Genomic DNA, 72,089 nt, shown 5'->3' on the forward strand with positions numbered 1-72,089 from the left:
TATGGCTATCGGCCAAAGATAATGGTCATCGGCCAATTTTGATAGCCGATCGGCAGAATTTGATGGCCGGTCGGCCACTGATTCCTGCAAATTCTCCTTTGGCTGCAACAAAGCACTAACAGAGGCATGGGAGTGTATTTGCAAGAAAATGTGTATACAACCACACTCCTTATCATGTCTAAGGCTCAAAGGAGTGTAGTGCTCGGCTCTCGGGCCACCAATCACGCATCTCAATGCATGATGGCCAAAGAGGCCAAGTTGCACAAGTTCAATAAATGCATGACAAACAAGACACTAGGAACATCACCTTATCATGGATAATCAAAGGCAATGGAGACAAAGGGGATTGGCCCATTTTCATCACTTCATGTATGAAATGGACCAATTCACTTTGTATTCAACATAACGTCCGGTTGAACACAACCCAATGCACACATGCAACATGCTTATCTTGGCACATTTTACTTGATTGATTTTGTTTACACATTTTAACATTACCAATCCATTCATTAATCAACTTGTCCAAATATGAGAGTCCTCTAATGAGAGAGAGGTCTATCAAAGAGAATGGTTTAAGGCATGAGAGAGACCAATGCCTTTGACTAGGAGTAACCCTCAAAAGAAGGTTGAAGCCATTTAAGCATAGGCCTCAATCCCTTGCATTAAACTCAAACTCAAGACTAACCAATCCTCAAAACAAATCAAAAGTGAAGAAATGAGAAGGATGGCAGATTTTCATTGCTAAAGTGGCATGAAATGCAAGATTCTACTATGCAAACATTGCATGCACAACATGCTAGAACACGTAAGCATTGAAACTAGCAAAGAGCTTTACACTAGGACCATGCAATACAATGCTCAATGGACTAAACCAACCCCAAACAGTCCTCATGCATGCCAAAATAGTGGCTAAAATGGACTGAAATGATAGCATGATAAGCACGAAAAAGCATGCTCAAATGATGGCTCGCATGGAAGGCACAAAGCTCAACTCTCAAACACATTGATGGAGTGGAAAATGTGAGAGTATGACAATGAAATAAGCTCTGAAATTACATTCCAAATGATGCCAAACCATGCACATATGACAAACAAGGCATGCTAGTGGTCTCAAAACTCAAGACTAGTGAAGGCACTTGCACTATAGCTATACAAAGCATGGCTCAAATGACCACGGCAGCCAAAAGCAGTCCTAAAATAGCCCAAAATATGAATAAAATCATGCTGGAGTATAGCCAAAATGAGCTAGAATAATAGGCTAAAGAGACAAGCATGCAAGGTTAGCTAGCAAGGATTACACTACAAGTGTATGAAGTATGCAAGAGGTGAGTCCACCAATCAAAATCAGAGTTATAACATGCCAAAATAACATCAAAACATGTTTGAACTAAGCTAATTCAAACCACAAGAGCATGCTACTTTGTAAGGCTAACAAGGCTAGCAAAGAGGATTTACACTACAAGTGCATAAAGCATGCAACCAATGATCAAACAAGCCAGAAACAGAGTTATGGTCGGTCTAATAAGTCACAAAAATGAGCCTAAACAAAGCCATAAAGAAGTAAAAACACATGCTCATTTGGTTGGCCATCAACACTAGCAAGCGAGACAAGAGGAGAAGGGACCACCCTCTCATATTTGGGACCTCGAAACAGGGTTTTTACCACTGAAAATTTTTTGGATTTCAGTGGTTAAAAGGCCACAAAATTTTTTTTTGAAGGGCCTTGGATGATGGCTCAAAAGCTATACAAGCTAAGGAACAAAAGGGAGAGACAACCCCCCTAACACAAAATAGGCCTAAACCATCATTTTTAGGACTGAAAAATAGAGTTTTCTTTAGTTCAAAACCAAGCCAAAAACAGTTTGCAAATGTGGTAAAACAAGCATGCAAAACAAAGCTTTAGAGGGACAAGTGCTTACCCTTGAAGCCAAACAGCAAAACAGCAAGATTTCTGAGTTAAAACCAAGCTTTAGCAGCCCAAAACAAGTTCCAAGGGACCTCAGCCCAATGGTGATCAAGTCTTCTTAAGGGTTGATAGGTTGAAGATGGATGTATGCAAGCCTTCAAGCATAAAATCCTTAGAGAGAGTAAAATCTAGAAAGAGTTTCTAGAGAGAGAGGCTCCCAAATATTTTGCCAAAATTGTTCTAATCCATTCTCCAATGTTCTGACCCCTTGAATATGAGATATAAGACTCATATATAGCAAAATATCAAGTTTAGTCAAAATATCTGATTTGGGACAGGTGGCACAAGCTGGAAACAGCTAGAGGAGAAATATCTGCAATTTTTGGGCTTTCTGGACAATTCTGGCCGATCGGCCAACATTTGTGGCCGATAAGGTTCACTTTTGGCCAACCTATGGCCGATGAGCTCCAATTGTGGCCAATGCACTCCCATAGAGGCCGATGGAAAAAATCAGTCCTGGTCCCTAGCTTGAAACAAGCCTAACTCCTTCATCTGGACTCCTTTTCAGGTCATTCTTGAGCTTAAACTGTAGCCCCCGAAGTCTTCTTTCCAATTATGGAAGCTTCACATCAAAATTTCATGTTTGCTAAGAGATATCCCTCTTTTAGTGAAGGCTGCTCAGTTTCGGTCCAATCGGAACGATGCCCAACTTCAACCAATAATATCTCCCCCATCCGAACTCAGCTTTAGGAGATTCCTAAATAAAAAATGAAGCCCTGGAAGTAAGCTTTCCAATGGTGGTGGCCTTATAGCTGAAATCCAAGTATGCAAGTGGATAGACCCGATTTAGTGAGGATTGCTCGTCTCTCTCTTAACGATTCGTGCCCGACTTTTCCCCCAACTTGGTTTCTTCCCTCTTCTCCTGTTTTCTTTAACTCCAAACCTCTAAACAAGGTGTTTTGAAATATTTTTCAAAGATTTCATCTCTATTTCATTCATTTCCACTTTGTCCTTGCTCGGTTTACCGAAAAGCGCAACATTTAACGAAATGCGAGAGTCGGAACATCGTAGGAACTTTATTTCAAAAACAGTTTGAAAGAGAGGGCCTTAAGGTCTAAAAACCATTCAAAATAGTTTTGGTCCAAAAAAAGGGGTGTGAGGTTTGGATTTGACGCTCTCCTTGCCAAATAAATCGACCCTTTGCATAGCATAGCCCGCATCACTAAGTAAGCAATCAGTAGTGCCCAAGTTTTAAGGGCGGTAAAAAATGGGGTGTCTACAGTAACCAAGCCTTAATTCATGGGTTTGAGTTTGTAACCATATGATTTCAAAAAGAATAGCTGACCAATAACAAGAATTGTGTTCTAATTGAAGAATTTGAAGTTAATATGCAAATGCATGTATAGAATTACCATGATTTTGCATAATCAAGCATGTATCAAGTTGAATATGGGAATATGAGTATTAAAGCATACATGCAAGCATAGTTTTGTTGATTTTCATGGTTATGAGCATCATTGGTGCTATTTGAAATGGAATTTGGGGTCAAAGACTAATATGCATGTTGAATTGGTAGAGATATGAATTTTGGATGAAGTTTGAATGCATGGGTTTGATCATACAAAAGAAATGAGGATTTATTTGAGAATTAGATTGTGATTTTGAACAATTCGGCTCCATACACTTATATTCTCATGTGGTATAATGTATTTGCACGTTATGAACCAAAATCATGAGTTTTGGACCTTTGGAGGTCGAGTTTGAGTTTCAAGAATAGTCCTGGAATTTCCCGAATCCGGCATGTCCGCTCGAGCGTGAAATGTGAGCTCCTAGAATTTTTTTGCAGACACTGATGTCCGCTTGAGCGAGTAAATTCACGCTTGAGCGGGGAGCTATGTAGAGTGACTTTCAGCTCGAGCGTCCGAATTCACACTCGAGCGGGGAGCCCTGTTTCAGAAATTTGTAAAGTTAATTTTTTGTTCCAATTTCCGTTCTCTTTCCTTTCCAAGCACTCTTAGGCATGTATTGAACATTATGAATGAATTAAAAGAATAAGAAAGAAGCCTAAGAGGGATATATGGATTAAGAGAAGATCGAATCCATTGTGACCCATATGTGTTATGTAATGTGTAGGGTCGAGCTCCAAGGCAAATCAACCGGCATATCACTATGAGTAATATCTTAGTAAAGATATTTGAAGTATGTTATTTGTCCAATTGTTTATTTCCATATAATTCTTATAAGTTTGTTAAATTGAATTGTAGACAAACATTTGTTACGCCGAATGATTGGGCCGAAGGCCATTTGACATGAATCATTGGGCCGAAGGCCGTTTGACACGAATGCACGGGCTGAAGGCTGTTTGAAATGAATGATTGGGCCGAAGGCCGTTTGACACGAATGATTGGGCCAAAGGCCGTCTGACATGAATGATTGGGCCAAAGGTCGTTTGACATAAATGATTGGGTCGAAGGCCGTCTGACACGAATGATTAGGCCGAAGGCCGTTTGACATGAATGAATAAGTGGGCCGAAGGCCATTTGATATGAATTAATGGGCCAAAGGCCGTTGGATATAATTGATTGGGTCAAGGCCGTTTGATATACATGAATGGATTGGGCTCGAGGCCGTTTGTTAAGGAACGAAGTGGGCCGGAGGCCGTTGGATATGTTCAGGCTTGGATTGCCTAATGTACCAAAACAATGCACTAAATAGAATTTTACATGGGACCAAGGCTGTCTGATATATGAGAATCTCCTTTGTGTACCTTCTTTATTTGATATTATTCACTAGGTTTTCGCTTACACTCATTCATGTGTATGTAGGTGAGCAAAGAGATGTCCAAACCTTGCCCAAGTGAAGTCTGTGAGAAAGGTCAAGTTTTGGAGAGTCAGCCCTAAATGTCTCACGCATGAGACTTACTTTCGCCTCTTTTGATCTCTTGTTGTCATCTCGTTGTGTTGGCGAAATGTTGGATTACCTTTGTATATAGGTTTTGGTTAGGCTGACTAAGACTTGCATGATCCTGTGTATGTACAGAACTTTGTGTTATTATCCCTTTGATGTGAGTTATTAACAGGTATATATATACATGGACTGTTATGATGTGCCATGTAAGCACATCTCTATGGACAAAAGTTTTAAATTTGCTTCCGTTTGGCCCCTTTACTCTGATGATATATGTCTTGTTTGGTTTTAGGCCGCAGGTAATCCCTTGATTACTGGCCAGTTATGCCCTGAACCCATAGGGGCGGGTTCGGGTCCTGACATAGTGGTATCAAAGCACGAGTTAATAACTCACACACTTGTCCAATGTGCAATAAGTGTCTAGAAAAGAACTAGGATGCATTCATGTGATGAGTATGAATTGGAAAACATCAAGAATGTACTTAAATGTTTCAAAGTGAACAATTATGTGCTATAAGTTGTGATTTGCTTGCATTTCGAATTATTTGAATATATGTACCCTTTAGTATATGCATACTAGTGAATCTTTTGTATAAAGAATAATGCAAGTCTAATCAGATGGTGAGAACAAGAGGTGATGAAATAGAGGAGTCTTCTACTGCCAGAATGGATAGAATGGAAAGGTTGATTCAGGAAATGGCAGAAACATTGAGGCAACAATAGCAGTGGCAACAGCCACACCCTCCACCTCCTCCTCTAGTACCACCTGTGCAAGATAATCAAAATGATGACCGAATAATAGCTCTCATCAAAGAGTTTAAGAAAATGAAACCACCACAGTTTCATGGAGGATTAGATCCGTTAAAAGCCAAAGCATGGGTTCTCGGCATTGAAAAATTGTTTGAGGTGTTTCCTTGTACAGAAACATAGAAACCTATATTTGGGTGCTCGAAGACGAAGTAAGAAGATGGTGGATGTTAATGCATGAGAATCACAAAGACATCAATTGGGCAAAATTCCAGGAAGTCTTCTACGATAAGTACTTCCCTCAATGTGTCTGTGACAGGAAAGTATCAAAGTAGACGGAACTTAAACAAGACAGCATGACAGTAGCTGAGTATGAGGCCAAATTCACTAAGTTGGCCAGGTTTGCACCTTATGTGATCGATACCGATTACAAGAAAATGAGACATTTTGAAGGTGGGCTTCGAAGTAATATTTTGGAAATGGTGAATGTCCTGAAGCTGGAAACCTATATTGGGGTGTTAGACCAGGCCATAATATCAGAAGCTAACATAGCTAGACAGACCAAATCAACAACTGACTGGAAGGGTAGTAAAAGACATGGCTTCTTTTTGAAGAAGAAATTTTCAAAGAAGCAGAATACGAGCTCTTCAAGTACTTCGAATTCTTCCCGAGACACATCCCCATTGTGCAATATTTGTAGTAAAAGGCATCGTGGAGTTTGTTACCGTGTGTTAGGAGCTTGTTTCAAATGTGGTAAGACAGGGCATATGGCTAGATAATGTAATCAGAACAGTGGAAAGTTGGCTGCTAGCTCCACTGCATCGATCCCAAAACCGGGAAATGCTATGAGATCTACCACCACCGGAGATACTATGAGGCAAGGGAGAGTTTTTGCGCTTGTTCCGGACGATACACGGAATGCTGCAGCCATTGCTTTAGGTACTATTTCTATATGTAATCAGGATGCTTTTGTGTTAATTGACTCCGAATCAACACACTCTTTTGTAACTTGTGCATTTGCATCTAGACTGAGTAGACCTCTAGAATTATATCCATATCTGCTATATGTATATGCTCCATGCGGGGAATCCGTATTGTGTGAATTTGTATATCATTTTTGTGACATGCGTGTTGGGACTGCTATTCTGTAGGTGGATTTGTTGCCTTTAAACTTTACACTTTGATATAATTCTGGGTATAGATTAGTTAACTAAATACTGTGCCACCATTGATTGTGTAACAAAGTGGGTTGTGTTTAAACCACCAGAACATGAAGAAATTATGTTTGTGGGTAACGGGGTAGTACTTCCACCTTATTTGATATCTGCAATGAAAGCGTGTAAACTGATCAGGAAAGGGTGTCAGGGTTATTTGTGTTATGTGTCATCTAAACAATCTGAGAATACTGAATTGAACAGTATCCCTATTGTTAGAGAATTCCCAGATGTGTTTCCAAATGAATTACCAGGGGAATTAGTGGATAGGGAGATAGAATTTACTATTGAAATGGTGCCAGGCACTCAGCCTATTTCCAAACCTCCCTACAGAATGGCTACTGCCGAAATGAAAGAACTGAAAGAACAGTTGCAAGACTTGCTTGACAAAGGGTTTATTTGACCTAGTACTTCACCATGGGGTGCACCAGTGTTGTTCGTGAAAAAGAAAGATGGAACTTTACGCTTGTGTATTGACTACTAAGAACTAAACAAGGTAACAATAAAGAATAAATATCCCTTACCCCGTATTGATGAACTATTTGACCAGTTGCAGGGATCACAAATGTTTTCCAAGATTGATCTGAGATCTGGGTACCACCAGTTGAAAGTGAAAGGTGAAGATGTTGAGAAAACTACGTTTCGGACATAGTATGGCCATTATGAATTTCTTGTTATGCCGTTTGGGGTGACTAATGCTCTCGCAGCATTTATAGACCTAATGAACCGAATTTTTAAGACCTACCTTGATGAATTTGTTGTAGTTTTTATTGATAACATTTTGATATACTCGAAGAATAGACTTGAACATGAACAACATCTGAGGACTGTGTTACAGACACTTAGAGAAAAGAAATTATTTGCTAAACTAAAGAAATGTGAATTTTGGTTGGATGAAGTTGTCTTTTCAGGGCATGTCATCAACAAAGAGGGGATTTCAGTGGACCCGCAGGAGATAGAGGCAATTGTAAATTGGCCCACACCGACTAATGTAACAGAAGTTCGCAGTTTCAAGGGTTTAGTTGGTTACTACAGGAGATTTGTGAAAGATTTTTCAAAAATAGCTGTGCCTCTTACACAACTGACACTCAAGCGACAACCATTTGAATGGAATGACGAAAAAGAATCCGCCTTTCATGAACTAAAAATGAGATTAACTACTGCACCAGTATTGACATTGCCAACAGGTACGGAAAACTTTGTAATTTTCAGTGATGCATTTTATAAAGTTTTCAGTTGTGTATTAATGCCGAACGGAAAGGTTATTGTTTATGCCTCCCGACAGTTGAGGCCCCATGAGAAGAACTACCCAACACAAGATTTATAATTGGCCGCAGTTGTGTTTGCTTTGAAAATCTGGCGGCATTACTTGTATGGGGCGAAATGTGAAGTCTACACGGATCACAAAAGTCTGAAATACTTCTTTACACAGAAAGAGTTAAATATACAATCGAGAAGATGGCTCTAATTGATAAAGGACTACGACCTTGAGATTCAGTATCACCCTGGGAAAGCCAATGTAGTTGCTTATGATATCCCTGTTCTGTAGTATGCTAATTGGTCCTCAATATGAATATGATTATGTGTTTGATATGATTTTGTGAGCCATTATGTGAAAATATGTGGTTTTGAATTTCTATCTATTCGCCGTAGGAATATCTGTTTGATTATCTACTTTGGACATTAAATTGGAGGCCTTATCGGCCACGAAACCCGAAATTGATTGTGCCATTGTGATTAGCGTAATTTTTAGAGCCTACGGTGAAATTTAATTGAAAATTGATTCGGATCAAATTAATTAGATTAAATTAATGGATTGAGTGCCCAACTATTTAATATTGATAACTTTGATTAGTGGGACTTACATAAGAGGGCACTATGCACTCAATTTCTCTCCTTATTTCATACTTGGCTGATTTTTAACTCTAAGCAAAAGAGAGAGGGTCGGCTAGGGAGAGAGGAAGAGGGAGAGTTGGGTGTTTGGCTCAAGTTGTGAAGATTAGAAGGCCAACTCTAGATTTGACCATAATTTGGGAAGATTAAAGCCTCTAGGTAAGTGAATTCATGGACTTTAAATTGCAATTTTGTAAATTCAAGTTTGATTAATGGTCAAGAACATGAATTAAATCGATTGTGATGGAATTGAGTTGGTTTTGTTGAGTTTGAAGTCATGGAATGCATGCATGTGTATAATTGCCATGAATTTGTATAGTTGAGTATGAAAATTATGATCCATGTAGAATTTTGGTTAGAACTCATGCTTGTGATCACCATTTGTACGATTTGAGATAAAATTGGAGTTATATTCCACATGCATGTACAATTTATGAGGAAATGAGTTTGAAATACATGGAATTGTTATCATGAAAGGAAGTTGGGGTAATTTGGGTCATGCATGTAAGTAATTCATGGAATTAAGCTTCATAATGATGTAATTTGGTGTTTGTACCATGTTAGCACATGTTTATGTGAAGATTGAGCCATAAAATGCAAGATGTATTGATTTGAAGGTTGAATTTGAGCTCAAGAACATTGCTGGAAAACCCAGAAATTTTGATGTTTGCTCGAGCGGGGGAACTGCCGGTCGAGCGGGAAATACGAGCTCCCAGTATTCTCTGCAGTCATGACGTCCGCTCGAGCGGAAAGTTCACGCTCGAGCGGGGAGCTATGTAGACTGAGTTCGCGCTTGAGCGTCCGAGTGTATGCTCGCGCGTAAATTTGATGTAACCAGCACTTTTGTAGACCTCATCGGTCTACTCGAGCGGGGAAGTCCACGCTCGAGCGGGGACCCTGTTTTTGAAAATTTTAAAAAGGCATTCTGTGTTTCGTTTTCTGTTCTCTTTCACTTCTAAGTACTCTTAGGCATACATTGAGCAATGTAATTGAATTAAAGGGATAAGAATAAAGCCTAAAGAGGAATATGTGAATTAAAGAATGGATTGAATCATTTGTGACCCGTATGTGTTATGTGATGTATAGGGTCAAGCTCCAGGGCAAACCAGCCAACCGATCATTGTGAGTAATATCTTGACAAAGATATCTGAAATATGTTGTTGTCTAATTGCTTACTTCTATGTAAGTTTATAAGTTTGTTGATTTGATTTGTGGGCAATGTTTGCTATGCCAAATGAATGGGCCGCAGGCCAGTTTGACATGAAAGTATGAATGGGCCAAAAGCCAGTTTGACGTGAATGAATGAATGGACCAGAGGCCAGTCTGACATAAATGAATAAATGGGCCAGAGGCCAGTATGATCTGAACGATAGAATGAATGGGCCAGAGGCCAGTATGATTTGAATGATAGAATGAATGGGCCAAAGGCCAATTTGACGTGAACAAATGATTGAATGGACCAGAGGCCAGTATGATTTGAATGGTAAAATGAATGGGCCAGAGGCCAGTATGATTTGAATGAAAGAATGAATGGGCCAGAGGCCAGTCTGACATGAATGAAAGACAAATGGGCCAAAGGCCAGTTTGACATGAATGGATTGGGCCCGAGGCCATCCGAAGTGTTTGGAACTGAAGTTACTTGATCCATATCTATTTATGTACTAGATAGAAATATGAATTGGGCCTAAGGCCGTCCGATGTATATTGTTCCAATACAGCTTCTTTAATCGATATTGTTCACTGGGCTTTCGCTCACACTCATTAATGTGTTTATAGGTGAGCCAAGAGAGGTCCAGACTTAGCCTCAGTGATGCCTGTGTGGAACAACCAAGGTTTTGACGAGTCAGCCCTTGCGTGTCACGCACGAGACTCGTCTTCGCCCTTTTGTTATGTATTTATATTTTGTCATGTTGGCGAAGACTTTGAATCTGTTGTACATAGTTTCATGGGTTGACTTAGACTTAAATGATCCTGTTTGTACAAAACTTTATGTTACTGTGTTTTCTATTGTCAGTTATTAATATGTCTATGTATGGTTTGTTATAATATGCCATGTAAGCACAGCTCTATGGACAAAGATTTAAATTTTGCTTCCCTTTGGCCCCCTTTACTCTGATGAGTCATGTCCGGTTTGGTTTGAGGCCGTAGGTAATCTCATGATTACTGGCCGGTTATGTCCTTAACCCTTGGGGTCGGGTTCAGGTCATGACAGAGTAGTATCAGAGCACGAGCTAATAACTCACACACTTGTCCAAAAGTGCAATAAGCGTCTAGAAAAGATCTAGGATGCATTCATAGGATAAGTATGAATTTGATAGCATCGAGAATGCACCTAAATGTTTTAATGTGGACAACTATGGGTTATGAGTTTGTGATTTGCTTGCATTGCAAATTATTTGAATATGTATGCTCTTTAATATATGCATACCTGTGAATCTTTTCTACAAAGAATAATGTAAGTTTAATCAGATGGTGAGAACAAGAGGTGATGAGACAGAAGAGTCCTCTACTACCAGAATAGATAGAATGGAGAGATTGGTTCAAGAAATGGTAGAAAGAATGAGGCAACAATAGGAATGGCAACAACAGTGGCAGCAACCATATCCTCCACCTCCACCTCCGGCACCTCCTGTGCCAAATAATCAGAATGATGATCGGATAATAGCTCTCACCAAAGAGTTCAAGAAAATGAAACCACCACAGTTCCATGGTGGATTAGATCCGTTGAAAGCCGAAGTGTGGGTCCTCGGCATCGAGAAACTATTTGAAGTGTTCCCGTGTTCGGAGACACAGAAAGTACTTCTAGTCACTTTTATGCTAGAGGACGAAGCAAGAAGGTGGTGGATGTTGATGCATGAGAATCACAAAGATATTGACTGGGTGAAATTTTTGGAGATTTTCTATGACAAGTACTTCCTACAGTGTGTTTGGGATAGAAACGTGTCAGAGTTCATGGAGCTTAGGCAAGACAGTATGACTGTAGCCAAGTATAACGCCAAATTCACTGAATTGGCCAGGTTTGCACCACATGTGATTGATACTGATTATAAGAAGGCGAGGCATTTTGAAGGTGGGCTTCAAAGCGACATATTAGAAAGGGTGAATGTCTTGAAGCTAGAAACCTACATTGGGGTGCTAGACCGAGCCATAATATCAGAAGCCAATATAGGTAGACAAACTAAACCAACAACTGACTGGAAAGGCAACAAAAGGCAAGGCTTCTTCTCAAAGAAGTAATTTTCAAAAAAGCAAAACACGGGCTCCTCAAATACTTTGAATTCTTCCCAAGACACCTCTCCCATGTGCAATATTTGTAGCAAAAGGCACCATGGGGTTTGTTACCTTGTGTCAGGAGCCTGTTTCAAATGTGGTAAACAATGGCACATGGCCCGAGATGTAATCAGAACAGTGGGAAGATAGCTGCTAGTTCCACTGCATCGATGCCGAAGCCGGGAAATACCATGAGATCTACTACCACCGGAGATACCGTGAGGCAAGGGAGAGTTTTTGTGCTTGTTCTGGGTGATATGCGGAATGCCAACGCAGTTGTCTCAGGTACTATTTTTATATGTAATCAGGACGCCTTTGTGTTAATTGACTCCGGATCAACACACTCTTTTGTGACATGTGCATTTGCATCTAGACTAAATAGACCTCTAGAATTATTGCTTTATCTGCTATGTGTATCTGCTCCATCCGGGGAATCTGTATTGTGTAAATCTGTATATCGTTTTTGTGACATGCATGTTGGGAATGCCATCCTGTATGTGGATTTGTTACCCTTGAACTTTAGGCACTTTGATGTAATTTTGGGCATGGATTGGTTAACTAAATATTGTGCCACCATTGATTGTGTGACAAAACGAGTTGTTTTTAGACCAACAGAACAAGAAGAAATTGTGTTTGTGGGTAACAGGGTAGTGCCTCCATCTTATTTGATATCTGCAATGAAAGCATGCAAACTGATCAGGAAAGGGTGCCAGGGTTATTTGTGTTATGTGTTGTCTGAACAATCTGTAAATGTTGAATTAAATAATATCCCTATTATTAGAGAATTTCCAGATGTGTTTCCAAATGAATTACCAGGAAAATTGGTAGACAGGGAGATAAAGTTTACAATTGAGACTATGTCAGGCACCCAACCTATTTCTAAGGCTCCCTACAGAATGGCTGCTACTGAAATGAAAGAATTGAAAGAACAGTTGCAAAACCTACTTAACAAAGGGTTTATCCGACCTAGCACTTCGCCATGGGGTGCACCTGTATTGTTTGTGAAAAAGAAGGATGGAACCCTACGTTTGTGTATGGATTATCGAGAACTGAACAAGGTAACAATAAAGAATAAATATCACTTACCCTGTATTGATGACCTATTTGATCAGTTGCAGGGATCACAAGTTTTTTTCAAAATCGATTTGAGGTCCGGGTATAATCAGCTGAAAGTAAAGGCAAAAGATATTGAGAAAACCGCCTTCAGAACGAGGTATGGTCATTTTGAATTTCTTGTCATGCCATTGGGAGTGACTAATGCTCCGGCAGCATTTATGGACTTAATGAATCGAATTTTTAAAACCTACCTTGACAAATTTGTTGTGCTTTTTATAGATGACATTCTAATATACTCCAAAATAGACTTGAACATGAACATCACTTGAGAACTGTCCTGCAAATACTTCGGGAAAGCAAACTATTTGCTAAACTAAAGAAATGTGAGTTTTGGTTTAATGAAGTTGTTTTCTTAGGGCATGCGATCAATAAGGAAGGAATTTCAGTGGAACCACAGAAAATAGAGGCAATTGTGAATTGGCCTACACCGACAAATGTGACAGAAGTCCGCAGTTTCATGGGCCTAGCTGGTTATTACAGAAGATTTGTGAAAAACTTTTCAAAGATAGCTGTACCTCTTACCCAACTGACACGCAAAGGGCAACCATTTGAATGGAATAACGAAAGAGAATCCGCCTTTCATGAACTGAAAACGAGGCTGACCACTGCACCAGTGTTGACATTGCCCACAGGTATGGAAAATTTTATGATTTTCAGTGATGCATCTTGTAAGGGTTTGGGTTGTGTATTAATGCAGAACGGAAATGTTATTGCTTATGCCTCCCGACAGCTGAAACCACACAAGAAAACTACCCAACACACGATTTGGAATTGGCTGCAGTTGTGTTTGCTTTGAAGATCTGGCGGCATTATTTGTATGGGGCAAAGTGTGAAGTCTACACGGATCACAAAAGTTTGAAATACTTCTTTACGCAGAAGGAATTGAATATGTTACAGAGGAGATGGCTTGAACTAATAAAAGACTACGATCTTGAGATCCAGTATCACCCCGGGAAAGCTAATACAGTTGTTGATGCCTTGAGTAGAAAATCAACGGGGAGTATGGCTTGTTTGCTTACTGAACAGAAAGAAATCCTGCAAGATTTTGAGAAGTCTGAAATTGAAGTGGTATTGTGTAAACATGGCGGATTGATAGCAGTTATTTCAGCCAAACCGGCAATCATTGAGGAAATTAAACAGAAACAGAAAGAGGATGAATTCCTCAACAGGGTGATTGATGAATTTGAGACAAGTCCAAAAGCAGAGTTCGGCATTGCAAATGAAGTGTCAAGGTTTTGAAACCGAATGTGCGTCCCAGATATTCCAGAATTAAAGAAAAGGGTTTTAGATGAAGCCCATAAATCAGTATTTGCTATGCATCCGGGCAACAATAAAATGTATCGGGATTTGAAACAAAGTTCTTGGTGGCCTAAAATAAAGAAAGAGATTACAGAATATGTGTCCAAATGTCTTCAATGTTAGCAGGTTAAAGCTGAACATCAGAAACCGGGCGGTCTACTTCAACCTCTCCCTATTCCTGAATGGAAGTGGGAGCATGTGACTATGGATTTTGTTGTTGGCCTACCTTGGACCCCTCGAGGTATGGATTCTATTTGGGTTGTAGTTGATAGACTGACTAAATCCGCACATTTTCTACCAGTTAGAACTACATTTAATGGTTATAGATTAGCTACAATATATGTTGATGAGATTGTCCATTTACACGAAGTTCCGGTATCTACTATGTCAGATAGGGATCTGAAATTTGTTTCAAGATTGTAGAAGAGTTTGCAGGAAGCTATGGGACAGAACTAAGGTTCAGTACTGCATTCCACCCACAGACAGATGGTCAGTTAGAACGAACAATACAAACTTTGGAAGATATGCTTCGGATGTGTGCTTTAGATTTTCAAGGGAGTTGGGAAGACTATTTGCCACTTGTGGAATTTGCATACAATAACAGCTTCCACTCCAGCATCGGTATGGCACGATATGAGGCTTTGTATGGTAGAAGGTGTAGATCACCGATTTGTTGAACAGAAGTCGGGGATAGAGCTTTACTTGGGTCTAAAATTGTGCAAGACACTTCTGAAAAAGATCAAAACTATTCGGCAAAGGCTCAAAACGACTCAGGACTGACAAAAGAATTATGCAGATGTTCATAGAAGACCTCTTGAGTATGAGGTCGGTGACCATGTGTTTATTCATGTGTCCCCAATGAAAGGCCAAATCAGGTTTGGAAAGAAGGGCAAGTTGCTACCCCATTACATTGGGCCGTTTCAGATTCTAGAAAGGCTTGGCTCAGTTGCTTATAGAGTTGCTTTGCCACCGGGATTTGTTTTATCCATAATGTGTTTCATGTGTCAATGTTGAGGGGTTACCTCCGAGACCCGTTTCATGTGATTGATTATCACCAGGTAGCTATTGATGAAAATATGGAATACGCCGAATGGCCGGAACGAATCGTTGACCGGCAAGTGAAACAATTGAGAAGCAAGTCCATCCCAATGGTGAAAGTGGAATGGAAAGAACACTATGGGATGGATGCCACGTGGGAAAGAGATGATGAAATGCGACTACGCTACCCACATTTGTTTCCCGATGAAGGTAAATTAAGTTTAGAGGACCAAACTTCCTAAAGGGGGGAAGACTGTGATATCCCTGTTTCGTAGTATGCTAATTGGTCATTAATATGAATATGATTATGTGTTTGATATGATTTTGTGCGCCATTATGTGAAAATATGTGGTTTTGAATTTCTATCTGTTCGCCGTAAGAATATCTATTTGATTATCTGCTTTGGAAATTAAATTGGAGGCCTTATCGGCCACGAAACCTGAAATTGATTGCGCCATTATGATTAGCGTAATTTTTAGAGCCTACGGCGAAATTTAATTGAAAATTGATTCGGATCAAATTAATTAGATTAAATTAATGGATTGAGTGCCCAACTATTTAATATTGATAACTTTGATTAGTGGGACATACATAAGAGGGCACTATGCACTCAACTTCTCTCCTTATTTCATACTTGGCTGATTTTTAACTCCAAGCAAAAGAGAGAGGGTCGACTAGAGAGAGAGGAAGAGGGAGAGTTGGGTGTTTGGCTCAAGTTGTGAAGATTAGAAGGCCAACTCAAGATTTGACCATAATTTGGGAAGATTAAAGCCTCTAGGTAAGTGAATTCATGGACTTTAAATTGCAATTTTGTAAATTCAAGTTTGATTAATGGTTAAGAACATGAATTAAATCGATCGTGATGGAATTGAGTTGGTTTTGTTGAGTTTGAAGTCATGGAATGCATGCATGTGTATAATTACCATGAATTTGTATAGTTGAATATGAAAAATATGATCCATGCAGAATTTTGGTTAGAACTCATGATGGTGATCACCATTTGCACCATTTGAGTTGAAATTGGAGTTATATTCTACATGCATGTACAATTTATGAGGAAATGAGTTTGAAATACATGGAATTGTTATCATGAAAGCAAGTTGGGGCAATTTGGGTCATGCATGTAAGTAATTCATGGAATTGAGCTTCATAATGTTGTAATTTGGTGTTTGTACCATGTTAGCACATGTTTATGTGAAGATTGATCCATAAAATGCAAGATGTATTGATTTGAAGGTTGAATTTGAGCTCAAGAACATTGCTGGAAAACCTAAAAATTTTGATGTCCGCTCGAGCGGGGGAACCGCCGGTCGAGCGGGAAATACGAGCTCCCAGTATTCTCTGCAGTCATGACGTCCGCTCGAGCGGGAAGTTCACACTCGAGCGGGGAGCTATGTAGACCGAGTTCGCGCTCAAGCGTCCGAGTGCACGCTCGAGCGTAAATTTGATGTAACTAGCACCTTTGCAGACCTCATGGGTCTGCTCGAGCGGGGAAGTCCACGCTCGAGCCGGGACCCTGTTTCTGAAAATTTTAAAAAGGTATTCTGTGTTTCGTTTTCTGTTGTCTTTCACTTCTAAGAACTCTTAGGCATATATTGAGCATTGTAATTGAATTAAAGGGATAAGAATAAAGCCTAAAGAGGAATATGTGAATTAAAGAACGGATTGAATCATTTGTGACCTGTATGTGTTATGTGATGTGTATGGTCAAGCTCCAAGACAAACTAACCAACCGATTACTGTGAGTAGTATCTTGACAAAGATATCTGAAATTTGTTGTTGTCCAATTGCTTACTTCTATATAAGTTTATAAGTTTGTTGATTTGATTGGTGGACAATGTTTGCTATGCCAAATGAATGGGCCGTGGGCCAGTTTGACATGAATGAATGAATGAATGGGCCGAAGGCTAGTTTGACATAAATAAATAAATGGGCCAGAGGCCAGTATGATTTGAATGATAGAATGAATGGGCCAGAGGCTAGTACGATCTGAATGATAGAATGAATGGGCCAGAGGCCAGTATGATTTGAATGAAAGTATGAATGGGCCAAAGGCCAGTTTGACATGAAAGAATAAATGGGCCAAAGGCCAGTTTGACATGAACAAATGAATGAATGGACCAGAGGCCAGTCTGACATGAATGGAAGACAAATGGGCCAAAGGCCAGTTTGACATGAATAAATTGGGCCCGAGGCCGTCCGAAGTGTTTGGAACTGAAGTTACTTGATCCATATCTATTTAAATACTAGATAGAAATATGAATTGGGCCTAAGGCCATCCGATGTATATTGTTCCAATGCATCTTCTTTAATCGATATTATTCACTGGGCTTTCACTCACGCTCATTTATGTGTTTGTAGGTGAGCCAAGAGAGGTCTAGACCTAGCCTTAGTGAAGTCTGTGTGGAACAACCAAGGTTTTGAAGAGTCAGCCCTTGCGTCTCACGCACGAGACTCGTCTCACGCACAAGACTCGTCTTCGCTCTTTTGTTATGTATTTATATTTGTCATGTTGGCGAAGACTTTGAATCTGTTGTACATAGTTTCATGGGTTGACTTAGACTTAAATGATCCTGTTTGTACAGAACTTTATGTTACTGTGTTTTCTGTTGTGAGTTATTAATATGTCTATGTATGGTTTGTTATGATGTGCCATGTAAGCATAGCTCTATAGACAAAGATTTAAATTTTGCTTCCCTTTGGCCCCCTTTACTCTGATGAGTCATGTCCGGTTTGGTTTGAGGCCGTAGGTAATCTCATGATTACTGACCGGTTATGTCCTTAACCCTTGGGGGCGGGTTCGGGTCATGACATTGCTGATGTCTTGAGCAGAAAATTGATGGGGAATTTGGCTTGCTTGCTTACTGAACAGAAAGAAATCTTGCAAGATTTCAAGAAGTTCGAGATTGATGTGGTGTTGTGCGAACAGGGCGGATTAATAGCCGCTATTACAACCGAACCAACAATCTTTGAGGAGATTAAACAGAAACAGAAGAAGGATAAATTCCTTAAAAAGATAGTTGAGGAATTTGAAACGAATCCGAGACCGGGATATAGTGTGATAAATGGGGTACTGAAATTCCAAGATAGATTGTGTATTCCAAACATTACCGAGTTAAAAAGAAGAGTTCTTGATGAAGCTCATAAGTTAGTATTTGTGTGATAAACTTAGAGCAAATGTCAAGGGTAGTTAAAATATGAACAATGCTAAAATGCTAAAATTCATCAAAATGTTCATGTAGAAAAAAGGAATTGATAATGCTCATAACTATATCACATGGAGAATAGCAAATAGCATGCATGTGTAGCTCGACTTTTTCGCACCCTTTTTCGGAAGTCGAATAAGCCCTACAGTAGCGAACTCCCGCGATTCTGAACCTGATTCCGCAAGTGCAATGCAAAATAGATAAACACCAAAGAGTCCCAATCCGGCAAATCTTTTGGAAAATCGATTTTGAATCAAATTGCCAAAAATGGACTGCTTTGCCAGATACAGAGTCGCCACCTAAATATTTTATTTTTGGAAAATTTAGGAAACGCATGACTCGTGCCAAAGGCCATGTGTCTGTCATCACCATGATTGTCTCGGCTCGGGAACTTAGGTACGAGAGGAGAAGGTCGTGAATTAAGCACCGCCGCTCGCTCGATCAAAGATCGGCCTCTACTAATCATGATATGAATTTTATTTACATTATATGCTCTTGTTCTGGTTTATTAGGCTAACATTACTATGTGATGCGCACATACACAAGTATAGACTAACTTGTAAAAATTGGAACACTTGATTCATGTTTGTTTTGAAAATTGTTTCAAATATGTATCACTTGAAAAAGTGATTGCATATGAACATTACTCAATTTATTCCAATCAAGCAACTAGCCTTCATCCGCAAGCATTCAAACAGTTTATCATTTAAGCAATTAGCCTCGTAGCAATCATGCTAGACATGGAAACAACCACACTCATGCAATATGCTTGTGCGAGTAAAGGCTCACCTAGTACTCCAAGCCAAAAGAGATGATAAAGTTAGGAAAATGCATGATCCTAACTAGGCGATATGACTAATGCAACACATGCGATATGCAATTACTAGGCTCAGCTACTAATGTGGCATATGAATCAATTAAATAGCATGCGGTCTAAGCACGTATTCAAAAAAGTATTTAAACTAATAATGCAAGTTAGAATGATGAACCGAGCCTTGTGCATGCAAGACAAATGGATGCAAACATGGAGAATGCTAAACAAAACATGATGGCCTAAACTAACCATCATAAGCAAGTAAATAAAAGGCAGAAAGACGTGGGGTTGGAAAACATACACGTTATTACAACATTGCGCCCTCACGACGGAGAGTCTGAATGAACTTAGTAGCTAACTAATTAAATAACTATTACAAAACAAAATGAATAGATAGCTAAACTACTTAACTAATTATTACAAGCTGAATTAATTAACTAACCTAGCCAATTAAAATAATTACGACACAATACAAATTAGTTATTCTAACTAATTAATTACAAAGCCACTATTTTAGGCATAGCACTAATACAGGTAACACGGATCCCAAGGATCGATGGAGTGCTTATGCATGAATGCGGTTTCCACCCGAGAAAGGCACTGTTTCTGCTGCTGCATGTCTTTGTTGCACAGTAGAACACTTGCATTGATTTCCACCTCCAGACCAACTCTGTTCTGCTTCAGGAGAACACTGTTTTATTTTGCACTGGTGGTTGGCAGAAGGCCAGCCGTCCACTGATGATGGCATGCCGGCCACCAATAGGAGCCTATCGGCCATTGATGACAGAACTTCCCTGCTGTAATAGAGAGCAAATAGAGCAAAGACAGTGTATTCTCAAGAGTTTGTTTGCACAACTTGTCCCTCCTTATCATGAACAGATCAAAGGAATAGTAAGCTTGGTTCACAAATCTTCAATCTATGCAATTTCATTGGATGATGGCCTATGAACCAAAGTGTGCAAGTTCAATAAATGCAACAAAATAAGACTCTCAAAACCACCTCCCTATCATGAATGATCAAGGGAATTAGTTGACAATGAACCTTGAACCGTTTTCATCACTAATGAGTATGAAACGACTCAAGACTTAAGGGTTCAATTAACGTTCGATTGAACCCAAACAAGTTATTCTCTTGCACCTTTTTTACCCTCAATTTTATTACTCCATTTTAGATTACCATCCATTCTTTAATCAATTGAGTCCAAAAGTTGAATTTAAGTCCTCTAATGGAAAAAAGGCTCAAACCAAGAGTTGTTTTAGACAAGAAAGAGACATCATACCGTTGGTAATGAATCCCTCAAAAATATTAAACCATTAAGTATGACATCTCAATCTCATGCTGAAATACACAAGTAATTTGAAGCCATTTTCAAAGTAAAACAAAAACCAAGAAAAGAGGAAGGTTGCAGAGGTGATTAAGAGTGATCGCAAGTATGAAAAGCCATAAATGAATACAATCAACTCAAATAAGGTGGTCTCTAATGCCTAAAACACCAAATCTGTGAGGACAATTACACTACAAGCATGCAAAACAAAGCTCAAATGCAACAAACACTTAAAAATAGTCCTAAATAGTCTAAAAAAAGTCTTAAAACATGCTAGAATTAAGACAAAAATAGCTATATTAATATGCTAAAACATGGAGAATGCTAGACTAGTAAGCAAAACACACGGAGGAGAGGCTAACCTCTCTAATTTTGGACTTCAAAACATGATTTTAGGCACTAAAATAACTCAGAAAATCAATGTTTAAAAGCTCAAAAAAAGATAGTCCAAAGGTGGGAAACACAAAGGTAAAGGCCTTGAAAGCAAGGTGTAAAGAAGGGTGAGCCACCCCTCAACCTTCATTAGACTTAAAACCCAAGCCTCAGCCCAAAAATACAGAGTTTTTACAGCCCAAAAACAGTTAGAAAATAGTAAGGAAAAGAGTAGATACAATAAGTAAAGAGGCAAAGCTTTATACCTCTTGAAGAGGAAATTAATTCCAAGCAATAAACCACGGCAAAAACACCCTCAAGAGCTCAAACAAGGCTCAAAGATACCTCAGCTCAAAGATACCTCAACTCAAAGATAGAGAGGCTTGGTTAAGAGTCTATAGGAAAAAGTGAAGGATATGTAAGCAAGGGTTAAGAAATTTGCAAAAGAAAGAGAGAGAATTGTAGAGAGAGAGGAAAAATTTTGCTCCAAAATTTTCTAACCTCTAAATATGAGAGGGGGTCATCTATATATAGAAAACATGAATTTCCCTCATAAACATCCAACCATATACATGGAAGCAGATGCAAGCATCTGTGCAAACAGCTGGCACAATTGTCACAAAATATCTGCAAAAGACATTGGTGGCCAGCAACCAAGAGTGATGGCCGGCAACCCAAAGAGGTGGCCTGCAGGCCACCAAAGGTTGCAGGCTTGAAGATCTTTGAGTTTGGTCCAAAAATAAGGCAACAGGTGTGTGAAGTTTGAAAGGCTCAAAACTGTGGCATTCCGCTGAGGACTTCAAGCACTTGACAAGCATATAGACTCATTATTGGGTGTGCAAGTAATGACATCCAAGTCGTAATGGCCGTCAAAAATGGGGTGTCTAAAGCATGTCATTGAAAATAAACAAAAGCTTGAACTACATTAAACTCAAGGAGTAACTTCCATCAAGAGCTATGGCATACATCAGCCTTGTTTGGTTTGTGTTTTGAGATGTTATTTCAAAAATATTTTTTGGAGAGAGTTTAGAAACTTTGAAAAAAAAAAAGTGCCGATTGATGTGTCGTAGAGAGAAAAGTGATTTTGGAATGTTTTTAAAAAAAAAAAATTCAACCAAACATATTTTTGGAAATTTTTTTCTCCAAAATCATGTTTTGAGATTCAAACCAAACATGCCCATTCAATTCAAGTTCATTTTGAGTATTCTATTAATCTATTGAGTTTTTGGAGTACTTATAAAAATCTGACAGTTCATGCATCAGTCAAGCATCATTATCCATTCATGGCAAACACACAGTTTTTTTTTTTTTTTTTTTTCCTGATTTGCCAAAGTTAGAGATTTGTCAACGAGCTTACATACAAGAGATGGGCTTTCATCAAGCAATAAATGTGCTAAAGTAATAGGATGAATTAAGGAAATCTAGAAAAAAAATATATATATATCATCATCTAAAACCCATCCATACGAGAATCATCATCTAATATTGTATCAAAAAATTCATGAGGAAGAAATCACTCAAGTTCAACATCATAGCATCACAGGTTGAATTTCACAAATAACTAACACAAAAATTCAACATAATCACTCAAAGAACAAAAAGGACACATAATTCCTAACATTTTAACATCTCATGTTTGTTCAGTTCAGTCTATTATATTTTATATATAAAATAATGTAAATGGGTGACTGTAATGGGTTTAGAAAATTAAGGAAATGCTCAAACTTAAACTGAATGCAAGGAGAATAAGCATGATATCAAGTCCTTAATTGAACCCACTCAATTCCTAGCAGAGGAACTATCACTATTGGAATCTGCGAGTGCAGTATCAAATTCAATTAATAAATGTATTTCACAATCAACCAATAACCTTTTAATGGATGTTGAATTACAGTTGAATATTGAGATGAAAACAAAACAAATATCATTTACCTATTGAAGAAGAACTAGAGTCACTGCTAGAACTGCTCTAACTACTTGATCTAGTCACAAAAATAATAGCATATAATGATCGACCGAAATTCTTAAACTAACACAAATTGTTAATTGTTTTAATCAGAAAGGTTTTAACAATCATATTCATAAGCGATCAACTGAAAAACATAACACTAAAGTAGTTAAAGCCAATTACACGAAAATTAATCTTCAATTTGATATATAAATGCTAAGTTTTATCTGTGTTTAGTCCAATCAATAATGCTAGTTAGATTTATTTGATAGAAATGGCACCCACGAGAGCATAATTTCATAGGCAAAATTGTAAATTCAAACATCACCCAGGAACCATAGATTATCTACAAAATAGTTTCAAATCAAGCACCAAGACAAGTCCAAATTTTGCAATTTTCTGATGAAACAAAACATACCTAAAACCATAAATTTAACAAAAAGCAAAAAAAAGTAAAAAGAAAAGGAACTTGCAATGCAAGTGTGCATGTGCGTGAATTATTAAAACACCACATACTCTGCAAGTTAAAAAATAAAAACATGGCTACAAGAAGCATAAATATAATTTATTTTAGAAGTGTGAAGGAGATAAAGAAATCGATCACTCATGAAAAGAAAAAGGCAGTTAGCGCATGCCAAAAATCGATTGTGAGAGAGAGAGAGAGAGAGAGAGAGAGAGAGAGAAAGAGTTAAGGCTTCCCCATAAATCGATTGAGAAAGAGAGAGAGGTTATAATTGCAGATGAAGGGGTTTCTGGTTGAGCGAATCATAGGGGGGTTAAAGTTAAGATGAGGGTTTGGTTGAGGGAAAATCGCTAAAGTAAAGAGGGCGAAGAGAGAGAGCCATACCTGATATCTAGTTAGAGAGAATGTCTTCACTTCAACAGTGGAACCTAATAGAGGCTTGTAGTTCTGTTGTTGCTAGAAATCAAGGATTATACAAAGATTCAACAATGGAACCCAGCAGAGGCTTCTTCTTGTTAATGGAAATCAATCTAGGGCTACACAAAGGAAGAGAAGAGGGAGAGAAGAAATAGAGAGAGTGAGGGAAGTGGGATAGAAATAGGAGGGTTAGCCGGTTGCCCAGGTTTTCAGTCTTTTACCATTAAACAATTCAATCGTCTTGATCAATTCTTTGTAATCTAAATGCTAATAATTAAGTTGCATATGTTGTGCAACCTTAAAGGGGTTGCACACTTAAACAACACCCTTCATACAAATATAGATCAAACTAAAGCTATTAAGCATAACAAACATTTTGTTCCTGGAAATAATGGCATTTTTATTGAGTTCTTGACATATTTATTTCATTTTCTAAACTTGTTCAGTAAATCAATTTTCTATTCAAGAATGAGCTACTAACTAGCCACCATGGGTAGACTGCATATAAAAAAAAAAAAGGTTATTTGCAAAAAATTATGCATAATTATGAGAATCAACAAACTTGCATATAGAAACTTGGCTCAACAAGACCTGAATCCCATATATTAAACTCATATATGCCTGCCACATTGTAAGAGAAATTGTCAATTTAATCCTTCAGCATATCCAATCAACTAAGAGTTACAACCCACAATGATAGTAATACCTGCCACACTACAAGAGAAATTGTCAATTTAATTTTTCAACATGTCCAATCAACTAAGAGTTACAATCCACAATGATAATTACTTTAGTGAGAATCAAAACCCAAGCAAGGGCCCCAGATATTTGATAATATTTCCAAGTTCTTTATTCAAAATGAACAATATAGAAAAATCTAGCTGAAATCCAAAAATTATAGAAACCAAAAGCCCACTAATTCAACAATGACAATGAATTAGTAAACCGTGGAATTAAGATACAGTGACAATAGATTAAAAGATCTCAATTCAAGTAATGTTGAACAACACAATAATCTCACTTTTTCTTCGCCTAGAGTATATCATTCACTTTCCACACATTCCATTTGTTAAATTTAACAATGGCCATGAACTGAACTAAATTCTAATCAAATCACCATAACATGCAAAATCTATAAACATTAAAATCATATATTTTTCAAAAAATACATTAAACCCATTATCACCAAATAGAGAAAAATATAACCGATTAACATGACGGAAGAATTGGCAATGTCCTTGCAAACACAAACAATTACCCATCCCCTTTCCTACATTTATTTTTTTTCATTCATTTTGTCATTTTTTTCTCTTATTTACTTCTTGTGTTCATCAATATCAATTCCCTCCTTTCTTCCCTTTGTGCTTGTACAAATAGCGTTGTGTTAACAAACCAACTATGCAATGCAAGTATGCATGTATGTGTTTTGATTTATTAAAGCACACCACATATTCTACAATTAACTTGGAAAATGAAACTATGACTACAAGGAGTAGAAATAGAATTGATTTTAGAAGTGTGAAAGAGACGGAGAAATTGATCAATCATGAAAAAAAACAAAAAGTCGGTGCATGCTAAAAATCGATAAGAGAGAGATTTTTAGGGCGTCTCATAAATCGATTTGAGGGAGAGGGGGGGATATTGTTGTAGATTGAGGGATTTTGAGTTTCAAAAGTGGTAGAGAGGTTGGAGTTGAGATGAGGCTTTGGTAGAGGAAATCATTGAAGTGAAGAGGGCAAATACACACACACACACACACACAAAGAGAAAGAGAGGTCCATATATACCTGATAGCTATCTGGTTGGAGAGAACACCTTCACTCAACGATGGAAGCCAACAGGGGCTTGTAGTCCCGTTGTGGCTGGAACTCAACAGAGGCTACTAGTTATTGTTGGAAATTAAGGGTTACACAGAGATGGTGAGAGTAGTAGAGGATGAGGAGAATGAGTGAGAGAAGAAAAAGAGAGAAAGAGAAGCATAATCATTGTGGAGGAGTGAGAGGAAAATATGAAAGAGAGTTAACCGGTTGCTCAAGTTTCCCATTTTCTGCCATTAAACAATTCAATGGTCTTGATTAATCGTTTGTAATCCAAGGGCAGATAATTGGGTTGCATACGATGTGCAACCTTTAATGGGTTGCACACCCAAACAGCTCCCTAGTGTATAATATAGGTTTAAATGTACAAGTGTATATATATATATATTAGTATTAGTTTGGGGTCAAGTAGAGATTTAATAAAAATATGAGGGCTTTGGTTTTAATTCATATATTGGAACATTTATTTAAGTGTAGTATTTAATTTAATTAGGATCTGGAACTTCAACTCAGTTAAAGTTTTTTCATTTCGAATTAAATGGCGAGTTGTAATGAGAACCAAAAACCTAGGGTTTTGATCAGCAAATATAATTAGGGAATTAATTTAATTATTATTAAGGCTTTGGAAATGATCTCTGAGTTTTTGGGTCCAATCAAGGTTTGCGAGTTTTCAATTGGCGCTCGTTTTCAACTTTATAGTTAAAATTGAAAATAAATAAGGGATCGAGGGTCTTTATTGAAATAGTTCAAAAGTAAGGATCAAAATAAAATTATAAAGGTCAAGGGCCTCATAGTTGAATAATTAATATTAGTGTGTAAAAACGATTACTAAAACCATTTTGTTTTTAGTTTTCAGTTTATATTTATAAAAAATTTAAAAACTGTCATAAAAACTTATTGATAATTTTTTTAGTTTATAAATGGTTGTCTCAGTTTGTAAATTTGAGAAAAAACATAAAATCAAAATGAGTTTACGTTAGTTTTTAAATAGAAATTTAAAATTTTGACTAACAATTTTTTTTTTCCAATTAATTTTTTTCGGTAAATTACAAAGATGCCCTCTAAGGTTTACTTAAATTACAAATTATCCCTGTGATTTTAGAAATTACATTATACCTCCTAAGGTTTCTAATTTTCATAACAAATAGGTACTTTTATTAATAAATTATCGAGTTAATTAACAATTTTTAATAATGTTAAAATTTTATTTCAATTAATAATTCAGATAATTTTATTATTATATATGTGAACAATTAGAAATTTCACTTTTCAATTAATTTTATTAAATAAAAAATTATGATAGGAAGGTATTTGAAATTTTCCAAACCATATGGGGCAATTCGTATTTTAAGCAATCCTCAAGGGGTGTATTTGTAATTTACCCTTTTTTCAATTATTTTTTTTCCAATTAATTTTTTTTAATTAATTTTTTTTCAATTATAATGTGTGTGATATAATTCAGTTGTCATAAATAATAAAAAATAAATATAAATATTATAAGACTAAACAAATATATTTTTTAGTTTATGTTTTTAAAATTTTTCAATCAATTTGTTCAAAACAAACGCGTTTATAGTTTATGTTTTTCTAAAAATAAACAAAACCTAGTACTAAAATTTTTGTAAACATAAACCAAAAATATAAATGTTACCGAATGCTACCTAAGCTATCGGGGCCGATTTGGTTAAATTTGTGAAAAAAACAAAGAACTAAAAGTTTTATTATAATAACTCAAAATTTAGGGACTTAATAAGGTTTACAAAAGTTAGGGGTCTCACAGGAAGATTCCTTTTGGAGGGATTAGTGGCTGAAGTGTTGGTCGTCGAGCGTGTAAATTTATATTTTTGTTAGTATAATTTTCTGGTCTTACATTAGAGAGTGCTACGTTTGGGGGGGGGGGGAATACACTAAAGAATTTTCGTATGTTATATTGATTGGAGTGTTACATTTGAAAAAATATATATATACACTAGGGAATTTTTATTTTTTTTTTGAAATGTTACGTTGTACACTGTGAAGTTTTTTTAAAATGTTACGTTGTTACGTTTGAGAAAAATATACTAAAGAGTTTTTTAGTGTGTTACACTGGAGTGTTATATTTTCTAAGTATTGCATTAAAGTGTTACGTTTGGAAAAAGTAAACTAAAGAGTTTTTTTTTTTTTTTTGAAGTGTTACATTTAATAATTTCAACATTATAAGAAAAACTCACATTTGTCCATCAACACATAACACACGCAAGTTTATAATTGGCCCTTTATGTAATTCACACTAAAATAAGACCTTTGAGACCATAAGAAAAAAATGAAGGACCAAACAAATCATAAGATCAGTATTTAGAATTTATTGGTACTTCACCTATTTCAAAATTGTTTTGGATTTATTTTTTTTTAAATATTTAAAAAAATTCTTAATTTTATTTTTTTGGGATAAATATTTATTTATTTTTTTAATGTGCGTTGTATTTACTATATTTATACATTGTATTTTTTAAAATATTAAAAATTGGATTTTTTTTATTTTAAATATATAGTTTTTATTTCAAATATTTTATTTTATTTTTAAAATAATTTTTTTAATATTTTAAATTTTTTTGAATTTTTTAAATATTTAATTTTTTTTTCAATTTAAAAAAATTTTAGATCACCCATATATATCTAACTCATAATAAACTATTTAGTTAATACTTAAAAAAATAACAAAATATTTTTTTGAAAAATAAAAATATTTTTAAATATTTTTCTTTGAAAATAAAAAAAATTATATTTTTTCAAAAAAATAAAATATAATTTTAGAAAACAAAATAAAAAAAAAATATTTTTTTTTAAATGTAAAAATTATTTAACAAGATTGATATCGTTGAAACTACATGGATTAATCACGTTATAATCCCAATACACAATCAAATAGCAAATTGAGGAGTGAATAAATTTTTTACAATATAAATATTTTATTTAATATTATATTATCTAGTTTGTTTTCAACCATTTTAGTTACATTAAAACAACATATTATTTTCTTATGGTTAGCTTATACACTTCAAAATTAATCAAAACTAAAACTCATGTGCAGGTCACTGCCAAAGCCATCTTCATGTTCATCTTCATCTTCGTGCGAAGGTTTCCACTGCTCAACAAGAGGACCCAACACGTTGACAGCGTGGCCCATATCGGGTCTTTGCAATGGCTCAGAAGCAGTACAGTAACCTGCCAGCTCAGCGACCTTGCTAATGCTCTCAAAAGTCTCTTCATCAGGGTCAAGAGTTTGGTCGATAGCCTTGTGAATGTTTTCCTTGATTAGGACTCTTCGGAACCATGGGACTAAATGAGCCCTCTCGCCTGGCACTGTCTTATGTAGTGCCTTTCTTCCTGTGATGATCTCCATCAAAACGACGCCGAATGCATAGACATCCACTTTTGTAGTCACTCTTCCCGTAGCTGTTGTTAAACGAAATAGAGTAAGTAGATTTCACGGGTAACTCATGCCTCGTTTGGAAACAAGTTAGTAATTTTTCAACTTTTTACGAAAAGATATAGAGAAAAATAAAGACAGTGATGTAATATTGACTTTTTGACTAAAATATGTAGTTGACAACCAAGACCTCAATAGATGTTGAAAGAGCAATTTAATCTCAGTTAAAATTCGCAAAGCCAAATAATTTAGAATCATACTTAACAAAGCTCCAAAATACAGCACAGAACATGAAAGAAGAAAAAAAATGTATAACTAAAAGGATGACTAAAATCCAATTTGTATCATATTACAAACAGAATTAATTGGTTCACAACTAGAACTGAAAAATATAATATGAACAACTTTCATGTCCCATTGACAAAGATAAGGCCACAGATTTCTGGACAATACTCAGCAAAGAATATCTACAAGTAACAAGAAAAAGAAAGAAAGAAAGAAAGAAGGCATAAGTGAACAAAATGAACGGTTCATAATGATATTATCCAAATGATCAATCATCTGAGTAAAAAAGAAAGAAATTGCCTCAAGGGAACATAAGATTTTAGCTATAGATTGCTAATTCTACTTGTGCTTTACATAACTTCCGACCTATGATATCTTAATTCCACAATTGAAAGTTGAGTGCAATGCTAAAACAAAATCAGCAATGGACACTCCAGTACTAAGGCATTAATTCATCAAAAGACAACTATGCCTAGAGCAGTTGATGCATCTACCCGGAAAGGAACAATTAGTTTTTGATTGAACATAAAAATAAAAAACCTGTACAATATCCAATTTAAATGTTTATAAACACGATGAAATAAGAAATAGAAAAGAATGTATTTACCAGCATACTCAGGTGCAAGATACCCAAACGTTCCAGCTAACCGCGTCTCAAAAGAATCCTCTCCGTCGGATGCATTCTTTACCAAACCGAAATCTGCAACCTTGGCTCTCATGTCATCCCCAAGAAGTATGTTCGATGGTTTTAAATCTCTATGAATGAAGCTCTGTTGTGCTAAGCTATGTAAATACTCAACCCCTCTAGCCATATCCAATGCTATTGTCACCCTCTGCTTCCAAGTAAGAGGAGGATACCCAAGCCTGCGCCACTCAAACAAATGCTGGGCCAAAGTCCCCTGAGGCATGTACTCATATACCAAAAGTCTCTCATTGCAATTGATACAGTACCCTAGAAGAGCAACCAAATGTCTATGCCTAACTTTTGTCAACACTGCAATTTCAGCTTGAAACTCATTCATTCCTTTGGTGCCCATTGCCCCAGATTCCTTCCTCTTCACAGCAATTATAGTCCCATCATGCAATACCCCTTTGTAAACAATTCCAAATCCTCCTCTGCCTAACACATTTTCTTCACTAAAGTTGTCGGTCACTTGACGAAGTACTTGGATCGAAATTGCAACATTCCCACCTTCAAAGGTGGGCATGTCACCATGATCACCACTGCTCTGACTCTGTAATTCACTAGGGACACCACCGTGCCCATTCACAACACTCACTACCGCAGACATTACCATTTCTGGCCCTATTTCAGAACCATAGACTCTCCGTAATCCCTGATGGCGTTTCATGACACAGCGTGTGTAAGATGCAAACAACACAACCCCAACAAACACCACAACAGCAATAACCACACCAGCAATCATGCCTGCCGATATAGAAGAAGACCCATTTGATGTCCCCGAAGGACTTCCCGAAGGACTTCCTCCGGGTGTGATCGAATTCGATCCAGACCCAGAAGGTCCACCATTTCCACCATTTCCTCCACTTCCAGTGGTAATGTTCTTCCCAAGAAACAGATTACCAGGGGAACTAAACTTCACAGTTGATTGAAAAACCGGTATTGGTCCACTAAGATTGTTGTTTGACACATCAAGAACCTGAAGCTGAGGCAGAGTTGTCAAGACATCAGGAATTGAACCCATGAGATTGTTATCATTCAAATACAAACTCTTCAATGAGGTTAGATTCGCAAAGGCAGGTGAGATCAAACCCGAGAAGTGTTGCTTCCCAAAATTGACAATTATAACATTGCTCTGCGAATCACAGGTAATGAAAGTCCATCCAGAACAACCACTATTGCCTTGCCAAGACTGAGCAAGAGTCAAGGGATACCCAAGAGCCCCAGCAACAGCAAGAAGAGCAGTGACCTGTGGATCACAAGGCCCTGGAGTGCTCTTGCAGAACCTATTGGTTACCCCGAGGGAGACAGTAACTCCGGGACCAAAAACCGGCATAGGACCTTGCATTTTGTTGTCCTGCAAAGAAATGTTAGCGAGTTTAGTAAGACCCATCAACGATGGAGGCAAAACTCCAGTGAATTGGTTGTCCCTGAGCTGAATATCGAAGACATTGGTGCATTTTGACAAATCTGGAATCGTACCCGTGAAGGAATTCCCGTGAAGCCACACTTGGTAAAGCTCGGTCATCGAAGACAACACATCAATAGTCCCAGAAAACCCATGTAACTGATTGTTAAGCCACAAATTAGTAATCTTGGAACCCGCAAATGTCGAAGGCAATGAACCAGTAAGATTGTTATAAGAGAGTCGAAGGTTATGCAAATTAGGAAAAGAATCGAAAATATCCGGAATCGAACCGACAATATTTGCGTTGCTAGCGGAGAAACTTTCCAAACTACTCAACTGAACGAGATCTGAGGGAATAGTCCACGGAGCAAGATTTATGTTGTCACTGAGACTCATAGTCTGTAAATTGGTGAGGCCGGAAAAGAAATCGGAGGGAATGGAAGTGAATTTGTTGGCGTCGAGAAAGACTTGTTGGAGGGAAGAGAGATTTGCGAAGGTGGGTAAGGGGCCGGAGAGGGAGTTGCGCTGGAGGGAGATGGATTGGAGGTTGGAGAGCTGGTTGAGAGTGGAGGGGAGAGAGCCGGAGAGGGATTTCGAGGGGAGGTTGATGGCGGTGATGCGGTTGGAGGTGTCGCAGTTGATGCCGGACCAGAAGCAGGGGTTGGTGCCGGTCCAGTCGGAGGGGGGAGGGGAGAGGGTGGTGGCGAACTTGGTCATCACGGAGGCGTCGTCGGCGGAGGAGAGGGTGAGGAGAGAGAGGGAGATGAAGAGGGTAGAGAGACGAAGGAGGAGGGTGTTTTGGGATGCCATTGTTGGGTTTGTTGGTAGTGCTGTTGTCTAGAAGATATGAATGTGTGTAATAAAAAAGGAGGTTGGACACTTTGGCAGACTAATCAAAAAGAGTCACACTTGGAACTTCTCTCTCTAGAATGAGTGACCCAACGACTTACAACTCAGTTTCAGTCATGAAATCCCAAGAGGAGTAAGATCATTTGATCCGAAGCACTAAGAAGATCAAAAACAAAGAAGATACAGGTGAAGACGGCATTGATATTGCTGAAATCCCTAGCTTGTTCTCCCACCACTTGACTGACATGGCTCGCAAGCCTCTGCAACTTCTTCCCCCCTACCAACTGAGGGCCAGAAGATAAAGTCGTTCAAGGAAGCTCTAGCAGCTCCCAAAAACAACGATTTCTACTTTGATGAGACCATGGATCAGCTTTCGGCGGACGAGGAACATGATGAGAGCGACGCCCACATCCATCAAGACCATCCTCACCAGAACCACCAGGGCATCCCACAAGTTCAACTCCCTAAGAAGTTGCTGGAGCAGATTCGAAATGGACTAATGCCTTAGTAGTCCGACTGCTAGGTAAAAGCATTGGTACAAATTGCCCTGCCCAAGAGTTAAAAACTTATGGGGCATACAACAAGAATTTAATGCCATAGATCTAGGCAACAATTACGGGTGATGCTATGGTACATTTTGGTGTACCATACATTTAGTTATGAACTTATATGATTTTATATCATAACCTATACCATATTAGTCATAACTATCACCATATTAACTCATAACTTAGTTATATTTAATTATTTATTTGTACCATATTACTTCATAACCAGGTCATAACTAAGTTATTAAATAATTTTTCTCTTAAGTTAGGCAACCGGTGTAACAGGTTACCAAACCCAACAGATCAAAGTCAGAAGCCCAACAGTCCCGAAGCCAGTTCTCTGGCTCTTGCTCTTGCTCTTCTCTTCTCCTCCCTCCTCTCTTCCACCATAGCTGGAGCTTCAGCCATTGCTGAAGACCACCAGCCCCGTTGGCGTCGGGACCACCACTCTCTCAGTCGTGTACCAGGTTACCAAACCCAACAGAGCAAAGTCAGAAGTCCAACAGTCCCGAAGCCAGTTGGCCTCCCTCTCTGGGTCGTGCTCTTGCTCTTGCTCTTCTCTTCTCCTCCCTCCTCTCTTCCACCATAGCTGGAGCTTCAGCCATTGCCGAAGACCACCAGCCCCGTTGGCGTCGGGACCACCACTCTCTCAGTCGTGTACCAGGTTACCAAACCCAACAGAGCAAAGTCAGAAGTCCAACAGTCCCGAAGCCAGTTGGCCTCCCTCTCTGGGTCGTGCTCTTGCTCTTGCTCTTCTCTTCTCCTCCCTCCTCTCTTCCACCATAGCTGGAGCTTCAGCCATTGCCGAAGACCACCAGCCCCGTTGGCGTCGGGACCACCACTCTCTCAGTGTAACATCTGTCTTCCTTGCTCTGTTTTTGTGTTATTGAGTTATATGGTTTGAGTTATGCAGATTTTATTATGGTGTGCAGATTTTATTTTTGAGTTATTATGGTGTGTGCAGATTTGAGTTATGATGGATACATTTTTAGAAGTGTTTAAGAAGTGTTAGTCCCCATTACATGTCTGATATGAACATGGCTTCCCTCCATGTCCATGCTACTTAGTTTGATTGAATTAAATTTACAACCCTCATACCCCTATGGTCCTGGTAATGACCTTAAACTGCCCATCATAGTTTGTCTAGTAAAGATCTTCAAAGGTACAGAAAGATTATGCTATTGCACTAACTTTTTCATAACATGTTTTAATGCAAAGAGAAAATCTTTTCAGTAATTTGACAGGTTCTAGCGAAAATCGAACCAAAACCAATTGTGTGATTGGATTGATGTGAGGATGGAGAAGAAATTGAAAATAAAATGAGAATCTAACAATGTGATCTATTATATTGGTTTTGGTGAGGACTCCCAAAGGCTAAAAGTACATGCACATAGTGATTAGTGGCAGTATGTGGGCATGCATATGTGGTTAGATTTCCATTTTGCTCTATTGGCACGTGCCATCACCAACTAATGATACAATTACATATGGATAGTAAACCCCACTTTTAAGATATTACATCTTTCATACTAATTTAGTAACCGCAACATATACACGGTGCTCTAGACGGTAACATGTCATCGGATGGTGATACTAAGTGTTTATCACCGTTGCATTGAATATGTTTCCTCTCTCTCACAATATCCACACAATAGCCATTAAAGTAACACTAAAAATGATGCATCATTATCACAGTTCAGCAATGTACTGTTTCAAAATGTACCCATCTGGTTACACTCTAATTCGAATTGTGACTTGTCTCTATGTTTGACAGAAATTGTGAAGAGTATAGAAATCTAGGTAAAAGTAGTTATCTCTAAACAATCAAAAATCACCAACGATTATGTTTCACAAATAGTTCGCTGCAAATAATTAACCATGTTTGAGTCTTAAAATGAAAGTAATCACTACACACGTTGGCGTCGGGACCACCACTCTCTCAGTGTAACATCTGTCTTCCTTGCTCTGTTTTTGTGTTTTTGAGTTATATGGTTTGAGTTATGCAGATTTTATTATGGTGTGCAGATTTTAGTGTGTGCAGATTTTATTTTTGAGTTATTATGGTGTGTGCAGATTTGAGTTATGATGGTTTGTGCAGATTTTATTGGATCTTGAATGCTTATTGAGTTATACGGTTTGCAAATTTTATGGTGTTTTATGGGTTGGGGTTTTCAATTTTCCTTTCTTTTGTATTTTCCTCTGCTTTCTCGTTAGCCACACACACACACAGAAGATGTGCGTGAGTGTGTTGAAATCAAAGGTATGATGGAAGAGTCTGACAATAAATAAATTAATTAATTAAAAAATATTATTGTCAATTTTAAAATTTCGACAATATTGAAGTTTTTTTGGCAGTCATGGCAAATCTTTTGTGCATGCTTTAGTTATCTCTTTGGGGTCTTTGTGCATTTTGGACTATTTTTGGATTTTGAATTTGTGAAGCAATTTGTTGAGAGAAAATAATAAGGAAGAGATTTTTGTGAAAAAATTCATTCTCTATTTCATTCACAAATCCCTTTTTTTTTCTTTTTTTTTTTGTGAAGATTTTTTTTTTTTCTTTTCATTTACAAATCTTTGCACAAATCCTTTTATTTCTTGCAAATTCATGGTATGTTTATGTATGCCTCATATATACTTACATTTACATCACTGTTGCTTTCTTGTTGGTGCAACCCAATTGAATTTGTTGTAGAATCTGCAATGGTTTGTAATTAATGTCCATGAAAAACAAATCATAACATTTTAATATATAATAATAACATACATTTTCGTTCTAATTTTAAAAACGTTACTAATGCATGATGGATAGACACTCGCATGTTTGTGGCTCCCATTTTGTGTGAGATCCATAAACATGTGAGTATTTGTATATCATTATGTGATTTATTTTATATCAGTAGTATTTTTTAGTCCTTAATCTTTTGAATAATTTCGTAAAAATCTCAAAACACAAGAATCTTGAAAATTGTTGTGTAGTGAAAAAATAAAAAAGTGAAATGCCAATTAAATATAAGTTTTAAATTTCTTTTCTCTTTTCTATTCTCTTCTCAAATCTTTTCAAAATTTAAAATTCAAACACAACTTAAAAAAAATTAAATTCGCAACAAATGATAGAGAAGGCAGAGAAACAAGGACCTATTTGGGTTGTGGTTGGGAGAGAGCAATTAATGCTTCCTTTCTAATCAGTGGGACAGTCACAGACATCATTCTCAACCAAACATGCACCTCCATGGAAACAGAAAATGTCACCACATGGTGCCCCTGCAAGCTCACAGTGCTCTCCACTATGCCCTGTTTGGCACTGGCATTTATAACTCTCACCCTGAACTATCTCCTCGCAAGTCCCTCCATTTCCACACCAAAATGAGTTAGTCCCATCACACATTGTCATTTCCTCATCACAAAACCTCCCCCTGTTAATCAAAACAATAGAACACAAGAAGTTCCATGATGTTTCAATTCCATGAATCTAATCAACTAAAAAACAATGAGCATCAAGTATAGAGACAAAATTCTTTCTTTAAAAAAAAAACTAATAAAATACAGTACTGACAACACTACATTTATTTTGGATAGAGTCACATTCTATCAAAATAAATGCAATATTAATACTGATAGTATGACATTTATTTTGAAAGGAGTCACACTCTATTAGAATGAATGTGATATAGGCCGCATTTTTTCAATATACTTTTGTATGACAAATTTATGTTTATAACATTATTAATTATATATCATACCAAAAAAGTGCTTGTTGAAGAATTTCAAGATTTTCTTATATTGGTGTTTGGTACATTAATGATTCAAGTTGGTATGAAAACTTCCATTGAAAATCATATGGTTATAAATTGAGAAATAGTTTCAAAAATTGCACAAAATATAGTGTTGGCAGCACTGCATTCATTCTAGATGAAATTATACTAGAATAAACGTAATGTTGGCAATACTACATGTTGTACATTTTTCTATGAAAAAATTGTGTTCGTAGCATTACTTGTTTCTTTTTCTTCTTCTTCCATTTATTTATTTATTTTTTTTAATCTTGCTAAAGAATTTCAATATTTTCTTATAATGGTGTCTAGCACAAGAATGATTTAAGTGTTGTATGAAAACTTCCATTGAAAACCATATATATATATATATATATATATATATGAGTTTGAATGAATCAGGCAAGTTAGATTTACCCTTGGAAAGGTCGATCACCATCTAAAATGGTGGAAGGGTCTGGAAGATTGCAAATACAGTAGCCAGTGCTGTTGCATGATCCAGTTTTGCATCTGTCGTCATCACACGGTAGAGCAGCAGCAGCTTTCACAATATTGGTTGATCCAAGAAACAGAGATAGTATAATTAGATACACAACTCCCATGCCAATTGACATTTCAAGAATATGAGAGAGAGAGAGAGAGAGAGAGAGAGAGAGAGAGAGAGAGAGAGAGAGAGATTGTGATTGCTTCATCTCATTTTTTGAGATTTGTGTGTAATGAATGTGATAGTCTTTGGATTTAAACAAGGTGTCAAGAGATAGAGGAAATGGGATTTTTATTTTTTTATTTTTTGGAACCTTACCAAGTAGTAAATCTTATATACCGGTAATTACCTACAAATTACACGTATCAATTAAGACGGATAGAACGCCAAAAGAAGTCAAACTTTAAATGTTTCAATTTTCCAGTTCGTCCTAAGATAAGCCTTTTATTATTTAGTAATACTACATGTTTATTATATTTATAAATATCAAAATGTTGTCTATATTCATTCTATGCAAGGACTCACAATACGGCAATTCAATCTCAACCCTTCCTTTATAATCCGAGCAACTCTCTTACCACAATTTCTGAGATAGGAAAATCACCTATGTTTCAATGCAGAAACTGAGGCTGAGCTTCTAAGTACATGCACTTTGTTTCTTTTCTTTTCTTTTCTTTTACTTGAATTCAAACATAAAATAAGCTAAACTTCTTCTTGAATTTTTTAACTTCTGCACAGACCAATCTATAGATATATGGAAAAGTATTATTAACTTCTTCTTGAATTTTTTTTTTCCTCTCTCAGCTTTTGCCTTCATCAGAGCTCCCGTGGATCACTCTGACCACTCTTACCGTTGTTCACTCCGGCTGCGACATCACTTCGGCTGCTCGACATCCTGCTCAGTTAGTTTAGAAAATATTCAACACACTACTATACTTCTATAATTAGTTCTCTATACTGGTATAAGACAGTATATAATTCTTGAAGCTAAGCTTCTATATAATTCTTGAAGCATATTGATATTAACTACCCCTGTTTGGCTCCCATTTTTTTCTTCGGTTTTTAATTTTAGTAAATTTTATATGCAAACATATATATAGGTTGCTAATATAACAGGTATGGATCCAAATTCATTAAATCTACATTTCAAGCTCCTACTGTATCATCCCAAATAGATAGATAAAAGATGTATATCTGGAGGGATTGTAAGCACTTTGTACAAACTTCATTTCCTTCCACCATCAATCTACTTAGTGACAAGTAACAAAGGGTGTAATAGAGATTACATTTTCCCCTCCCCTTATCAGACTACATTTTCATGTCGTAAATACACTAGGAAATTGGCATTTCAAAAAAATCAAAATCAGTTCTCAATTCAATTTCCAATAAAACTGCAGAAAATTGGGTATCTTATATGATTTCACAATTCTTATTTTTCTTTTCAATCATCTTCTTAACAACAAACAAATCATTTTTTGTATTGTAAAACAAAATGGTAAATGAAGGACCAACCTCAAAATGAACCAACCAATTGTTAATTCCTGCTCCAAACCCCTTATCAAGATGGTAAGCCGGGGGAGACCCATCCAAACAAACTGCACAATATCAGAATCCCAACAAATTGCTTTCCTAAACATTTATAATTTTCAAGTGCTTTATGTGGTTCAAGCCATCCCCAAACCCATGCAGAGAATAAAAAAAAAAATTAGCAAGATAAAATATGGGAAAGTGAACCACAACATAGCTAAAACCAAAGCAAGTAAAACCAGTTAATAAAGATATTCAACCTTCTGACTGTATACCTAAAGTGAGACTTGAAGGAGCAAAGGAGCTATACATAACCATGACATCGTTTTTTATTTTTTTTCTACAATAGTCCCAAAAATAAAATAAAAAACAATGTCGTTTTTATTATCAATTCGTATGGTGCCAAAATATTTGGCTCCTTTTTGCGACAAAAAAATTTCCTTACCAAATTACAAATTTTGTCCAAAAAAATTAACTTCTTTAATCTATTTTTTATGCTAATGTGACCTAAGCTACTGGGGTATCATTTTTTGTTTATGATTAGAATTTTTTTTAGTGTCTTTCCTTTTTACATTGGAAACATAGTCTTTGTTAACTACATTATTATAAAACAAATCCATTCATGTGTGCATGTCGTGCATTTGATGAATGTACTATAACCTTTAAGATTTTTGTTTGTTTGTTTTTTTTCCTAATCAAAGATATTATGAGTTTATTTTTCTTGTCTTTCTTTACAAGGAATTCTGATTGAAGCCTAATGGATAAGCCGACTGATCCTCCAAAGCGCCCGATCACTCCATTCATTTTCTTTTGGTATTTCGTTAATATCTATTTGTATGTAGTTATATATTTTCCATTATACGAATTCTTATATTCATTTTCATATGTTTATAGCCAAGAACAATCAATGGAGTTAAAAAAAACCCAAATGAAAGTAGACGTGAAGGTAAGTGCAACGTATTCTTGTTGTTTGTAGTATTCCTTTTGTACTTGTAAGCTTGTATGTAATTGTTCATATGATTTTATGCATGTAATGTAGGATATTGGGGACAAATGGAATCAACTTCCTGAAGAAGAAAAAAATAAGTATATACAAATGGGAAAGCTGCAATCTGAACAATATGCCCAATTAAAAACTGTGGTCCAACAAAAGCCTCCAAAAGTAAAAATTCAAACCCGAATTGAGCTTACATCAATTTGTAAGATTATTAGAAGGTTGGACAAAGCACAACAACAAGCAGTGAGTGATATGGGGTTTCATGGCATCCTAAGCCTTAGGTGCACGCACATAGATCATGACTTGTGTCATTGGTTAGTTCAGAACTTTGATCCTTCAACTCATTCATTGAATGTCCACGGTCTTCGAATGCTTCTCACCGTAGAAGACGTTCATGAGTTGATGGGATTACCTTCCAATGGTCTACCTGTGAAGTTAACAGAGTCCGTAGATGAAATTACAAACCTATGTGATGAAATTGCGATGAAGAATAAATTTGTTCCGCTCACATCTTTGAAATCTTATCTGCTTGAAACAAAAGATGCTGGAACTGAATTTAAAAGGAAATTTGTCTTATACATCATTGGAGCCCTCTTGTGCCCCACCACAAAGGCAGGCGTACACCAATACGAAAAGGATCCATGATAACTACATCAAAAACAATACGAAAAGAATAACATTATCTTATAAAATGAATGAAAATTCCTAAAATCACATAAGAGAATTTTATAAAAGAGCAAATAACAGACAAAAACAATAGTAGAATAATGTACATAGATTTAATGACATAGTTATTGAAAACATTCAATAACTTGCCATTAATGACATAGTTATTGAAAATCAAAATAAATAGAGAATGATTCTGTAATCTATTCTTCAATATCACGGAACGTCTTTTTTTCTTAAGACTTCAATAAAAGATTATTTTGGAAAACAAGGAATAATTCATTATGAATTAAGACCCATTTTCCAGTAAGAACCTTTGTTGCCTGCATTGTTCGCGTGTCTTTCCTAATGCTAAATCCCACAACTTTGACTTATGCTCCTTGTATAAGTTAAGATCTATTCTTCAATATCACGGAACGTCTTTTTGTCTTAAGATTTCAATAAAAGATTGTTTTGGAAAACAAGGAATAATTCATTGTGAATTAAGACCTAAGAAACTTCGGAATTCTGGACTAAATCAATGGAAAAACTGGTTAAAAGGTCATTATCAATACCATTTATCTCAAATTAGATGGTCTAGATTAATAGCAGGAAAATGGAAAAATAGAATCAATCAATGTCGTACAATTCAAAATCAATATTTAAACAAAGATAATTCATAAAAAAAAGACCTATTAATTCATTACAAAAAACAAAACGACTACGAAGTATATTCATTACCAAATCAAAATGAGAATTTTCAAAAATACTATAGATATAATCTTTCATCTTATAGATCTATTAATTATGAAAATAAGAGGGACCCATATATTTATGGATCACCATTCCAAGTAAATAAGAATCAAGAGAGTTCTTATAATTACAACACACATAAACATAGGGGCAAATTTTTTGATCACCATTCCAAGTAAATAACAAATTTTAAAATTCGCCAAAGTTATCAAAGCAAGTTATAACAATCAACTGTTCAGCTTGTGATGTATTTGCCCTAGAGTTCTTTCTTTTCAAACATGTACATTTCTCTGCTCCCTCAAAATTATGTTTATTTTTGTCGTGGGTGGGAAGCAAAAGTATCAATTCAGAATTTCCAGACATTTACATGTCATTCAACAAATTTGAGTTCAACCAAAAATGAATTCAATCTCTCTCTTGTGACATCATCTCCCTCTAAAAAAAAGACAGTACACTCGCAAGTATCCTACTATCAATTAAAATAAACAAACAAAATAAAAGCACACCTGCCAGTGCCCTACTATCAATTAAAATAAACAAATAAATAAAAAAGACAACACAAATAAATAAAATAGCACACCCGCCAGTGCCCTGCTATCAATTAAAATAAACAAATAAATAAAAAAACACGGCACAAATAAATAAAATAGCACACCCGCCAGTGCCCTGCTATCAATTAAAAGAAACAAATAAATAAAAAAAGACAGCATAAATAAATAAAGTAGCACACCCGCCAGTGCCCTGCTATCAATTAAAATAAACAAATAAATAAAAAATACAGCACAAATAAATAAAATAGCACACCCGCCAGTGCCCTGCTATCAATTAAAATAAACAAATAAATAAAAAAGACAGCACAAATAAATAAAATAGCACACCCGCCAGTGCCCTGCTATCAATTAAAATAAACAAATAAATAAAAAAGACAGCACAAATAAATAAAATAGCACACCCGCCAGTGCCCTGCTATCAATTAAAATAAACAAATAAATAAAAAAAGACAGCATAAATAAATAAAATAGCACACCCGCCAGTGCCCTGCTATTAATTAAAAGCAAATAAATTAAAAAACACACCTGCTAATGCAACCGCTAGAGACGAAGGGATGGAGGAGGTATAGCTTTACTTCTACGTTAAGATGGAGAAATTGAGGACCTATAACAAACAAAAACAGAACATTGAAATAGAGTTAGTAAAAAAGATAATACGTAACGAAATTAAAATTTTACAAATTTTTGACGGATTGGCGGATTGGCGGATGGATGCGATCGGTTTGGCGGTTTAAAATTTTACAAATTTTTGACATAATTTAACATGTACACTTTCAAAAAAAATTACTAAATTAATGTGCACTTAATTCCTCAACCACCACCTATGTGCAATGCATACATGAACACTGCAGCTAGGTTGTTTATGTGTGCATGAGCAGGGCTCAACTATTGTAAGTTACATGTTAAATTGAGAGTAACCTGCTCATGCTCATTTGTAATAACCTAAGAAAAGAGACAAATTCAAAAGAACCTAAGAAAATCATATAAAATAGGTGAGCAAAGGAGCACCTGGAAACAACACCTTACAAAAAAATAAAAATAAATAAAAAGGTAGAAACAACTGTATGCAGTTCTAAGAAATAAAAAATCAGCTGAAACTGTGAAGCTTCTAGCTGCACATTCCCTACCAATTAATCTGACACACAACACTAGCAGCACAAAAGTAAACATTACTTCAACTCTAAAGCCACAAACCTTAACTAGATGCATTCACATTTCTCTGATTTGTGCATTTGAGGAATGTTAAAAGCCAACCCGGCTGCACAGCATCACCGGAGGAAACAAACAGAGCTATCTGCATCACAGAGCAAAAACCAAAACCAATTAAAGCCTGAGCTAATGTCATAACGTGTAATGCAAAGTTGATTGCTCCAGCCCATTATACCAATCTGATGCACACACTTTCGAGACTAATAGCAAAAGAATTGCATGTTAAACTGCACAAGGTTGTCGAACAGTGGTGGAGATGTTTTCATCACTCTCACTTTGCTTTAAACACCTCAAGCTCACATTATTGACTTCAAGGGAAATTAACAAATACTCATTTTTAAACTATGCAAAGCACATTAATATGCACATGAGTATGTTTAAAAAAGCTATCAATATTGGACCAAGAGCGAACAATAAGTAAAAAGGTAATACAATACTGAGATGCTGTGCTGCCATGAACACACAATACACAGATTGGTTTGCTGCTGAAGCAGAATCAACAACTTGACATATGATAGCCTCAATACACGTAAGATTTCAAATCACTGACTGAAATCATTACTGGAAAAAAAAAATATCCCAAATGATTTACCAATAATAAACAATGAATTTGGTCAAGCTTAGTTATACTTTTGTGACTTAACCAAAACAAATACTACATTATAAATTTAATCAGAAAGTGGAAAAAAATAGAGGACAAAGTTGAAAAACAAGCAAGTTAAAAAAAAACCAATCACAAGACACCAATGAGGAGGTCCCTTATTAGAGGTAATAGGAATTATTTTTAATTGTTTGGATAAGAGGAGAAAATTTAAAAAGATTTCAATGGAAAATTGATGAAAGGATTGGAGTAGTTAATATCAAATCAAACTTTTTACTCAAATTTGGAACCAAATTAGATGAAAAAATTGGTGAAGGGCTGAAAATGATCTTAAGCAAACACTAATCTAAGAGCTAAATGGGTCTCAAGATAAGTAAAACAGAGTCCAAGTACAAACATTTGCATAACCAGATCACTTCAATATTACGCTACTATATATATAACATCACAAAAATAATTAAAACCTTTAATCAAAAAAAAAAATCTTTCAATAGATGAAATGAGAAGATTACCTTGGTTTACAAAACATGAAATGAAATAAAAAGGAGGCAACACAGGGGGGGAAAAGGAGGAAAATAAGAGGGCGGGCAGGTCGGGTGAACAGATAGAATTGGCGGATTATCCGTGACCCGACCCGAACCCGAGAAAATGAAAAAAAATAGACCCGCATCCGTCCACCACAGGTCACGCATCCACCCAAAGCTCGTCGGGTCGGGTCCGTGTGGCGGGTCAGGCCATCCGCTGCACACCCCTAATGGTTTCAACATTATAGAAAGCAAAGCACATTCACCCCTAATGGTGTCAGCTCTGTTTGATGAATCTAAAACTACCAAACTACTTCAAGTCGGCTTGAGAAAAACTCATTTGATATCGACTCGAAAATTTAACGAACCAAAGTTGAAGAAATTTTGCCCTAGAGTTCTTTCTTTTCAAACATGTACATTTCTCTAGTCCCTCAAAATTATGTTTATTTTTGTCGTGGGTGGGAAGCAAAAGTATCAGTTCAGAATTTCCCTGCTATCAATTAAAATAAACAAACAAATAAAAAAAGACAACACAAATAAATAAAATAGCACACTCGCCAGTGCCCTGCTATCAATTAAAATAAACAAATAAATAAAAAAAGACAGCACAAATAAATAAAATAGCACACCCGCCAGTGCCCTGCTATCAATTAAAATAAACAAATAAATAAAAAAAGACAGCACAAATAAATAACGTAGCACACCCGCCAGTGCCCTGCTATCAATTAAAAGAAACAAATAAATAAAAAAAGACAACACAAATAAATAAAATAGCACACCCGCCAGTGCCCTGCTATCAATTAAAATAAACAAATAAATAAAAAAAGACAGCACAAATAAATAAAATAGCACACCCGCCAGTGCCCTGCTATTAATTAAAAGCAAATAAATTAAAAAACACACCTGCTAATGCAACCGCTAGAGACGAAGAGATGGAGGAGGTATAGCTTTACTTCTACGTTAAGATGGAGAAATTGAGGACCTATAACAAACAAAAACAGAACATTGAAATAGAGTTAGTAAAGAAGACAATACGTAAAGAAATTAATGATTGTGGGGAGAAAAGAAAGAATATATGTACGAAAAAATATTATTTTGCACATCTTTTGACATTAACAAACTGCATAAACAATAACAAAGATGAAAGTCTACTACCTTTGTTCAAAGTCTCAATAACCATTACATAAATAAACACTTAAACAAATGTACCACAACCAACCGTTTGACCACTTCAACAAAAAATTAAATAAAAATATATACAAAAAAAAAAATTAAATAAACAAATGTTCTTATAATTACATTCAACACACATTTTCCCTTTCCCTTTCCATTTCCAAATCCCTAGCTAAATCTATGATCCAAACATAACATTAAGGAAATATGATGGTTTCAACGTTATAGAAAGCAAAGCACATTCATATAATTTTCTTCTTCTTTTGTGTAGGACCTACTAAAAAAGCATAAAGTGGTTGGCCATTGGCTCAAAAATGGTTTGAGTTTATATATAATACAATACTAAAAATTATATATATATTTTACGAATGTATGTTGGTTGTACCCGTATCCTAATTTTTAGGTCTTTTCTCTATTTTTCATTTCTTAGTTTAGAAGAAAATCTATTTCACTAAGACAAACAATTCATGAAGAAAAAATTGTTAAAAGAATGACAAAACTTTTTAAATGGTGAGTTTCACCTTTTTGTGTCACATCGTAAAAGGATGCTTGTGATTGGAACATTGCATTGAAGAGAAAATTAAGGAGAAAACCAAAAAGAATGAGATTGCTAAAGGTAATACATCAACCAAAAAAAAAAAAAAAGAAGGAAAAAAACAGAAAAGAAAAGAGAAAAAAGAGTCCAGTCATATATTGAGATATGACAATGATCTCAAAACCATTTTCCAAGACCTCCTAAGAAGCTTCATGGTGCTCCACCAAAATGGCCAACCACCCATATTGATTGTTAGCATTGATATCGTAACATAGTCGAAAATGCATACTTTCCAACATTAATGAGTATAGGCACAATAGTCATGATGTTGTGCACAATCATTCAACATACCCTATACCAATCAACCTAACATGGCATTATATTTTGCCTGCACACATCAATGGCATATAACAGTTCTTGTAGGACAAATATCAGATAAATGAAAATCGAAAAAATAATTACATACTAATAGAGTATAGATATGTATTCGGTGCAAATGAAAATTAAATTTTGAAATTTGCAATTACTTTATCTATTTCTTATTTATCTGATAGTCTCTCATTCTTGTAAGAGACATAAGGGATCTAGACCCTAAAATGAGGTTGCCTTTTCATGAAAAGCATTGGATTCCATTTTAAAGACCAAATCAGAGTCATCAATTCCCCTTTTCTATCTTTGCCTGTTCCTATCAAATGCCTGACAAAAGCTGTCCTGTAGAATTCACCATCCTAGAAAAGACTTTTGTTTATCTGAAATTTTGTTAGAAATTAACCTAAACTGATATTACTATTGAAAAAGGTACCCTACATTACTTGCCATTCAATGGAAAGAACAACAAAAATTAACGTTGAATCCTAACTTCCCAATAGATTGACCTTCCAACTTGGAGCTAATTTGAATAACAATGTGGTCCCAAATTCCAAAATAATGAACAATACCACATTTTCTATGCCCCATTTTATTGATCTATTAACTAATGGGTCACTATCCCAAACATTGCTAACTCTTTCACCAAAGCTAGAAACCATCCAACCAAGGCCGGTCCTGAGGCAAGGAGGGCAAGGCCGCCTCGGGCTCTGGAATTCTATCTAAAAAATAGGGACCCCAAATAATTGGGCCTGTGAATAGAAGTAAGAACACAAGTAAAATGATGATAGCCGAATCAATAAAACAAGCAACTTGTTTGGAGATAAACATAACAAAGCAGAACGAGAAATGTCTCAAAAAGAAGATAATATGTAAAGAAAATATGTATTGAACATTTTTTACATCTCAAAAAGAAGATAATCACATATGACAGTGCCAGATTAATGACATAGGTGAGCTCACAAATTGCCCAACATATTTATTACTTCGATTCTTGTATAGTTCTCTACAATTCCCTCAAAAACCAAAACAAATAGATAATTCTAACCAATCCCAAAAGAGAACATGCTAAAAATTTAAAGAAGGTCGAGATTATGAACACTACACCAAAGGTCCAACAAATTTATGGCCTGGATTATGGAGGCCTAACCATTTAGATGAACTATCTTAAATGGTTTGGTTCTTAGTCAAATCAGGGTTGAGAAGGCAGAATTTAAACAATCAATCCAACAGAAAAGAGTCATAGACAACTCAAAATGCAAGGTGAGGGGGGAAGAAAGAAAAGAAAGGAAAAGTAGCCCTAAACTAAAAGGTATATATCTCATGGACCTATTTTAGCAATCTCTCAACTGATTATAGCACAAACACTTCTTTTGTTTAACAAATTATTTGAATTAATAGTAATCTATGTTCCTAGTAAGGTGCCTCAAATCATGATTCTTCAGAGTTGGGTTGCAGAACAAAAGTCCAATAAGCAAATAGGGTATGTTGAATGGATTGTTAGAAATCTGTTGCAGAACAAAAGTCCAATAAGCAAATGTCCAAAATCAAGCCACCACAAGAGTAATTGTTAGAAAAATAAACAGATTTCAATAAGCAAATAAAAAATTAGTCTCATATCAGTTACATGGTTACAAAATTCAATTACCAACACATCAGATTTCACACAAGCCAAATTTCAAGTGTATATATATATATGGAATCAACACAACTAACAAACATAAAAAACCTAAACCTATTCAAATCATATTTTCCTAATTTTATAAAACCCAGTGAGTTCACGTGAAAGGGGCAGTTTCGAAGAAGGGGATTTCGGTCTAGGGTTTCATAGAATGGAGATGGAGAAAGGGACAGAAACAAGTAGCAGAGCGAGAAAGAGAGACATACATTGAGGCATGTAGCTTGCTAAAACGAGGAGGAAAAGAAAAAGGCAGAATAAACTCACTCTTCGGTGCTTGGCGAGAAGGAGCTCCGGCGAGATCCTATACAGATCTTTGTCAACAGCTTTGGGAGCTTTTCTCCGTGGTAGATGATGCGGCGGCGCAGGTCTCGGCCGTGGCAAGGGCAGAGAGAGAGAGAGAGAGTAATTTTTGAAGACGTTTGGGATGAAGAAAGGGTCTGAGGGAGAGGAGGGAATTTTGATTTTCACTGGAAATTTGGATGTTTGTTCAAATTTTTGGCCGAAATTATTTGGGGGAATTATGTAATAATCATAATAAAAAAAAATTAAAGACGTTTGGGATGAAGAAAGGGTCTGAGGGAGAGGAGGGAATTTTGATTTTCACTGGAAATTTGGATGTTTGTTCAAATTTTTGGCCGAAATTATTTGGGGGAATTATGTAATAATCATAATAAAAAAAATTAAAATAATTAGAGTCTTATAATAAAATAAATTATTAATTTATAATTTTATCAATTTATACTCAATTTTTTTTTATTTATTTTTAATATAAATTCTTATATATTTTTATTAAGTAAAATTAATAAAAAAAATATTTTACTCATCAATTACAAAATGTATAATCACACTATAAATTGGCATAAACATAATAGACAAAATTTCAGAAACTATAAGGTAGTGTTTGGTAATATTTACGTTTTTAGTTTATGTTTACAAAAATTTTTTAAATTGGTTTCTGTTTATTTTTAGAAAAACATAAATTACAAACGCGTTTGGTTTGAACATATGTTTACAAAATTTTAAAAATATAAACTAAAAAATATATTTGTTCAGGCCTAAAATATTTATATTTATTTTTATTATTTATAACAATGGGATCACACACATTATAATTGAAAAAAGTTAATTAAAAAAATAATTGAAAAAAAAATTAATTGGGAAAAAAATAATTAATTGAAAAAATAATTGAAAAAAAAATTATTTGAAAAAAAAAAGTTAATTGAAAAAAAAAATTAATTGAAAAATAATAATTAAAAAAATATTTATTTGAAAAAAAAAATTATTTCGAAAAAAATCATTTGAAAAATTAATTGAAAATAAATTAATTGAAAAAAAAAATTGAAAACTGAAAACGTAAACTCATTTTTTTAGTTTACGTTTTTTCTTCAAATTTTTAAACTAAGACAATCATTTAGGTTGTGTTTGTTAACGTTTACGTTTTCAGTTTATGTTTACAAAAATTTTATAAACTGGTTTTTATTTATTTTTAGAAAAACATAAACTACAAACGTGTTTGGTAATTGACAAAATGTTTAAAAAATTTTAAAAATATAAAAAAGAGTGAGAAATGGCAAGTGGTGGCAAGTGGCAGCGGAAGACGGTGGTGGGAAGTGGTGACGGTGGATGGGTGGGTGACGGTGGCGGGTGATGGGTGGTAGCGAGTGGGTGGTAGTGGTGGTAGTAGCAGGTGGTGGTAGGTGGGTGGCGGATGGTGGGTGGTAGCGGGTGGGTGATGGTAGCGGGTGGTGGGCAGTAGCAGGTGGGTGATAGTGGTAGTGGTGGTGGTGGTGGTGTGGGTGGTGGGTGGTGGCAAGTGGATGGCGGGTGATGGTGGGTGGTGATGGTGGGTGGGTGGGTGACGGTGGCGGGTGGTGGGTGGTAGCGAGTGGGTGGTGGTGGTGGTGGCAAGTGGGTGGCGGATAGCGGGTAGGTGGCGGGTGGTGGTGGTGGTGGGTGGGTGGGTGACGGTGGCGGGTGGTAGGTGGTAGCGAGTGGTGGTGGTGGTGGATGGTGGGTAGTTGTGGCAGGTGGGTGGCAGGTGGGTGGTGGTGGGGGGTGGTAATGGGTGGTGGTAGCGGGTGGGTGGGTGGTAGGTGGCTGGTAGTGGTGGGTAGTTGGTGGTGTCAGGTGGTGGATGGTGGTGGCAGGTAAGTAATGAGTGGTGGTGGCAAGTAGGTGGTGGTGGTGGTGGTGAGTGGGTGACAGGTCGGTGGTGGCTGGTGGGTGATGGTAGCGGGTGGTGGGTGGTGGTGGCAGGTGGTGGTAGGGGGTGGGTGGTGGTGGCGGAAGACGGTAGTGGAAAATGGTGGCGGGTGGTGGGTAATGGGCTCTACAAACCTAAAAGGAAATGAAAAAAAATGGGGAAAGACGGGGGAAATTGAGGTTTTTAGGTTTAGATTTTCGGAATATTTTTAATATTCTTAATATTTAATTTTTTAAATATTTTAATATTTTAATTTTTTAAATATTTTTAATATTTTTAATGTTTATACATGCTTAAAAAATTAATTGACAAAAAAATTAATTGACAGAAAATAATTGACATAAAAGTTGTTTGAAAAAAAAAATGATTTGAAAAAAAAATATTCAAAAAAATTACTTAAAAACAATTAATTGAAAAAAAAAACATTTTTTTATTTGAGTATTTTAAAAATAGTTTGGTTATGACTGTTGATCAAAAATACGGATATCGAGTTATGAGTTATGTATTTGATTATCAATTATATATTGAATTAAGTTTTGAAAACTATTTTAAAAACTCATCACCAAACAAATTTTTTTATTTCACATGTCACATCAAACTTTCAAAACTCAATTCCACATACAATTCAAAACTCAATTCAACACTCTATTAAAAAATCATAATCAAACAAATTTTTTGTAGTAGAGGAAAGGGAGCGACAATAGTGGTGAAAGTGATGGATAAGAGGTGGTGGTGGTGGTGGTGGTGATGGCGAAGGAGATTAGTGATGAAGTTGTGGTAGTGGTATGAGAGATGGGAGATGGAGTGGCGGCGGTGGATGAGAGGTAATAATAGTAGTAGTAGTAGTGGTGGTAGTGGAGTGGTAGCAATGGTAGTAGTCATGGTAGTCGTAGAGGTGAAGTGGCGACAGTGGAAGTAGTGGTGGTGGTGGAATGGCGTTTGCAGTAGTGGTGAAGGTGGTAGAGGAGATGGGTGGTGAGAGAGAGATGAATGAGAGACAGATAAAGGAGAGAGAGAGAGAGAGAGAAAGAGAGACAGAGTGATGAGCGAGAGAGAGACAAAGTGGTCGCTAAAAGTGCATTTTCTTGTAGTGGATCGATAAATCGAGAGGGAGCTCAGTAAATAGAGAAGACGGGAGGGAGAGAGTGAGCAACGCAAACATAGTGGTAGAAGAGAGAGGGAGAAAAAGAGAAAGAGAAAGAAATAGAGATAGAGATAGAGAGTGAGAGACAGAAAAGAGACAGAGAGAAGAGAGATACACGAGAGAGACAAAGAGAGATAGAGAGAAGAGAGATGAACGAGAGAGACAATGAGAAAGATAGAGAGACAGAGAGAAAGATAGAGAGATGAGCGAGAGAGACAGAGAAAGATGAGAGAGATTAAGAGAAGAGAGATGGGCAAGAGAGATAAAGAGAAGAGAGATGAACGAAAGAGACAGAAAGAGAAGAAATGAGAGAAGAAATAGATGAGTGAGAGACACAGAGAGAGAGAGAGACAAATAGACAGACAAATATAGAGAGAAGAGTGATGAGTAAGAGAGAGAGAGAGAGAAAGAGAAGAGAGAGATGGAGATGAAAAAATGGATGAAAAGGTATAGACAAAGAGAGAGATAGAGAGAGAGAGAGAGAGAAAAGAGCGAAAAGAGATAAACGAGAGAAAAACAGAGAGAGATAAGTGAGAGAGGTAAAGAGAAGAGAGATGAGAGAGATAAAGAAAAGAAAGTGCCGTCTCAAAAAGTCACATTTTTTGGCGACAGCAAGTTATGCCGTCTCAAAAAGTCACATTTTTTGCTTGAGACGGCAAGTTGTGCCGTCGCAAAAAAGTTCCGTCTCATAAGCCCACTTTTCTTGTAGTGAATCGTAGATAAAAATTTTCAACACATTTTTTATTAAAATTTAGTCAAATTATTTATATGTATGTCTGTGTATATAAATATTTTAAAATGTATATTGTTTGTATATTACCCTTTTTATTGTATTTAGTAAGTAAATCTAAAATAGAGATATGTGGTTAGTGGTTTTGAGTTGGTTATGATCAAAGTTAGGGGTTATTGGTGAAAATGATGTTAGTTATAAGATGTGGTTATGAGATATGTGATGGTGGTTACGATCAAAATGGTATGGTTACGAGCCAAAAGGTATTGGTTATGAGATGTGATTATGAGATATGTGATTAGTGGTTATGAGTAAAGTGGTGTGGTTATGAGCCAAAGAATGTTGGTTATGAGATATGTGATTAGTGGTTATGAGTAAAGTGGTGTGGTTATGAGTCAAAGAATGTTGGTTATGAGGTATGTGATTAGTGGTTATAAGTAAAGTGGTGTGGTTATGAGCCAAAGAATGTTGGTTATGAGATATGTGATTAGTGGTTATGAGTAAAGTGGTGTGGTTATGAGTCAAAGAATGTTGGTTATGAGATATGTGATTAGTGGTTATAAGTAAAGTGATGTGGTTATGAGCCAAAGAATGTTGGTTATGAGATATGTGATTAGTGATTATAAGTAAAGTGGTATGGTTATGAGCCAAAGAGTATTGATTATGAGATATATGACTAATGGTTATGAGATATGTGATGTTAATTATGATCAAAGTGGTATGACTATGAGCCAAAGGGTGTTATGAGATATGTGATTAGTAGTTATGATATATGTGATGTTAGTTATGAGCCAAAGAGTGTTGGTTATGAGATATGTGGATATGGTTATGAGATATATGATTGTTGATTATGAGATATGTGATTTTGGTTATGAGCAAAGTGATGTAGTTATGAGTCAAAAGGGTGTTTGGTTATGAGATATGTGGTTATTAGTTATAAGATATGTGATATTGGTTATGATCAAAGTGATGTGGTTATGAGCAAAAGGGTGTTGATTATGAGATATGTAATGTTGGTTATGAGTCAAAGGGGGATTGGTTATGAGATATGTGATTAGTGGTTATGAGTAAAGTGGTGTGGTTATGAGTCAAAGAATGTTGGTTATGAGGTATGTGATTAGTGGTTATAAGTAAAGTGGTGTGGCCAAAGAATGTTGGTTATGAGATATGTGATTAGTGGTTATGAGTAAAGTGGTGTGGTTATGAGCCAAAGAATGTTGATTATGAGTATGTGATTAGTGGTTATGAGTAAAGTGGTGTGGTTATGAGTCAAAGAATGTTGGTTATGAGATATGTGATTAGTGGTTATAAGTAAAGTGATGTGGTTATGAGCCAAAGAATGTTGGTTATGAGATATGTGATTAGTGATTATAAGTAAAGTGGTATGGTTATGAGCCAAAGAGTATTGATTATGAGATATATGACTAATGGTTATGAGATATGTGATGTTAATTATGATCAAAGTGGTGTGACTATGAGCCAAAGGGTGTTATGAGATATGTGATTAGTAGTTATGATATATGTGATGTTAGTTATGAGCCAAAGAGTGTTGGTTATGAGATATGTGGGTAATGGTTATGAGATATATGATTGTTGATTATGAGATATGTGATTTTGGTTATGAGCAAAGTGATGTAGTTATGAGTCAAAAGGGTGTTTGGTTATGAGATATGTGGTTATTAGTTATAAGATATGTGATATTGGTTATGATCAAAGTGATGTGGTTATGAGTAAAAGGGTGTTGATTATGAGATATGTAATGTTGGTTATGAGTCAAAGGGGGATTGGTTATAAGATGTGGTTATGAGCTATATGAGTAGTAGTTATGAGATATGTGATTAATAGTTATGAGATATGTGATAGTGGTTATGATCAGAGTGTTGTGATTATGAGCTAAAGGATATTGGTTATGAGATGTAGTTATGAGATATGTGATTGTAGTTATGAAATATATGATATTGGTTATCAACAAAATGGTGCTGGTTATGAGATATGGTTATGAGATAAGTGATGAGAGCTCATAACTAAGTTATGATTAATTTGATTATAGTTATGAACAAATATGATTTTAGCTCATAACTATAAAAAGTGACCTGCTTACCAGGTCACTTTTAATGATGTGGCTCAATCTGAGCCATTGATTTTCGATGTACCATACATTTTTTAAACAAAATGTACTATAGACTTACCCAACAATTACTCCTTATTCAAATTTTCATCATTGACCGTGGGTCATCGTGGACCACTACCTTACGGTGCGTAAATGGGAGCTTGACTTTAAGGTGTCGAAAGTCTTTGAACCTCTATCGTCACATGGGTTAGGTTTTCAGAGCTTTCGATAGAATATTTTCTAAGAGAAAGTGCTCTATGTAATAGCCAGATAGATTGGTAAACTCCTGAAAATTGATCTGACCACAGGTATGGCTACCAAAGGTTGATTTGCTCGGGTGTGCATTGAAGTGGATCTAAGCAGCCACTATGTCCACGATTCATATTAGGACAGAAAAGCTACAATATAGAATATGAATCCATCCACTGATTCTGTTTTTTCTGTGGCAGGGTAGATCATCGCAAAGAATTGTGCAAATACCAAGCGGCGAAGCCCAAACCACAAGAGGCTCATCGGACCATGCCGCCGGTGGAGGAAAGACAACTAGCCGTTTTAGGAAACAAAGATCAAGCTACAACGGCTACCTCTGTTACCAACAGTAACCTACAACAAACAGGCGGAGAAGAAGATACATATAGGCCTTAGATGATGGTCACTAAGAGAACTCATAAGGCCATAATTAACAGAAAAGCCCAACCACCTACGTCAAGCCCAAACACAAATAGGTTCACAGAATTGGGTAAATGAATCCAACAAGAAGAAGCCCACAGTAAAGGGAAGAAAACTACAAGACTGGGCATAGATAAGGAAGCATCCAACCCACACTTTCAAACCCATGCTGGGTCAAGCCAGATCAAAGCCACCAATCCACAAGATCCAAACCCACAATAGCCTGCCACGAATCAAAAACAAATCCATAGCCAACCAGATCAGTCCTCCCCTAAGGCTAACGAAGCCAAAGACAAAGACACTCTGTCCCAGGCAACCTGTAGCCACTAGCCTAATGCTCAGTCGACTGCCAATCCCAGTCCTTTGGGAAAAGAAATTGCAACCCCAGAAATATTACTGGGTAAGACATCAAAGGAAGTACCTTCAAACCAAACACCAAATGCACCATTCTCAAATCTCATACCTAGAAGTATAGATGAACTCTTAACCCCCAAACACAGGAAACTACCTGATCTAGGAATCCACCATAGAGACCGAAGAGATCCCATGACCAGAGGCCATAATACACAAGATGGAGAATCACCCTCTGAGCCTATTGTTAAATCAAGGGAGAAAAGTAATTCACCCCGTTGATACGATATGGTGGATCGAACAGATACGGCTAAGAATAGAGCCAAGTTGGAATTCCAGAACGGAGCCATCAACTCATTCAATACATATGGCATTCATGAGATCAAGGGACCAAGACCATAGAAGGATCAAAAGTGAGAGGGAGATTTATGATCTAGAATTGGGCCGAGGTAACGGCCAAGCAGGTTGAGAGCCTAATGGTGCATGGGGCCGAGATGACCGGCGATCCGCCCGGAGATGGGCTGCCAGGAGTTGGGCCGGGCAGGAGTTGGGCCAAGTATGTGCCGCCCCAGACCGTAAAGAAGCTGCTCGGCAAGGCAATGCTCGGTTGGACCGAGCTGCTTGATCAGGCGATGGTGGAGCCAGTCAAGCTGAGTGACCGGCGCCCGGAAAGGCGTGGTCAGCCGAGGTAATCGTTTGATCGGCAGGAAGGCCGACCACAGGAGGTGCCCCGGGCTAGGCTTTGCCGAGATGCCGCCTAGCCCGGTCCTCCTTGGGCTTAGCCAGTGAAGTGCTTGGGTATGAAGCACAGGACGACCGTGGATAGAGCAGCTCGGCTGCCGAGCTCCAGCTGAGAAGGTAGGCAGTTGAGGTTAGGTGATGTTCAGCAAGGTTTACGCTGACAAATGGGATAGCGGAGCCACGTGTCAGGAGATGACTGGGGGTGGATATGGGGCGCAGAGGGTATATAAGCATGTCTGCGTCCCCCATACGCGAACTCTTACACTCTAACACAAACTCTATATCTGCTCTCCCTAAGGTGTGTGCTAATTAGATCGTCGGAGGGGTTTTCCGGCCACACACCGCCGGGTAGCTCACCCTCATTGTGCACGCAGGTGATCGGACAGAAACGGAGCTCGGAAGAGAGGAGTACGGGCTTGCCGGAATATTTGCTCCCCGTACAATTGGCGCCGTCTGTGGGAAGTTTGACAGACAAAACCTTGTCTTCCAGGCTCGTCTGATCGTCGTCCATGGTAAACAACGAAGAGTTTCCCTTGTCTGCCATAGACGGAGCCACCCCGGAGTTCACCCGAAGGAGAGAAGGACCTCCCGCCATCCATCCAATGGCGGACTTGGAGACACCCACCGGAGGACAGTCAGGAAACGCGCGGGATAAGCGCGGAAGAAGTTATGGCCACTCACAAAGTCCGGACGGTCATCGGCGACAGAGAGAATCACATGCCCGACGTCTGGAACACAAGTTGAGGGACCAAGACGCTGTCATCCGGCGAATGGCGGCGGAGATGGAGGAGCTCAAGCGGCATGTCAAAGGGAAGGGTGTAGCTGGAATGGGTGACCACAGTGAACGCACCCCATCTCGCCGTTCAGGCAGTCAGAGTCAGCGATGCACTCCATCCATCTCTATTACCAGAAGTTACCAGGTTAGTGATTCCGACGTGCATGCAGAGAAGTCTAGCGCGCAGGATAACACATACCAGCCCTCGCGTCCGGTGACGACGTCGAGGTACTCATATTCTGCTCACTCAGAGGATTTGCGAGCAGTCTTGAAGGAAAGAGCTCACTATCGGGAGGCACAAAGAGTGCCGGCGTTTCAACGGCTATCTTATGGGGTTCACGCTAGCGAGGAGGTCGGAATCCCTCCACCCCGCCAAGCAGCGCCACACTTTGTAGATATGGACCTGGCCAGGCTGAGCGCCACCCCTTTTTCCTTGGAAATAGAAACAACACCGCTTCCGGCAAGCTTCCACCAGCCTAAGTTCACACTCTACGACGGAAAAACTGATCCTTACATGCACATAAGCCACTTCTGACAAGTTATGGCCGGACATCGGAGGAATGACGGGCTTATGTGCCTTATCTTCTCGTCAAGTTTAGGCGAGCTGGGCTTGAAGTGGTTCGAGAGGTTACCGGAAGCGAGCATACAAAGGTGGCACCAGTTGGCCGAAGCCTTTGTGACGCGCTTCAAAACCAACACAAAAACACCAAAGGAAGTCGATCACTTACTAAGTGTCAAGATGGAACCGAGCGACACACTGAAGGCATATAACTCCAGGTATTGGGAGACCTTCAACGAGATCTTGGATTGCCCGGTCAACCTTGCAATCACTCAATACAAGTGTGGTCTCCCGGTCGGACATAGACTGCGGGACTCGCTCACCATGCACCAACCGACGTCCATGGGCCAGCTCATGCAGCGTATCAATGAGCACATCCGGGTCGAGGATGATGCGTCAGCATCTACCATGAAGTCAACCCCGGTAGCAACAGACAAGAATATGGCAGGCAAAGTGCACGCAGTTGGGCGAGAGTCCAGCCGCTCAAGTGACAGAGCAGAGGAATCAGACCGCAGCTCGAATCGTAAGAACCGGGGTAGAGGACGTCGGAACGACCGGGATGACTACACCCGAGATGATGTTGCGGATACCAACAAAAGATTGAAGGCAAGGACTGGCATCACCACGGTCTTCAAGATTCCAATTTATCGCATACTTAGTGAAATCCGAGACGAGGAGTATGTCCGGTTTCCTGCTAAGTTGGGCGATGGACAGAAGGGCTACAATCCGCAATATCGTTGCACATTCCACCGGGAGAGAGGCCACCGGACTGAGGATTGTTTGCCTTTGAGGCAACACTTAGAAGAGCTGGTCGCGGCCGGGCACCTCGACCTTTACATTGATGGCGGCGTAAAGCCGAATCAGGCTCCGGTCGATCCCAGGGGACAGGATGACCGAGACGCACCACCACAGGGGGTTATTAATGTCATCCACGACATCGTGGAACCGGAGCGTGTTTGCGAACTCCGAGGCATGATAAAAAAGGCAGAGCATATGAGGGAAGTTTTGTCGGTACAGCCTGCCATCAAAAGAGGGAAGACTGAAGAAAAAGATGCGATTAGTTTCACCTCAAGGGATCTAGAGCGTATCCAGACACCGCACAACGATGCCCTAGTAGTAACACTACGCGTCAAGGAATTTGATGTTAAACGGATCTTGATCGATCAGGGAAGCTCGGTCGAGATCATGTATTTTGATGCGTTCAAGCAGCTCAAACTCCGGGAGACAGACTTGGCTCCAGCAACTTCGCCACTGGTTGGTTTCAACTCGCAACCGGAGTGGCCCTTGGGAAAGATTATCTTGCCGGTTAAAGCGGGATCCGTGGTCAAGCAAATGGAGTTTTGGGTGCTACAAGTGCCTTCGACGTACAACCTTATCCTGGGAAGGGGATGGCTTCACGCTATGCAAGCTGTAGCGTCGACCTACCACCAGGTGATGAGATTCCCCTCGGCTATGGGGGCAATCGAGGAGATCTGGGGGGATCAAGTCATGTCCAAACAGTGCTTCGTGGCGGTGAACGGCAGCCAGGCTGCCAAAGGGTTCGTGCAAATGATAGAAGGACCGGAAAACCGAGGAGTTCTGGAGGACGTGGGCACTAAGGCAGAGGACAAAGCTGTGGAGGACCTAGTTGAGATGCGACTCGATATAGAGCGGCCGGATAAGTTCTTCCTGCTCGGTTCCAGCCTTACTGCCCAAGAGAGGACCGAGATGGTTGAGTTCTTGGGCCAAGTATGTGCCGCCCCAGACCGTAAAGAAACTGCTCGGCAAGGCAGTGCTCGGTTGGACCGAGCTGCTTGATCAGGCGATGGTGGAGCCAGTCAAGCTGAGTGACCGGCACCCAGAAAGGCGTGGTTAGCCGAGGTAATCGTTTGATCGGCAGGAAGGTCGACCACAGGAGGTGCCCCGGGCTAGGCTTTGCCGAGATGCCACCTAGCCCGGTCCTCATTGGGCTTAGCCAGTGAAGTGCTTGGGTATGAAGCACAGCACGGCCATGGATAGAGCAACTCGGCTGCCGAGCTCCAGCTGAGAAGGCAGGCAGTTGAGGTTAGGTGATGTTCAGCAAGGTTTACGCTGACAGATGGGATAGCGGAGCCACGTGTCAGGAGATGACTAGGAGTGGATATGGGGCGCAGAGGGTATATAAGCATGTCTGCACCCCCCATACGCGGGACGAACATTCTGTAAGGAACTCTTACACTCTAGCACAAACTCTATATCTGCTCTCCCTAAGGTGTGTGCTAATTAGATCGTCGGAGGGGTTTTCCGGCCACACACCGCCGGGTAGCTCACCCTCATTGTGCTCGCAGGTGATCGGACAGAAACAGAGCTCGGAAGAAAGGAGTACGGGCTTGCCGGAATATTTGCTCCCCGTACAAAAAGCATCATCACAAGTTTGGTTACTGACCCCCTCCCAAACTACCCTGTTATGGATTCTCTCAATATGATTTTTTAGAACTGCTGAGAGGCAGACAAAATGCCTTCAAAAGCAACATGAGAGAGCTTATCAGCACTACTTACAAACCAGCAATTCTCATACTTATGGAAACTAAAGTCCCTTACAGCTATATGGGCAACTTCTTCAACAACTTGGGGTTCACTGCTGCAACCATAGTAGACCCGATAGGAAGAGTATGAGGAATTTGGCTACTCTGACATAAACCAAGTCAACATACGAGCATCTCATGCCACTAACCAAGTTATTCAGGCTACCATCCACAAGGAGGACTATGAGGAATAGATCTTATTAGCTGTCTATGCCAGCCCGAACTCTTCACAAAGGGAGGAACTCTAGGACAACCTTGAAGAGACTGCTAAAACCATGAAGAAACTGTGGTTTATTGCAGGGGATTTTAACGACTTCACCAACCAAAATAAAAGAAGAAGCTACTCTATAACTTCACGAAGAGGCCTAATCCTAAAAATAGGCCTTTTTGATTTGAAGCTGCTTGGCTTTTTCATCCTAATTTTTCTGATGTTGTCTTGAAATCCCTGGGATAACATGAATTCTAATCTTATGGAAGCGATCCATGAGTTTGCCCATAATGTGAAAATTTGGAACAAGGATGTCTTTGGTAATGTTTATTAAAGGAAAAGATCTCTTTTGGCCTGTATAGAAGGCATCCAAAAATCTCAAACCCAGACCTATTCCCATAACCTTTTCCTGGTTGAACACGATCTCCTTAAACAATATAACTCGACCCTTTTTCAGGAAGAACGTATATGGTTCCAAAAATCCAGAGTTAAATGGATAACCATGGGAGATCAAAATATCAAATTTTTCCACATATCCACCCTCAACAAGCTCAGAAAATTGAAAATCAATTTGCTTAAGAATGATAATGGTAGCTGGCTTTCTAATTTTGAAGACATCAAAACCTATATAATCCATCACTTTAGTGAGCTGTTTAAACCAGGGGAGAGTCTTATTCTTGATAATTGAAGGGACATTAACAATAACTAGTTTACTAGAGAGCATAATAAGAACCTGCAAGCACCCATTACCAATCATGAGATTTGGCAAGCCATTAAAAAACATAAAAGCCTTCAAAGCACCTGGGACTGATGGTTTACAAGCTACTTTCTATCACCAAAATTGGAACATTGTGGGACCTTCTATGTGTAATTTTGTCAAACATTGTTTTTCTACCAAAACCATTCCCAAATGGGTTAACGAAACTCTAATTGTTCTAATTCTGAAACTGGCCAATCCTAAAAATATTAAGCAATTTAGGCTATAAGCCTGTGCAATGTGACTTACAAAACCATCCTTATCAACAAAATTAGACCTTTGCTTCCTGATCTTATTAGCCCTAATCAGAGTAGCTTCATCCTTGGTAGAACTACCACTGACAATATTATCATAACACAGGAAATCATTCACACCCTTAGGAACGAGAGAGGCAAATCTGGTGGTATGGTTCTTAAGATTGACCTTGAGAAAGCCTATGATTGTATATCTTGGAATTTTGTGTACCACACACTTAAGGAATTTCACTTGAACCTTCATTGGATTAATCTCATCATGAATTGTGTTACTACTGTTAATTCTTCTATCTTTGGAATAGCGAGAGTCTTCTTAGCATTAATATTGGGAAAGGTCTCAGACAAGGGAACCCTTTGTCCCCTTACTTGTTTGCACTTTGCATGGAGGACCTTTCTAACATGATTAGACTCAAAACCCAGAGTGGAGCATGGAAAGGTCTTAACGCTGCCAACCATAGCATTCCTATCTCTCAGCTTTTTTTTTTCTTTTTTTTCTTTTTTGTTGATGACCTTATCTTATTTGCTCGAGCTAATAGAAGGAACTGTGATTGCATCATGGAAGTTTTGAATGAATTTTGTGAAATTTCTGGCCAAAAAATTGATTTTCATAAGTCAAAACTTTTTGTTTCTCCTAAAATACCTAAGAGAGAGAGGCTCTTCCTCTTAGCTACCAATGTGGTATATCCCTTACTAATGATCTTGGTAAATACCTAGGTACTCCTCTTGTGATAACCTTGTTTCGTTTTGTGCTAAGTGGTCCTTAATATGAATATCATTATGTGTTTAATGTGATTTTGTATGCCATTATGTGAAAATATGCGGCTTTGAATTTCTATCTGTTCACTGTAGGAATATCTATTTGATTATCTACTTTGGAAATTAAATTGAAGGCCCTATCGGCCACAGAAACTGAAATTGATTGCGCCTTTGTGATTAGCGTAATTTTTAGAGCATGCGGTGAAATTAAATTGGAAATTGATTCGGATCAGATTAAATTGATTTAAATTAATGAATTAAGTGTACAATTGTTTTATATTAATAAATTGGAATTAGTGGGACTTATGTAAGGAAAGGCACTACACCCAATTCACTCACTTGAGCTCAAAAATCAGAATTTGTGTCTTAGAAAAGAGAGAGAACCGACCTTGAGAGGGAAATGAGGCATCTTGGTGTATTTTGGGTTATAATTTGTGAATTGGGAAGGCTACGTGCAAGACTTGGCCACAATTGTGAGAATCAAGGCTCCTAGGTGAGTAACCAACCATTGACTCATGGATTTTTGTTTGTAAATTGTGAATTCAAGTTTGATTAATGGTCAAGAACATGAGTTAGTTTAATCATAAGGAAATTGGGTTGATTTTGTTGTATTTGAAGTCATGGAATGCATGCATGTGCATAATAACCATGAATTTGCATAATTGAGCATGAAAAATATGATCCGTGTAAAATTGTGGCTAGAATCCATGCTTATGACCACCATTTGTACAATTTGAGTTGAAATGGAAGCCATATCTCACATGCATTTACCATTCATAAGAGGTATGAGCTTGAATGTATGAAATTGTTATGTTGAAAGTGAAGTTGATGTAGATTGGGACATACATGTGATTAATTTGTGAAATTGAGCTCCATTGTGTAGTAAATTGGTGTTTGTACCATGTTAGTACATGTATATATGAAGTTTGAGACAAAAATTATGAGTTTGGAACCTTTGGAGGTCGAATTGAGCTCAAGAACAAATTCTGGAAAACCCAGATTTCTTGATGTCCGCTCGAGCGGGGAAACCGCCACTCGAGCGTGAAATACGAGCTCCCAGCATATTTTGCAGACATGGCTTCTGCTCGAGCGAGAAAGTTCATGCTCGTGCGGGGAGCTATGTAGACAGATCTTCAGCTCGAGCGGCCGAGTTCGTGCTCGAGTGTGAAATTGATGTAACCAGTACTTTTGCAGACCTCATGGGTCCGCTCGAGAGGGGAAGTCTACGCTCGAGCGAGGACCCTGTTTTCTGAAATTTTGAAAAGACATTCTGTGCTTCGTTTTCTGTTCTCTTTCACTTCTAAGTACTCTTAGGCATACATTGAGCATTGTAATTGAGTTAAAGAGATAAGAATGAAGTCTCAAGAGGAAAATGTGAATTTAGAATGGATTGAATTATTTGTGACCCTTTTGTGTTCATGGAATGTGTAGGGTCGAGCTCCAGGGCAAACCAACCAACCGATCACTGAGAGTAATGTCTTAACAAGATATTTGAGATATGTTATTGTCCAATTAGTTACTTCTATGTAAGTTTTGTAAGTTCATTAATTTGAATGGTGGACAACGATTGACATGAATGATTGGGCCGAAGGCCGATTGATATAAATGATCGGGCCGAAGGCCGATTCATATAAATGATTGGGCCAAAGGCCGATTGACATGAATGATTAGGCCGAAGGCCGATTGATATAAATGATTGGGCCGAAGGCCAATTGACATGAATGATTGGGCCGAAGGTCGATTGATACAAGTGAATGGGCCAAAGGCCGTCTGCTGTAACTGTTTCAAAGATTGCTTATGTATCTTCCTTATTCGATATTATTCACTTGGCTTTCGCTCACGCTCATTCATGTACATGTAGGTGAGCCAAGGGACGTCCAGAACCAGCCTCGGTGAAATTGTGAGAAACAGTCAAAGTTTTGAGGAGTCAGCCCAAACGTCTCACGCACGAGACTGTCTTCGCCTTTGTCCTTTGTTCGTAGTTTTGTTATGTTAGCGAAAGCATTGGACTACTTTTGTATATAAGTCTTGGGTTCGACTAACTTAAACTTGTAAAATCCTGTATGTATAGTGTTCTGTGTTAGTACATATTTTGATGTGAGTTATTAACATATAAATGTTTGGAATGTTATGGTGTACATATAAGCACAGCTTTATAGATAAAGTTTTAAATTTGCTTCTGTTTGGCCCCTTTATTCTGATGAGTTTTGTTTTATTGGTTTGAGGCCGTAGGTAATCTCATGATTACTGGCCGGTTATGGCCTTAACCCATAGGGGCGGGTTCAGGTCGTGACAAAGTGGTATCAGAGCACGAGTTAATAACTCACACACTTGTCCAAAAGAGCAATAAGCGTCTAGAAAAGATCTAGGATGCATTCATGTGATATGTATGAATCTGAAAGCATCAAGAATACGCTTAACTGTTAAATGTGAACAACTATGTGTTATAACTTTGTGAACTGCTTGCATTTCAAATTATTTGATTATGTATGCTCCTTAGTATATGCATACCTATGTATCTTTTATATAAAGTATAATGTAAGTTTAATCAGATGGTGAGAACAAGAGGTGATGAGATAGAGAAATCTTCTACTACCAGGCTGGATAGAATGGAAAGACTGATTCAGGAAATGGCAGAGACATTGAGGCAACAACAGGAATGACAACAACAGTGGCAGCAGCCACATCATCCACCTCCGTCTCCGGCACCTCCTGTGCCAGATAATCAGAATGATGACCGAATCATAGGTCTCACCAAAGAGTTCAAGAAAATGAAACCACCACACAGTTCCATGGTGGATTAGATCCTTTGAAAGCTGAAGCTTGGGTCCTCGGCATCAAAAAACTGTTTGAAGTGTTCCCGTGTTCGGAGACACAGAAAGTACTTCTAGCCACCTTTATGCTAGAAGACGAAGCACGAAGATAGTGGATGTTAATGCGTGAGAATTATAAAGATGCTGATTGGGCAAAGTTTTTGGAAATTTTCTATGACAAGTACTTTCTGCAGTGTGTCCAGGATAGGAAGGGTGGCAGAATTCATGGAACTGAGGCAAGACAGTATAACTGTAGCCGAGTATGAGGCCAAATTCACTGATTTGGCCAGGTTTGCGCCACACGTGATTGATACAGACCATGAGAAGGCGAGACATTTTGAAGGCGGACTTCGAAACGATATTCTAGAGAGGGTGAATGTCTTGAAGCTAGAAACCTACATCGGGGTACTAGACAGGGCCATAATATCAGAAGCTAATATAGCTAGACAAACTAAACCGACAACTAACTGGAAGGGTAGTAAAAGGCAGGGCTTCTTTTCAAAGAAGAAGTTTTCAAAGAAGTAAAATACAGGCTCCTCGAATACTTCTAATTCTTCCCGAGACACAACCCCGTTGTGTACTACTTGTGGTAACACGCATCGTGGGGTTTGTTACCGTGTGTCAGGAGCTTGTTTTAATTGTGGTAAACAAGGCCATATGGCCAGAGATTGCAAACAGAACAGTGGAAAATTTACAGCTAGTTCGACAGTATCAGTCCCAAAACTAGGAAATGCTACGAGATCTACTCCCGCCGGAGATACCGTGAGACAAGGCAGAGTTTTTGTGCTTGTTCCGGGCGATACGCGGAATGCCAACGCAGTTGTCTCAGGTACCATTTCTATATGTAATCAGGATGCTTTTGTGTTAATTGACTCCGGATCAACACACTCATTTGTAACATGTGCATTTGCATCTAGACTGAGAAAACCTCTAGAATTATTGCCATATCTACTATGTGTGTCTGCTCCATCTGGGGAATCGGTATTGTGTGAATCTATCTATCGTTTTTGTGACATGCGAATTGGGAATGCCATTCTATATGTGGACTTGTTACCCTTGAACTTTAGGCACTTTGACATAATTCTGGGCATGGATTGGTTAACTAAATATTGTGCCACCATTGACTGTGTGACAAAACGGGTTGTGTTTAGACCACGAGAACAAGAAGAAATTGTGTTTGTGGGTAATGGGGTAATGTCTCCACCTTATTTGATATCTACAATGAAAGCATATAAATTGATCAGGAAAGGGTGTTAGGGTTATTTGTGCTATGTGTTGTCTGAACAATCTGTAAATGTTAAATTGAATGATATCCGTATTGTTAGAGAATTTCCAGATGTGTTTCCAAATGAACTACCAGGGGAATTGGCGGATAGGGAGATAAAATTCACTATTGAAACTGTATCAAGCACCCAGCCTATTTCTAAAACTCCCTACAGAATGGCTACAACTAAAATGAAAGAATTGAAAGAACAGTTACAAGACATGCTTGACAAAGGATTTATCAGACCTAGCACTTCACCATGGGGTGCACCGGTGTTGTTTGTGAAAAAGAAAGATGGAACCCTACGCTTGTGTATCGACTATCGGGAATTGAACAAGGTAATAATAAAGAATAAATATCCCTTACCCCGTATTGATGACCTGTTTGACTAGTTGTTGGGATCACAAGTGTTTTCCAAGATTGATTTGAGATCTGGGTATCATCAGTTGAAGGTAAAGGCGGAAGATGTTGAGAAAACCGCATTCAGAACGAGGTTTGGACATTTTGAGTTTCTTGTTATGCCATTTGGAGTGACTAATGCTCCGGCAGCATTTATGGACCTAATGAACCGAATTTTTAAGACCTACCTTGACGAATTTGTTGTGGTTTTTGTTGATGACATTTTGATATACTCTAACGATAGACTTGAACATGAACAACATTTGAGAACTGTCCTGCAAATACTTAGGGAAAGGAAATTGTTTGCTAAACTAAAGAAATGTGAGTTTTGGTTGGATGAAGTTATTTTCTTAGGGTATGTGATCAACAAGGAAGGGATTTCAGTGGACCCACAAAAAATAGAGGCAATTGTGAATTGGCCTACACCGACCAATGTAATAGAAGTCCGCAGTTTTATGGGTTTAGCTGGGTACTACAGGAGGTTTGTGAAAGATTTTTCGAAAATAGTTGTGTATCTTACCCAACTGACACGCAAGGGGCAACCTTTTGAGTGGAATGATGAAAGAGGATCTGCCTTTCATGAATTGAAAACAAGATTGACCATTGTACCGATTTTGACACTACCATCAGGTACGGAAAATTTTGTAATTTTTAGTGATGCGTCTTATAATGGTTTGGGTTGTGTGCTAATGCAGGACGGAAAGGTTATTGCTTATCCTCCCGACAGTTGAGACCGCACGAGAAGAACTACCAAACACATGACTTAGAATTGGCCGCAGTTGTTTTTGCTTTGAAAATCTGGCGGCATTATTTGTACGGGGCAAAGTGTGAAGTCTACATGGATCACAAAAGTCTGAAATACTTCTTCACGCAGAAGGAGTTGAATATGCGATAGAGGAGATGGCTGGAATTAATAAAGGATTATGATTTAGAGATTCAGTATCACCCCGGGAAAGCTAACACAGTTGCTGATGCCTTGAGCAGAAAATCAATGGGGAGTATGGCTTGTTTGCTTATTGAACAGAAAGAGATCTTGCAAGATTTTGAGAAGTTTGAAATTGAAGTGGTAATGTGTGAACAGGGCGGATTGATAGCCGCTATTACAGCCAAGCCGACAATCATTGATGAAATCAAACGGAAACAGAAAGAGGATGAATTCCTCAAGAAGGTGAATGATGAATTTGATGCAAGTCTGAAGGCAGAGTTCAGTATTGAAAATGAAGTGTTAAAATTTCGAAACAGAACGTGTGTCCCAGATGTACCGGAACTGAAAAAGAGGATTTTAGATGAAGCCCACAAATCAGTGTTTGCTATACATCCGGGCAATAATAAAATGTATCGGGATTTGAAACAAACCTATTGGTGGCCTAAAATGAAGAAGGAGATTGCAAAATATGTGTTCAAATGCCTTCAATGTCAGCAAGTTAAAGTTGAACATCATAAACCAGAAGGTCTACTGCGACCTTTCCCTATTCCTGAATGGAAGTGGGAACATGTGACTATGGATTTTGTTGTTGGCCTACCTCGGACTCCTCGAGGTATGGATTCTATTTGGGTTGTAGTTGATAGACTGACTAAATCTGCACATTTTCTACCTGTTAGAACTACGTTTAATGCTTATAGACTAGCTACCATATATGTTATGAGATTGTCCATTTACACGGAGTTCTGGTAGCTATTGTGTCGGATAGAGATCCGAAATTTGTATCTAGATTGTGGAAAAGTTTACAGAAAGCTATGGGGACAGAACTAAGGTTCAGTACTGCATTCCACCCACAGACAGATGGGCAATCAGAACGAACAATACAGACTTTGGAAGATATGCTTCGAATGTGTGCTTTAGATTTTCAGGGGAGTTGGGAAGACCATTTGCCACTTGTAGAATTTGCATACAATAACAGCTTCCACTCCAGTATCGGTATGGCACCGTACGAGGCTTTGGATGGTAGGCGGTGTAGACCACCAATTTGTTGGACAGAGGTCGGGGATAGAGCTTTGCTTGGGCCTGAAATTGTGCAAGACACTTCTAAAAAGATCAAGATCATTCTGTAAAGGCTCAAAACAGCTCAGGACCGACAAAAGAATTATGCAGATGTTCGGAGAAGACCTCTTGAGTATGAGGTTGGTGACCATGTGTTCATCCGTGTATCTCTGATGAAAGGCCAAGTCAGGTTTGGAAAGAAGGGCAAGTTGTCGCCCCGTTATATTGGGCCGTTTCAGATTCTGAAAGGATTGGCCCAGTTGCCTATAGAGTTGCTTTGACACCGGGATTCGAACAAATCCATAATGTGTTTCATGTGTCGATGTTGAGGGGTTACCTCTAAGACCCGTTTCATATGATTGATTATCACTGGGTAGCTATTGATAAAAATATGAAGTACGCCCAATGGCCGGAGCGAATCGTCGACCGGCAAGTGAAACAGTTGAGAAGCAAGTCCATCCCAATGGTGAAAGTGGAATGGAAAGAACACTATGGGACAGATGCTACATGGGAAAAAGAGGAGAAAATGCGACTACGCTATCCACATTTGTTTCCCGACGAAGGTAAAATAAGTTTGAGGGACCAAACTTCCTAAATGGGGGAAGACTGTGATAACCCTGTTCCGTTTTGTGCTAATTGGTCCTTAATATGAATATAATTATGTGTTTAATGTGATTTTGTGTGCCCTTATGTGAAAATATGTGGCTTTGAATTTCTATCTGTTCACCGTAGGAATATCTGTTTGATTATCTGCTTTGGAAATTAAATTGAAGGCCCTATCGACCACAGAAACTGAAATCGATTGTGCCTTTGTGATTAGCGTAATTTTTAGAGCCCACGGTGAAATTTAATTGGAAATTGATTCGGATCAATTAAGTGCACAATTGTTTTATATTAATAAATTAGAATTAGTGGGACTTATGTAAGGAAAGGCACTACACCCAATTCACTCACTTAAGCTCAAAAATCAGAATTTGTGTCTTAGAAAAGAGAGAGAGCCAACCTTGAGAGGGAAAGGAGGCATCTTGGTGTATTTTGGCTTATAATTTGTGAATTGGGAAGGCTAGGTGCAAAACTTGGCCACAATTGTGAGAATCAAGGCGCCTAGGTGAGTAACCAACCATTGACTCATGGATTTTTGTTTGTAAACTGTGAATTCAAGTTTGATTAATGGTCAAGAACATGAGTTAGTTTGATCATAAGGAAATTGGGTTGATTTTGTTGTATTTGAAGTCATGGAATGCATGCATGTGCATAATAACCATGAATTTGCATAATTGAGCATGAAAAATATGATCCGTGTAAAATTGTGGCTAGAATCCATGCTTGTGACCACCATTTGTACAATTTGAGTTGAAATGGAAGCCATATCTCACATGCATGTACCATTCATAAGAGGTATGAGCTTGAATGTATGAAATTGTTATGTTGAAAGTGAAGTTGGTGTAGATTGGGACATGCATGCGATAAATTTGTGAAATCGAGCTCCATTGTGTTGTAAATTGGTGTTTGTACCATGTTAGTACATGTATATATGAATTTTGAGCAAAAAATTATGAGTTTGGAACCTTTGGAGGTCGAATTGAGCTCAAGAACAAATTCTGGAAAACCCAGAATTCTTGATGTCCGCTCGAGCGGGGAAACCGCCGTTCAAGCGTGAAATATGAGCTCCCAGCATATTTTGCAGACATGGCTTCCGCTTGAGCGGGGAAGTTCACGCTCGAGCGGGGAGCAATGTAGACAGATCTTCAGCTCGAGCGGCCGAGTTCGTGCTCGAGCGTGAAATTGATGTAACCAGTACTTTTACAGACCTCATGGGTCTGCTCGAGCGGGGAAGTCCACACTCGAGCGGGGACTATGTTTTCTGAAATTTTGAAAAGACATTTTGTGCTTCATTTTCTGTTCTCTTTCACTTCTAAGTACTCTTAGGCATACATTGAGCATTGTAATTGAGTTAAAGAGATAAGAATGAAGCCTCAAGAGGAAAATGTGAATTTAGAACAGATTGAATTATTTGTGACCTTTTTGTATTCATGGAATGTGTAGGGTCGAGCTGCAGGGCAAACCAACCAATCGATCACTGTGAGTAATGTCTTAACAAGATATTTGAGATATGTTATTGTCCAATTAGTTAATTCTATGTAAGTTTTGTAAGTTCATTAATTTGAATGGTGGACAACGATTGACATGAATGATTGGGCCGAAGGCCGATTGATATAAATGATCGGGCCGAAGGCCGATTGACATGAATGATTGGGCCGAAGGCCGATTGATATAAATGATTGGGCCGAAGGCCAATTGACATGAATGATTGGGCCGAAGGCCGATTGACATAAATGATTGGGCCGAAGGCCGATTGACATTAATGATTGGGCTGAAGGCCGAGTGACATAAATGATTGGGCCGAAGGCCGGTTGATACAAGTGATTGGACCAAAGGCCGTCTGCTGTAACTGTTTCAAAGATTGCTTATGTATCTTCCTTATTCGATATTATTCACTAGGCTTCCGCTCACGCTCATTTATGTACATGTAGGTGAGCCAAGGGACATCCAGAACCAGCCTCGGTGAAATTGTGAGAAACAGTCAAAGTTTTGAGGAGTCAGCCCAAACGTCTCACGCACGAGACTGTCTTTACCTTTGTCCTTTGTTCATAGTTTTGTTATGTTGGCGAAAGCATTGGACTACTTTTGTATATAAGTCTTGGGTTCGACTGAATGAAACTTGTATGATCCTGTATGTACAGTGTTCTGTGTTAGTACATATTTTGATGTGAGTTATTAACAAATAAATATTTGGAATGTTATGGTGTGCATATAAGCACAGCTCTATGGACAAAGTTTTAAATTTGTTTCTGTTTGGCCCCTTTACTCTAATGAGTTTTGTTTTATTGGTTTGAGGCCGTAGGTAATCTCGTGATTACTGGCCGGTTATGTCCTTAACCCATAGAGGCGGGTTCGGGTCGTGACACCTCTTCTTCATAGTAGACTTAGTAGAAACCATGTTAAAGATATCCTTGATAAACTCATTACCAAGCTGTCTGGTTGGAAAGCTAGAATTCTTTCTCTGGCTGGTAGAGTTACACTTGTGAAATCAGTTACTTCAGCTATTCTTAATCATCTTATGTAAACTATGGACTGGCAATGCTCTTACTAAATAGGATGAAGATGGATTGGACTGACAATGGATATGGCAAATGAAAGCCCCTTACAAGCTCAAAACCTTCATTTGGTTGACCATGCATGGTAGGCTCCTTATAAACTAGATGAGATTTATAAGAAAACTTACCAATTCAGATATCTGCCACAAATGCCAAACTCATAGAAAAGACATGATATATCTGCTCAGATGGTGTCCCAAAGCAAAAGCCATATGGCTCCATCTGAAAGATCTCTATTGGTGGATAACAGCAGACAGTAAACCATTACCTGAATGGTTAAAATCTAACTTGAAATGTAAAGGCAAGTTGGCTGATCTCCCATGGCCAATAATCTTCTTAACAGCCATCTAGAACATATGGAAAGATAGGAACAAGGAGGTGTTTGACAATCAAACCCAACCTGCCCATATCAGTACAACAAGAATACGCCAACAAGCCAAATAAATACAGGAAGCTTTTCAAAACCCATTTCACCCAAATTACTTAGAACCAAGACTAACTAATTGGTTTGCTCCTCTTGTAGGGAAACTAGAACTAAACACTAATGGAAGCTCTAAAGGAGACCCAGGTCAATCTGGGTATGGAGGCCTATTGAGGGATAAAACAAGCACCTGGCCGTGGGGCTACCATTGCTACTTAGGAAACTACACAAGCTTGGAAGCATAACTTTGGGGACTTTATAGAGGCCTCACAATCATCATGCAAAAACGAATGGCTAAGATAGAGCTAGAGACAGATTCCCAACTTGCAATGAAGCTAATTCAGGATGGAGCTGAAAGATCATCCCCCTACAGAGCTCTGATTGAGGATGCTAATTTCATGCTGAAGAGATGCAAGTGTAGCATTCAATATATCCCCAGAGAAGCAAATCAATGTGCTTATGCACTTGCCAACATTGGAGTTAACCAACCTAAGCACCTAGTGT

General features: G+C 38.0%; 1 protein-coding gene and 2 long non-coding RNA genes across 3 annotated transcripts; 1 reads left to right on the forward strand and 2 right to left on the reverse strand.

Annotated features, from left to right (window-relative positions):
- Positions 1 to 28,680: 28,680 nt before the first annotated feature.
- On the reverse strand, positions 28,681 to 32,996 carry LOC114281851 (receptor-like kinase TMK4). Its single transcript, XM_028224447.2, has 2 exons — positions 30,054 to 32,996; positions 28,681 to 29,187 (listed from the first exon to the last, which is right to left on the reverse strand). The coding sequence occupies exons 1-2, from the start codon at positions 32,344 to 32,346 to the stop codon at positions 28,796 to 28,798; spliced, it is 2,685 nt and encodes an 894-aa protein (XP_028080248.2). The 5' UTR covers positions 32,347 to 32,996; the 3' UTR covers positions 28,681 to 28,795.
- Positions 32,997 to 35,554: 2,558 nt separating this feature from the next.
- Positions 35,555 to 48,211, reverse strand: LOC145812710 (uncharacterized). Its single transcript, XR_014356190.1, has 6 exons — positions 48,014 to 48,211; positions 44,898 to 44,976; positions 42,855 to 42,954; positions 42,186 to 42,264; positions 37,121 to 37,244; positions 35,555 to 36,346 (listed from the first exon to the last, which is right to left on the reverse strand). It is a non-coding gene; the product is annotated as an uncharacterized LOC145812710 (long non-coding RNA).
- On the forward strand, positions 38,799 to 40,082 carry LOC114303833 (uncharacterized). Its single transcript, XR_014356191.1, has 3 exons — positions 38,799 to 39,527; positions 39,609 to 39,660; positions 39,754 to 40,082. It is a non-coding gene; the product is annotated as an uncharacterized LOC114303833 (long non-coding RNA).
- Positions 48,212 to 72,089: the final 23,878 nt, after the last annotated feature.

The sequence above is a fragment of the Camellia sinensis genome, chromosome 15 (genome assembly GCF_055761805.1).
Source record: "Camellia sinensis isolate YWXY chromosome 15, ASM5576180v1, whole genome shotgun sequence".
Lineage (NCBI taxonomy): Eukaryota > Viridiplantae > Streptophyta > Magnoliopsida > Ericales > Theaceae > Camellia > Camellia sinensis.

Coding starts and splice junctions, on each gene's coding strand:
- LOC114281851 (XM_028224447.2), bottom strand. CDS start 32,346: ATGGCATCCCAAAACACCCTCCTCCTTCGTCTCTCTACCCTCTTCATC. Junction 29,188..30,053: donor TCTTGCACCTGAGTATGCTG/GTAAATACATTC, acceptor GTTTAACAACAG/CTACGGGAAGAGTGACTACA.